We start from the raw sequence: 72,089 nt of genomic DNA, 5'->3' as shown, positions 1-72,089 counted from the left end.
CTGCCTGCCTCATTCGCAGTTACACCCTTTTGTCCCTAGCAACAGATCAAATTTGAAACAGTTAATCTAGTAGGTGTGACTGCCTCCTGAAACATAGTCTCCAAGTAACTCTATGCTTCTCTGAAGTATCGCAATGTTTGAAGCTGAGATTCCAGGTCATCACCTTTGAGCCTGAGTTCCTCAAGCAGCCAACACATTGTTGAAGACGTGGTCATTAGGAACCGCAGTGTTCACCAGCTCCCATAACATGTAGCTGCAACATTTCACCAGATCCTTAATCTCTAATCTATTTAGTTAGTTGTAATTTGGTAATTTTTTAGGTAACTACAATATAGAAAATACCCATCTTTATACCTGCTACTCACCTACGTCTCCTTGCCGAAGCCCCTCCAGACAAAGCCTCAGACATCAGACTCCGACACTGGCTGACTCAAAATGGCCACTCCAAAAAATGGCCTCCGGGACTATGGCCCATTCAGATCATTGTGTCTGTGTAGGGTCTCTGCAGCAACAGTCTGATTATGTTGCCTCGCTCTTTCTCCACTTTGAACCCTCTATTATGTTCTACTTTATGCTCATTTGTTTGTAAAAGAATGCAATAATCTCAAAGTCATCTTCTTGTTCAATGCACTAACTTTTCTCTCACCCTCTCAGTGCCAATTTTTAATTGGTAATCTTTCACTGAGTATAAAATTAAATTCAATTCATTCTACCAAGACATCTTATCGTGCTTAAATAAAGAAGTATTATTATTGTATTTCATAATTGCATTCTTGGATTCTGGGTGCACAAGAAATGTAATGTTCTCATCCTCTCTATACTCCCAGGAGCAAAGAATTTGACTTCCGCTTGACACTTCTGTCATAAGGCAAGGCAGAAACAGGAAACTGTGGTCTAGGGAATGCTGCTGAAAATCTCGAGGAGCAAACCTACAATTTTACACAGTAAAAATGCAGAGTACATCTCGTACAAGAATGCTACAGTTTTTAAAAGGATTTACTAATCTTAGCGACCCCCTTATCAAATCCTTGGTCAAAACTGATCTATGTATAACATATGAATCCATTAGTAATTTCCTATGAATGTGCAACTCAATTAACTTACTCTGTGATTGCACAAACTAGAGAAGCGGTCTTCCTTATTTGGACTTTGCCAGTAGAATATTTGTTCCTGTTCAATGAATCCACTCAATCCAGTCAAGAATGCAGACAATGAGCCAAATACAACAAAAAGGGCATCACAGAGAGTCAGTTGCATTGCCACATTCGATTCAAAAGAGTCAGCAAGTGACAAGATGTGGTGAATAGCTGAAAGCAAGTTTTGCATTGGTCAGACCGCACTTGGGGTATTGTGAGCTGTTTTGGGCTGCTTGTACAAGAATGGATGTGGTGGCATCAGAGAGGGTCCAGCGCAGGTTCACAAGAACTATCCCGGGAAAGACAGGGTTAATATACGAGAAGTGTTTAATGGCTCTGATCTCATTGAAACGTATGGAATATTGAAAGGCCTAGATAGAGTGGACATGAAGAAGATGCTATAGACACAGGAGATTCTGCAGATGCTGGAAATCCAGAGCAACATACATGAAATATCAGAGGAACTCAGCAGGTTAGGCAGCATCTATGGAAATGAATAAACAGTCAAGGTTTCGGGCCGTGACCTTTGTTGAGACTGGAAAGGAAGCGGAAAGAAGCCAGAATAAAAAGGCGTGGGGAGCGGAAGGAGGATAGCTAGAAGGTGAGAGGTGAAGCCACAAGGGTGGGAAACATAAAAGGCTGGAGAAGAAGGAATCTGATAGGAGAGGAGAGTGGACTATGGGAGGAGGGAAGAAAGCAGGGCACCAGGGGGCTGATAGGCAGGTGAGGAGAAGAAAAGGACAGAGTGGGGAAATGAAGAAGAGGGTAGGGGCAAGGAAAATAAAATACCGGAAGGAGAAATCGATGCTCATGTCATCAAGTTGGAGGCTACCCAGAAGGAATATGAGGTGTTGCTCCTCCACCCTGAGAGTGGCCTCATTGTGGCAAAAGAGGAGGCCGTGGACCATGATGTTGGAATGGGGATAGGAATTAAAATGGTTGGCCACCAGCAAATTCTGCTTTTGGCGGATGGAGTGAAGGTGTTTGACAAAGTGGTCCCCCAGCTTATGTAGGGTCCCACCAACGTAGAGTCGGCCACATCAGGACCACCAGATACAATAAATGATCCTTACAGATTCGCAGGTGAAGTTTTGCCTACCTGCAAAGACTGCTTAGGGCCATGAATGGGGGTGAGAGGGGGAGTGAATGGTCATTGGCAGGGATATATGCCAAGAGGGAGATCACTAGGGAGGGTTGAGTGGACAGGGGAATCATGGAGGGAGTGATCTCTGTGGAAAGCAGAGCGGAAGGAAGGTGAAGATGTGTTTTGTGGTAAGATCCAGTTGATGATGGTGGAAGTTGCCAAGAATAATACATTGGGTATGGAAGCTCATGTGGTAGTAGGTGAGGACACAAGGAAATCTATCCTTGTTAAGGCAAGAGGAAGATGGGGTGAGCACGGATGTCCGGAAATGGAAGAGATGTGGGTGAGGGCACATTCTTTGAAGGAGGAGGACATCTCTGATGCCCTGGAAAGGAAAGCCTCATCCTGGGAACAGATGCAATGGAGACAAAGGAACTGAGAAAAGGGAATAGCATTTTTACAGGAGAAAGTGTGAGAAGAGTTGATGGGAGATAGAAGTGTACAAGGACTTCTCTGAAGTGAAAGTGGGATGGTCAGGATCAGGGAACTGAAAGTTGTGGAGGAGCTCGAGCGCGCTTGTGTCGTGGATGAAGGTGGGAAGAGACTGAACCAAAGAGGATAGAATGGAGTCAAAGCATGTGGACGAGTTCAGTTCAGTGGGGCTAGAACAGGCAGAGGAAATAGGCCCAGCCAGACGGTCAGATTTGTGGATCTTGGGCAGAAGCAATAACTAGTAGTGCGGGGTAAGGGAACTATGATTTTGGTGGCAGTGGATGGAAGTTCTCCTGAGTTGATGTGGTTAGTGATGGTGTTGGAGACAATCTTCTGTTCGTCCGGAGTGGGGTTCTTTTCAAGATGAGGTCTCTGAAAGTTGTCGTCTGGCCTCAGCAAGGTAGAGGTCAGTCCATCACACTACAATAGCACCCGCTTTGTCTGCGGGTTTGATGGTAAGTTTGGGATTGGTGTGGAGAGAGTGGAGGGCAGTGCTTTCAAGGAGAAAGGAATGCTGAAGTAGAGACGATGTTTCCTACAGTAAGGGAGTCTACAACCAGAGGGCCCAGCCTCAAAATAGGAGGAATTTCTTTTGGCAGAGGCTGGTGAACCTTTGGAATTCAGTGCCACAGACAGCTGTAGAGGTCAAGTCATTGGGTATGTTTAAAGCGGAGATTGAGAGGTTCTTGATTAGTAAGTTTGTCCAAAGATAATGAGGAGAAGGGTGGAGAATGGAGTTGAGAGGGATAATAATCAGCCATGATGGAATGGCAGAGTAGGATCAATGGGCTGAATGGCCTAATTCTGCTCATATGCCTTATGGTCCTATGGAAAGCTGCTGTATTCAGTGCAATAACCTCTGTGTGAAAAAATAGAAGAGGATCTGGTTTCTACCAAACTATTGATGTTAAATTGATCCACTCTCTCAATTATCTGTGGCAGCTTTGTGATGATTCAGACTACGATCAGGGCAGAGGAGATGAGCAGCACATTGTCTATTTGGTTGGGATACATGGGTGGAAGCTGAATATCTAATTCTTTGGGTTTGCATGGAAATTGCTCAATGCAATAGGATTCAAGAGCAATTGCTTTTCCATTGTCAAAGTTCAAAATAAACATATTATCAAAATACGTGTATGTTTTCATATACAACATACACGTCGAGATTCATTTCCGTGCAGGCATTCACAGTAGATGCAACGAAATACAATAGAATCAATGAAAGAAACTACACACAAAAACAGACCATTAGGGTTTCCTCTCAAAGATGTGCAAATCTCGTATAATGGCATGGTCAGTACAATTTCCTCTCAAATATGGTCCACTTCATTTCGGAAGGCAGTTGTCAAAAACATTTCAGTAGAAAGCCATTGAATTCTTAGGAGGAAGTACTCAAAATTCACGTACTCAGTCTAAACAAGTGTGGCCTTGAGTTTATCAATCAGTTCTATAAAGACAAAATATCCTCCATAGCTTATGTGGCTTGGAAGACTGGGGGCAGGGGAATGGCAGTGAGAAGGGTGGGGTGAAGGCTAAAGGACCTTGGGAAGTCCTCGACAGCAGAACTTAACCAGGAAAGTAAAAGCTCACAAAAAGCATGTGATAATGATGAACATGGAGGAAGGCTGCACAAAAATAATGAGACTATTTAGTTACTTAATTATTATTATTATTATTTCTATTTTATTTATTATTTTCTTTTTCTTCTATATTATGTATTGCATTGAATTGCTGCTGCTAAGTTAACGAATTGCACGTGATTCTGATTCTGATTAGAATTTTGTATTAGAACTTTTCTCAATACAAGAATGGATCTTGCTCCCTCATTCGGTCAGAATCGACCATGGATGGTGCATCCAAGTTATCTAAGTCGATACACAAGTCATTATGCAAGCCAGGGTAGTATGATCTGGACTGCAAGCTATTGCCCATGCAGCAGGCTGCCCCTCTCTATGCAACAATGGACAAGCAATGTAAAAATCAATGACAGTTGAATGAAGGAGATTTTTTAATCTACCGAGTGTGTAATCTAATTTTACAGATTGTGAGAGATCCTGTCATCCGTTATAACCATTGCCCTCTAATCGAGAGCATGGTTTTCAGCTGACATCTGGACACCACCTGTTCTTCTGAAGTCTGCAGTAGGCCAGCGTCCTAATACATGAAAAACAAAAGCCATCCTTTTTCCGATAGAGTCTGAGAGTCACAGAAAGATACATGCTGCTAGCTGAAGTGGTGGATGCGGGCTTGATTTCCACACTTAAGGGAAATTTGTATAGGTACATGGATGAGAGGGGTAGGGAGGGTCATGGTCCCAGTGCAGGTTAATGAGGATAAGCAGGATAATAGTCCAGCATGGAATAGACGGATAGAAGTGCCCGTATCTGTGCTATAGTGTTCTATGACTCTGTACAGTGCAGACACAAGCTCTTTGGATCACCAGTTCTGCATTAACCATAACCCTTCCTTAATTTCATTTTTTATTATCCCAATATTTTCATCAACACACTCTAACCATCCACCACTGCCCCCCCACCAGATTCCACCACCCACCTACACAATAGGTGCAACTTACAGTGGGTAATCAACTTACCAATTTTCACATCATGAGGGTGTGGAAGGAAATTGGAAGGAACCCACAGAGGAAAGAGGTTAGACACAGTTATTACCTGTCAACCATTAGGCTCCCATCCAGTGTGGATAACTTCACTTACCTCAACACTGAACTGATTCCACAACCTACACACTCATTTTCAATGACTCTACGACTCACGTTCTCAGTATTATTTATTCCCTTATTTATTGATTATTATTATTATTGTTATTGTATTACACAGTTTGTCTTATTTTTCACATTGGTTGGTTGCCAGGTTTTGCTTCTGTGTAGTTTTTTTTCACCAATTCTATTGTATTTATTTGTTCTACTGTGAATGCTGCAAGAAAGTGAATCTCAGGTTTGTATATGGTGATGTTGTTGTTGAAAGTTAAATTGGACAACTATATGGACAGGAAAGGAATGGAGGGTTATGGGCTGAGTGCAGGTCGGTGGGACTAGGTGAGAGTAAGGGTTCGGCACAGGCTAGAAGGGTCGAGATGGCCTGTTTCCATGCTGTAATTGTTATATAGTTATATATATGTACTTCAAGAATAAATGTACTTGGAATGTTGTTTTTGAGCACAGTTGCAGGAAGAACATACAAATCCCACACAAGCAGCATCCAAGCTCAAGGTTGAACCTGGGTCTCTGGCACTGGGGAAGCACTTTACCTGCAGTGCCACAGAGCTGCTCCTCGATGCCTTTTTATTGGGCATAAATGTCCCTATCTAAGGAGGTGGTAGAGACTGATACATTAAATTTTAATGTATCAGCCTCTACCACCACCCCTGGTAGCGTGTTCCACTCACCCGCCACTCCCTTTGTTGAAAAAATACAGAGAGTGGTGGGTTAGTGGTGCCAATTTAAGTCTCCTGTGGAGGGACATTTAAGCAACTCTTAGATAAGCACATGGATGAAAGGAAAGTGGAAGGTTATGGTCTATATAAGGATGGAAGAGTTAGATTGGTCTTTGAGTAGGATAAAGGGACAACACAACATTGTGGGCCGAAGGGTTCCTACTGGGTTGCATTGTTCCATGTTCATTGGTGCTGATGACGTACCAGCCTCCATTCAACTTGATTCAACATATGGCTTCTACAACCACCTCAAAGGACGATCCTTCACCTAGTGGGTAATATATATAAGTTACCTATAAATAAGAGGGTGCAGAGGAGATTAACCAGGATGCTGCCTGGATTAGAGAGCATGCCTTATGAGGAAAGGTTGAGCGAGGCAGGGCTTTTCACTCTAGAGCGAAGGAGGATTGGGGGGGGGGGCGGGTTTCTTGACAGAGGTGTATAATATGCTCAGTGACAGCCAGCGATCTTTTCCCAGTGCAGAAAATGCTAATACAAGGGAAGACAGTTTTAAGCTGATTGGGAAAAGAGTAGGAGGGGGTGGTTATATTTTTTACACAGAGACTGGTGGGCGAGTGGTACCCACTGCCAGGGGTGGTGGTAGAGGCAGATATGTTAAGGATGTTTAAGAGACTCATGGATAGGCACGTGAATGAAAGGAAGATGGAGGGCTATGTGGGAAGGAAGGGTTAGACTGATATTAAAGTAGATTAAAAGGTCGGGATAGCATTGTTTCTACGCCTTCTGCTTGTTCTTCTTGTCTTGTTTGTGTTATGGAAACTGTTGGAGCCTGTGACGTACAGTTTGGTACTTGATCGAAGGATTCAGCAGTGTACTGTGTCCAGACAGCTGCCTTGTGAAGATGGGGGGGCCGAAAAGTTCCGATAACACAAGCTGACTTGTGGAAAAGATCAGAAATGAGATGCGGGGTCATGAATGATTCTATCTCGCAGTGGCGAGGAAGATTGAAGCAACTAGGTGAATGCAGAGGGAGTCAGCGATGGCACCCAACAGAGATGGTCAGCAGCTGGATCAGCGCGTTTGGCCCCAGGTCAGTGGTATTCGGCTCCAGATTGGCCATCACTCTTTACCGAAGGACTGAGTTCATTTGGCTGCTTGCCTCGTATGCAGGTGAAAAGATATTTCCCATATTCTGAGATTTATGCGTTTGTTGGACTGTATTTTATATCAGTTTACTTCAGCTTTTTGATGTTTTCTTTCTTGTAGTTGATTGGCGGGTGGGTGATCTGTTAATTTTTGTGTGTGAGAGTGGGGCTGGGGGTTTGCTGCTACTGTCACTGTTCTTTTCTGTGAGTCAGGAAGTCAGGGATTGTTATTGTGGCTGTTTTTTGCTGTGGGGGGATTTTGGGGTCTGCAAGTTTTGTTTCTTTTCTTTTTCATGCGGGGGGAGTTGATGTCTTTTCTTTCATCAACACATATGGTCTTTCTGAGTTTAATGACTATCTGGAGTAGACAAATACAGGAGTTGCATTGTACATGCATACTTTGACAATAAAATGAACCTTTGATTAAGCATTCTGTTTAAATAATTCATGATGGTAATATGTATTCATCATGATGTTACCACATCATATGAACACAACTTGCTTAAAGTAAAAACTGTAGTTAGAATCACATTTCAGACTCCCATCTTTTCCTTTTAATTATTTTAATGTTTTGGTGTTAGAAAACATAACAGTGGTAATGAGGAGGTTTAAACAAACCCAAGATGACTACCTACCTGAAACGCAGCAAGACGTCCAAATTTTAAAAATGTGCAAGATACGGTTGAGTTTAAAAATCAGCATAGTAGGTCTCTTCAACAAAGGAGACAGTCATGGTTGATTTAAAAAAAGGGAGGAAACAGAAATAATTCACAGGTTCATGTATAGTGAGTACTGGGTGATAATATCATAAAGAGTAGAAATGGCTGGGTACATGGAAAAGATTGGCGCATTTGATTACATAACAGATAACTAGATATGTATGGAGCAGAATGAGCAGTATTTTAAAACAAATGAAATAGCCAATGAAAAGCCAGTGCCAGTTTCACTTAGTGCATTGGATTTAAAGGCATGCAGTTTACTTCAAAATTTGGCTGTTCCATTTAAACTAGCCGAAATGAGCTTTGCTGTTATCATGAAAGTAATGCAGGAACATTTAGAAACAAAACCATTGTTGATTGCAGAACACTTTAGGTTTCATTAGTGGAATCAAAAGCATACTTGACTGAATTAAAGAGATTATCTGTCAGTTCCATGATGGGCTTAATGATACACTGAGAGATTGTTTAGTTCATGGAATCTCACAGGAGAGCATTCAAACACTGCTCTTAACTGAAGCACAACCTACATTTAACAGAGTAGCTGAAATAGCTGTATCAATAGAAACAGCAGACAGAGATGCAATTGAGTTACAGTCAGAAATGAAAGTGAGTGTGAACAAAATTGCAATGTCTAAGCAAAAACCAGCCTACCTGAACGAATTGTGTTACCATAAGACCATAAGACAAAGGAGCAGAGGTCGGCCATTCAGCCCATCGAGTCTGCTCCATCATTTTATCATGAGTTGATCCATTCCCCATTTAGTCCCACTCCCCCACCTTCTCACCATAACCTTTGATGCTCTGGCTACTCAGATACCTATCAATCTCTGCCTTAAATACACCAAATGACTTGGCCTCCACTGCCGCCCGTGGCAACAAATTCCATAGATTCACCACCCTCTGACTAAAAAAATTTCTTCGCATCTCTGTTCTGAATGGGTGCCTTTCAATCCTTAAGTAATGCCCTCTCGTACTAGACTCCCCCACCATGGGAAACAATTTTGCCACATCCACTCCGTGCATGCTTTTCAATATTTGAAATGTTTCTATGAGGTCCCCCCTCATTCTTCTAAATTCCAAGGAATACAGTCCAAGAGCGGACAAACGTTCCTCATATGTTAACCCTCTCATTCCCGGAATCATTCTAGTGAATCTTCTCTGAACACTCTCCAATGTCAGCACATCTTTTCTTAAATAAGGAGCCCAAAACTGCCCACAGTACTCCAAGTGAGGTCTCACCAGCGCCTTATAGAGCCTCAACATCACATCCCTGCTCCTATACTCTATTCTGCTAGAAATGAGTGCCAACATTGCATTCGCCTTCTTCACCACTGACTCAACCTGGAGGTTAACCTTAAGGGTATCCTGTATGAGGACTCTCAAGTGCTGTTGCATCTCAGAACTTTGAATTCTCTCCCCATTTAAATAATAGTCTGCCCGTTTATTTCTTCTGCCAAAGTGCATAACCATACACTTTCCAACATTGTATTTCATTCGCCACTTCTTTGCTCATTCTCCCAATCTATCCAAGTCTCTCTGCAGACTCTCTATTTCCTCCACACTACCGGCCCCTCCACCTATCTTTGTATCATCAGCAAACTTAGCCACAAAACCATCTATTCCATAATCCAAATTGTTGATGTACAAAGTAAAAAGAAGTGGCCCCAACACAGACCCCTTGGAGCAACCATTGGGGCAAGGGCTCAAATACACCAGACCTATGCAGATTTAAAGGTGAAAGTTGCAGAAAATGAAACAAAGTCAGACACATACAAAGACCATGTCTGCACAGGGAAGTAAAAAGGCTAAAAAGTCAAGTTGCAGTTTCAAAGGGAGCACTAATCTGCATGCTGTTCATGAAAATTCTGTTAATGATGAGGGTGACACAGGACTGAGTGGCCTTGAGATTTACAATATGAAAATTAACTAGAGACAAGCTTATACCAGAAGTGAATTTATTATACTGGAATTGGACAGTGGCTTGGCTGTTTCAGTCATTCCAGAAAATCAGTTTGAATGCCAGTTGAAAGATACTGAACTTGAGTCTGCAGTTATCAAATTAAGAATTTATACTGGAGAAAAGATAACTCCTGTGAGAATGAAATTTGTAACAGTGAAATACAACAACCAACAAGCCACATTGGGTCTGTATGTGGTAAAAACAGGAGGACCAACATTGTGGGGACACGATTGGCAGAGATAACTACAACTTTATTGGAAATCCATCCATCATTTGCATGCCACATCCTCTCTGATAGAGTCAACTGAAAGTGAATTAGGAAAGTTTATAGTTGATGCCTCAACTGTCTCCATGCTGTACACCATGAACCATTGTCCAACAGGTGTTGGTGCCAGCCTCTGTGCCTTTGGTTGGAAAGCGTATTGGACCAAGAGAGAACCATACTACTCAGAAGAATTGTGAAAGTGACAAAAGCAGTTGTCCGACTACAACAATTTTTGTAGGCAGCATATCTGAGAAAGTTTTTGATATGTTAATCAAGCAGTTACTTGCAAAATGTGACTTTGTCTTACGCTGGAAGAGAGTTCAAGGAGCTTCAGTAAAATTGCAAGTATTCCACTTTTCTGAGCAAAATAACTGGAATCTACTCTGAGTGCATTAAGGTTATTACTCAAACTTCAAGTGCAAGACAAAAAGCGGCTTGTAAAAGTAGATGCAAAGACCAAAGGCCATTTAGATAAATGGAAGGCCAAAAAAAGAGTCAATGAAGATATGAAAAAAATATTTATCAGATGATGTTGTGGATGGGGAAACCAACAGGAGAGATCAGATTGTAAAGGGAATGTAGAAGGATTAATAGGAGAAAGTTTGTGTAGGGGAACATTTTGCATCCAGTGTCCGCAATGCCAAATATACAAAAAGATATGCCTGGTCCACGGGTTGAGATTCTAAATTGGAGAAAAGCCAGTTTTGATGGTATCAGAAATAATCTGGCAAGTGTGGATTGGGACTGGTTGGTTTCTGGCAAAGTTGTACTCGTTAAGCACAAGGGCTTCAAAAAATGAAATTTTAAGAGTACAAAACTTGTATGTGTCTGTCAGATTAAAAGGTGTAGGGAATCTTGGATTTTCAAGAAACATTGAGCCCCTGGTTAAGAGAAGAAAGGAGGTGCAGTAACAGCTACAGACAAGTAGGAACAAACAAAGTGCTTATAGAGAACAAGAAATGCAAGAGGACACTTAGGAAAGAAATCAGGAAGGCTAAAAGAAGGCATGAAGCTGCTCTAGCAGATAAGGTGAAGAAGGATCCTAAAGACTTCTGCAGATATGTTAAAAGCAAAAGAATTGCAAGGGACAAAGTTGGTCCTCTGGAAGATCAAAATGGTAGTCCATGTGTGGAACAAAACAGATGGGGGAGCTCTTAAATGAATTCTTTGCATCTGTATTTACTCAAGAGATGGATACAGTGTCTATAGAAGTGAGGCAAAGCAGCATCAACTTCATGGAGCCTGTACAGATTACAGAGGAGGAGGTGTTTGCGACCCTGTGGTAAATCAGAGTGGATATATCCCCAAGGCCTGACAAGGTGTTCCTGACCTCGGACCCCAAGAGAGGCAAGTGCAGAAATTCCTGGGGCCCAAGCAGAGATATTTAAAGCATCCTCAGTGACAGGAGAGGTACCAAAGGATTGGAGGATAGCCAATGTTGCCCCACTGTTCACAAAAGGCTCTAAACAGGAACCAGGAAAGTATAGGCTGGTGAGTCAAATATCTGTTGTGGGGAAGTTATTGGAAGGTATTCTAAGGGACCAGATATATAAGTATTTGGATAGACATGGACTGATAAGGATAGTCAGAATGGCTTTGTGTGGGGTAGGTCATGTCTAACCAACCTTACAGTTTTCCGAGGAAGTTACCAGGAAAGTGGATGAAGCCGAGGCAGTAGATGTTGTCTACATGGACTTTAGTAAAGCATTTGACAAGGTCCTACTTTGGAGACTGTTCAAGGAGGTTCATTCACTCAGCGATCAGGATGAGGTAGTAAATTGGATTAGACATTGGCTTTGTGGCAGAAGCCAGAGTTGTGGTAGAGGGCTCCACAGCGATTGAATCTTTAGTCCTGAATGGGGCAATTTTAAAATTTACTATGCTGTGGATGTCTACATAGTAGTTAAATATGATGTATTATATTTATGTGTGGGGGAGGGGAGAAGCAGGTGGAGAGGGAGGGGGAGAATATGGTTAAGCAGGGAGGAATATTGTGTATTTAATATATCAGTAATATTTGAGTAATATTGTAAATATATTGTTTGATTAAACATTCTTTGTTATTTAAATTAATCATTATGGGTTATACGTGTGAAATGCCTGAATCGCATGCGTCATGTTGCTACCATGTCATATGCATATGCCTCGCTTAAAGTAAAAAGCAAACCAAGACTCACATCTCTCAGGCTCCCACCTTTTTTCCTTCAATTCATTTACTGTTTTGAAGTTACAAAGCATAACAGTCTCCGGGAAACCTGCTTCAATTCTAGCCGCTTGAGCAATGATCCCTCTAATTTGTAATGACCAGCATGCGCAAAAATCTTGTGCCGTGCAACTTTTTGACCCATGATGATAACACGTCCGCACTGAATTTTATATAGAGAGGCGTTCATTTTAACATCTAGTAAAACACTGTCATTAAGAACTTTGATCTCCTCTGGGTTTGATTGTTTTCACTTTTGTTCGTCTGCACCCTCGCAAAACATATGTAGCACCATAGACTCGTAGAACATCCTCAGCATCGTCCGATAGATGTTAAAGGACCTCAGTCTCCTCAGCAAATAGAGGCGGCTCTGACCCTTCTTGTAGACAGCCTCAGTGTTCTTTGACCAGTCCAGTTTATTGTCAATTCGTATCCCCAGGTACTTGTAATCCTCCACCATGTCCACACTGACCCCCTGGATGGAAACAGGGGTCACCGGTGCCTTAGCTCTCCTCAAGTCTACCACCAGCTCCAAACATACTTATATGGAGGAATTTAAGGTGGGGTTATATGGGAGGCAGGGTTTGAGGGTCGGCACAACATTGTGGGCCGAAGGGCCTGTAATATGCGGTACTATTCTATATTCTATGTTCTAAATGTCAACGAGGTAGATGCTGACAACTCTTTGTGCACGGTTTAAATTCCTTTGTGTGCTATAGCGTGCACATTAGAGGGAATATTGAGAGTCTTGAGGCAGCTTGAATGTGATCACCACACCCCAAATGAGCATGCCTTTATTACCCAAGTTGCAAACTCTGGAACTCCTTTCTCAAATCCCTCCATCTCTCTGACTCCCTATCCTCCTTACAACATACCTCTTTAACCATGTTTTCTTTGATAACTGCCCAAATATCTGAACTGATTCCACAACCCATGGCCTAATTTTCAAGGACTCGACCACTCAGGATCTCAGTATTAATTACTAATTTATTACGATTTTATTTGCACAACTTGTCTCCTTTTGTATATTATTTGTTTGTCTTTGCATATAGTTTTTCATTGACTCTATTTTATTGTTTGTTCTACTGTGAATGCCTGCAAGAAAATGAATGTGAGGTAGCATATGGTGATATATATGTACTTTGATAATAAACTTACTTTGAACTTTGATGTGGCTCAGCACCAAATGCCTGCACTTTGGAACGCTGCAAGTTAAAGATTCTGGTACCCCAAAACTCTGCTGTTACTTATTTATGAGAAAAAAAATACTCAGAGTGCTTAAACTTATTGAGCAAAGCATCAGTGGGGCCCTTGCTGATTGTACCCAGTTACAAGCTGGGAGGGTGCTTCTCAGCATATCAACCTTTAGGTGCATGTTGAAAACCCATTAAAATGATCCACAGAATCCCTCAGTCACTTTGTTAAGACTGTCACCACATTGTTGCTATTTTATTATAAATATAGTTATAAATGCAGTTTTGTGTTCCAAATTGTTCCAAAATTAAAGCCATAAAACTTCAAATAATTTCCACAGGATTACGCTGTATTAATTAACTAAATAAGAGGGCCTTAATGATAACAATTATATGCACTAAATAAAAAAAACATAAATACCCTATTCAGACAATATAGGCCTGATTGCAAAGCTATCTGTGTCACCAAGTGAATCATACTAGACGCAAGAAATTCTGCAGGTGCTGGAAATCCAGAGCAACACATACACACTATTGGAAGAACTCAGTAATTCAGGCAGCATCTATGGAGAAGAATAGACTTTGACCTACTGAGTTCCACCAGTGTTTTATGTGAACCATACCAGATACACTATGTGAATAATCTACATATCGAATTAAAATACATATGTACAAAGCCCAAGGAAAATTATTCACATACGAGGGAGAAACCTTTTTAGTATAATCGGAGGTCATACTTTGAGTCATCAGATTGCCCATGGCATTAGTCATTGCAATCAGACAACCTATTTTCTAACAATAGAGATAACAACAAAATGAGATGGGGTAATGGGACAGGATGTGAGACATAACGAGTTAGAGCTATGTGCCAGGACTTCAACATCTTACTATTTGGAGACCAAAATGAGGGGTGGTTTTAAGGACGTAGGGTGTTCTACTGTGCCTGACTGATGTGGCTACTTACCACAAGAGATGATTGATTATGTAAGCATTACAGTTGAACCTGATATTCACATATATACAATTGCTTATTCCTTGCTCCCTGATTCTGTGTGATACTAGTGGGAGTACATGCTATCTAATCAAGGGTCAAATAAAACTTCATGTACAAAATTTTCAGTTAGCACCTAACTAGTACGAGTTTGATAAAATATTTCTCCTGTATTAAATGCTAAAAACTGAAGTCCACAAGACAGTACACAACTTATTCCCGAACACAAGAGATTCTGCAGATACTGGAAATCCAGAGAAGCATATACAAAATGCTGAAGGAATTCAGCAGGTCAGGCAGCATCTTACGGAGAGGAACAAAGGGCTGAGGTTTCAGGCCGAGATTCTTCACCAAGATTGGAAAGGAAGAGAAAAGATGCCGGAATAAGAAGTGGGGAAGGGGAAGGAGTAGAAGCTAGAAATTGAAAGGTGAAACCAGGCGAGGGGGAAGGTAGGTAGCCAGGAGACAGGGGAGATGAGGTGAGAAGCTGACAGGTGATAGGTGGAAGAGACAAAAGTCTGAAGGAGGAATCTGATAGAAGAGGAGAGTGGACCATGGGGGAAAAAGGGAAGGAGGACAGGCAACAGAGGGAGCTGATAGATGGGTGAGGGGCAGAGAAGTGGTAGGAAGGGAGCCAGAATGGGGAATGGAAAAGGAGAGGAGGGGTAAGGGGAAAGTTAGAGAAATTGATATTCATGCTGTCAGCTTGGAGGCTACCCAGATGGAATATGAGGTGCTCCACCTCCATCCTGAGAGTGGCCTCATTGTGGCAATGTAGAAGGTCATGGACTGACGAGGCAGAAAGAGGGACAATATACTTCTGTCCTAGAATGAGGCTATAATGTCAAGTACTGGATATCAGCCAATGCTTATATAGCCAGTTTTAAAGGGGTGCCATAGGTCAGATTACAAATCGAAAGGGCGGATTCTTAACAAAGAGCCTAAATTACAGTTAATAATAATTTCTGCAGATAGTCTCCAAATTTTGCTCTACATATCCATGAGATCACGCATAAAGAATAGATCTACAAGTTAGCCACATGGTCTACCGAGACTGAGTCTGTCCATTAATATTCCCATAGTGAGGAACTGTCCACTTCATCTGCGTCTGCCTTAAGAGTGCCTGCTTGGTTTCCACGCAGATATTTTTCATTCTTTCCTTTGATAGCCAGTCGACCATGATCTCTGAATTCTAAGTAGAAGTCTTCAGGAATGATACTGTCAGTGCAGACTGTCCCAGTACTGGATACATACCAGAACTTGCCATCACAGCCTATGGAGAAAGAACATTAGTTTAAACTTGTGATGGGATGGAACCAACCGCACATAGCCAGCACTTCACTCTTCACATCATTGCAAGTTTCCTGGCTTAGTGTGAATGTTTTTCCCTCCAGCAATTTATTGAAACAAGAATGCACATCTCTAATCAAAAAGTTAACATTCATTTTCTGCTTTTAACATCTGTCATTCATGTATCTTCAAGATCTCCTAGTGCTTCACCCAAGCCTTTTCGTCAGCCTAGACAAGAAAATCCTTGGACTTCTCTAGCTGGAATGTAGAATTGGGTGGAATGTATAGGGATGACTACATAACAAACAATAAAACCTATTTATCTCCCCTCACCTTTTCATTCTCCCCCCTTCCTTCTCAGTCCTGATGAACAGTCTCGACCCAAAACATAAACTGTTTGTTCATTTCCATAGATGCTGCCTGACCTGCTGAGTTCCTCCAGCATTGTGTGTGTTTCCTGGATTTCTGGCATCTGCAGGATCCCCTGTGTTTACTATTTATCTCCAACTCCTCCTACTTCTGATGAAAGATCATCAACCTTATTTGCTGGTCTGCATCTGAACAGAATCATTTTTTCACCTGTCATATGCACTAAATCCTCAGTTAACCAGATTGGGTACTTGTTGAATAGAAGTGACTTTGTCCTCAGCAGAAAAGCTTTGCCAGCTGACAGTCCTTCTGTGGTTAAGCACCATAAGATGGAACGGTAAGAGCAAGCACGGTCCACAAAATTACTGAAAACAATATTAACAGGCAGCTAAACTTCAAGACCTGCCTTAGCTGCCCAATGTCATCAAAAACCTGGAATACTTCTAAATGTTTGGGTTTTAGGTTTTCATTTAGTTGGGAACTCTCTCTGGACACTGAACTTCCTATGGATTTAATAGCTATATTACAGTAATTGCTGCAATTAATCCATATTCCATTGAGAGTAGGGGAGATTCAAACAAGAGGACATGAGTTGAGAGTTAAGGGGAAAAAGTTTAGGGGTAACACGAGGGGGAACTTCTTTACTCAGAGAGTGGTAGCTGTGTGGAACAAGCTTCCAGCAGAAGTGGTAGAGGCAGGTTCAATTTTGTCATTTAAAAAAAAAAATTGGACAGGTATATGGACAGGAAAGGAATGGAGGGTTATGGGCTGAGTGCAGGTAGATGGGACTAGGTGAGAGTAAGCGTTCGGCACGGACTAGAAGGGCCGAGATGGCCTGTTTCCATGCTGTAATTGTTATATGGTTATATGTTAAAGAGTAACTCACACTTGCATATGAAAATCAAAAATAAAAATCAACAGATGTAAAACAAATGGTAAAAACACTCAGCAGGTCAGCCTACATCTGTGGAAAGATCAGATTTAAGAGTCTGAGGGACAGCCTTTGACCTCAAACACCGATGCTGCTGCAACTACTGACTGATACCAATACTTTCCTGTTTTATTTCATGTTCGGATGCCATGAAGATCAAGTATATCAGATACATTGTCTTTTATTTCCTGCCAAGTGTTCAGCAGGTCAACGTGGCAAGCAGATTGTACAGAATATGTTCTCCCAAGCAGCTCTGAAGTACGGAACTGACTGATCTGTAATTGGCCGAGGACTGAATGCTAACTGTTAGACATGAAAACTCAAAATGGGAATAGAGCTGATTATCACTGACATACATAATGTTATGAAATATGTTGTTTTGTGGAAGCAGTCCAGTGCAGTACAGCACTCTACCGTTGCCACAGTAGAGCAGCGGTTAACTTTACACTATTACAACTTGGGGCACTAAGGTTTGGAGTTCAATACTGGAGTCTCCGTACATGTGGATTTTCCCTGAAGGCTCCGGTTTGTTCCCGTTTCAAAGACATATCATGCAGGTTAACTACTCATTGGAAATTGTCCTGTCATTAGGATAGGGTTAAATTGGGGTTGCTAGGGCAGCACAGCTTGAAGGGCCGGAAGGCCTACTCCACGCTGTATCGCTAAATAAAAACTAAATACATAAAAAGTTGTTGTGAATTACAAGAAAAAAAAGTAATAAATAAGTAGTGGAAAAACAGAGCAAAATAGTGTTCCTTGAACGTTCAGAAATCTGATAACAGAGGGTGAGGACTACTCCTAAAACATTCAGGCTCCTGATGGCAGTAATGCAAAGAGGACATGTCCCGGATGGTGACAGCCCTTAATAATGGATGGCACTTTGAGGCATTGCATTTTGAAGATGTACTCCTTGGCAGGGAGGGCTAGCCTGATGATTTGAGCTGGGCAGGTTTACAACCCTCGGCAGCTTTTTCTGATCCTATTGCAATGGTGCTTCCAATACAATGGCAAACAGTGTTGCAACTAGTAAAAATGCAAAATGTCTTGTGTTGGCATTGTGTTGCTGCTGCAAAATAACAAACATCACATCATCTAAGTCAGTAATAATAAATTTGATTCTGATGCTGCACTACCTGAAAATGTATTTCAGGATCATTACTGTCAGTTTAAAATACTAATTAGATAACGATTTGATCTTAGTCTGAAATTCAGAAACTTTGATTGGGATAGTAGTTAAAAAAACAACAGCATATTCATCCACTGAAAACCCGACACTTTTAGTCACATTTTAAGCTGCAGGCAGAACTTGAAACTTACCGAAAAGCATTCTCACAGAATCCAGGTGCTCACCTTTAATGTGATAGGCTCCGTTTTCAAATTCAAGCTGAAAGATGTCGTAAGCTGACCGATTGGCATCAAGCGTGCTGGAACCTTTGTGGTGAGAGACGAATCCATGATCTCCTCGTAGTACCAGGATAGGTCTATTAATCAGTCTCAATGTAAACTCTTCATCTTCGCCTAATGCCGCAGAATAGACAAAATTATTGGTCCACAGTTTTGCAGTGAAATACTGTTAATCATTCTGAGATATATATCCTCATCGGCTACATTACCATTTGAACTTTTCATCAACCACCTAATCTAAGCAGAATTGTAGAGATTTCAAAACTATGCAGTTAACCATCAATAAACAGATTGACTTTCATTTGAATTTCCGCAGTTTTTAAGTGTTTTAAAACAATATCAGCATTAATTATTGCATGAATATATCTGTTACCAATATCATCCTGTACAACTTATGGCTAAAAGTGTTCAACCATGAGACTTGGAAAGAGTCTTTGATGGCAAAAGACACACCTGAATACATCTCCTACGCTCCTTGCAGTGAAATATCTGATGGATTTTACATTGCACTCATTCAAAATAACTTGCATGCCAGTGCATTGGATTGCTCTTCTTAAACCCTTCAATTGCACCTTAATTAACAATTCTCCCGGTGTAAATGGAAGGTAGTTTAGCATAAGTCACTTGCTAGAACATTGAGGTTAATGAGGTCCCTGTCTTTATTGCTTTAAAAGACAAAAAAAAAAATAAACTACAGATTTTGAGGCTTAATTAGTAACAGTGGCTACTTGGCCATCTGTGAAACCATGTATTGATTGCAACTGTATAAAAAAAATGTTGGTTGGATGTGACCAATGCACATTGTTGGCACCAGGAGATAATTTCTTCTCGATTCTTAGACTAAACAACAGTGTTTGTTAATCTCCATGTGAAATGTTATTAAGCATACAGTTTATTTTCACTGAAATATATATTCCCCTGTGTTTCCATTAGGAATACATTTGTCACATGTACGTTGAAGTATACAATGAAATTCATTGATTTGCGACAATGACTGCAAATGTCACCATGCTTCCAGCGCCAACATAGCAACATAACAAAGCCAATGTACGATCAAAGCCCCCCCCCCCCACCATACAGGTCATTCCCTCTTCTTGCTGCTGCCATCGGGAAGTTGGTACAGAAGCCTTGGATCCCACACCACCAGGTTCAAGAACAGTTATTACCTTTCAAATATCAGGTTCTGGAACTAGTGTGGATAACCTTACTCACCTCAACACTGAACTGACTACACAATCTTTGGACTTACTTTCAAGGTCTTTGCAACTCACCTCAGAATTATTTATTAACATTATTATTGTGTCCTTTTTTAATTTGTCCAACTTCTCTTTATTTGCACATTGATTGTTTGTCACTCTGTGTGCAGTAGTTCCCTTGATCTACGGTGAATGCCCGCAGGAAATGAATCTCAGGGTTGTATACAATGACATGTATGTACTTTGATCATAAATTGACTTTGAGGTTTGAACATGTTTTAAAGTATATTTATGTAGCATCTTTCATTTGCCCTCAAGAATATCTAAAAGCATTTTTAACCAATTAACCTTTTAAAATGTTGTTACCGTTGTAATACAGAAGGCCAAGCTGCAAAGTTACACAAGGCAAGTTCCAAAAAGCAGCAATAACTGGACGAACAGGTTTTGCAATATTAATTGAGATACACCGAGGACAAGTTCCCTAATTTTCCTAAAATAAAGTGTTGTGTAATCTTTTATATTTATTTCAGAGAAGACATGGAGCCATAAAACTTCAGCTTAATGACTCATCCAAAAGATGCCTCTGACTTAGGTACTACACTAGGAAATGAGTGTAGTCTGTGTCTGTGTATTCTTGTCACACTCCTCAGGCTTGGACACATTTTCAATTTGGAATTCCATGTAAGCTTTTCTAAATAAAAATCTTACTATACTTAGCATTTTTCTGTCAAATTGCACTGTGTAATATTGTTTTCAAATGTGTTTGCATATTCATGAATTCTAAGCTATGACTTGATTGAGACAATTAACCTGATCAAGCTACAAGCATGGTTAGAATAGATTGATTTTGGAATTGATGTTCATAATTAGTGAGAGTGATCAATCCTACACTTGAGTCTCTGCTTCTTGTTTAACTCACCAGCTGACTCACTCACTGCTGCAAGCTGTCCATTTTTCTTTGTACAGATGTACTTGCCATTGTTGGCCTTAAGTGCAATTCTTCTCCCACGCCACACTATTTCAAATAAACAGTTGGCATCTCTGGAATTGAAAGCAGAAAAATCTGTGAAAAAGCTGTGCTTGTTGCCAACATCTACCCTTCACCAGATCCCCGTGTTCAGGCGATTGCTTTCTACCTGGAGACTGAAGATGAAGTATACCATATTCCTCTGCCTGATTTTGAAGGGATCCAGCTGCACAGATGTTTTCCCCCACTTTGTTACAACAGAAACTGCAGTAATAAGCCACATGACTCCTGCCATCAAAGTAGCACAAAGTATAGTAACCTTATCCAGGAAAGAAATTGTATAAAACACATTGAAGGAGAGGTAACGTTTTAGTCCCAGTGAGCAAACAGTAATAAAGAGAAGATGAAAATGATATCAGAATCAGGTTCATTTTCACGACCTACATCAGCGACATTTGTTGGCTTATGGTTTAGTCTCACCAAAGGAGTGGGAATGCTTTTGCTCCCAGTGAGAGAGTGGAAATGACAAATGTGGAATCAGTCAGGTCACAACTTACTGGCATGACATGGTCCTTGCTAATAGTACAAGTGTACCATTACATTTGCTACAGGAAGACATAATAATTTGGAGGCGATGTTTCTCATAGATGAAATAAATAATGATATCAGGTCGCGTGTAGTCTTTAGAACATGAGACACAGGAGCAGAATTAGGCCATTCTGCCCATCAAGTTTGCTCTTCCATTAGGTCTGATTTACTGTCCCACTCAACAACATTCTCCTGCATATTCCTTGTAATCTTTGACACCTATGCTAACCTATCAACCAGTGCTTTAAATTCACCATACTCAATGACTTGGCCTCCACAGCCATCTGTGGCAATGAATTCCACGGATCCACCATCCTCTAGTGAAAGAAATTTCTCCTCATCTCTGTTCTCAAAGGACATCCTTGTGTTCTGAGGCTGTGTCCTCTGGTCCTAGACTCCCCCATATCCGCTCTATTTAGGCCATTCAATAGGTTTCACTGAGATCCCCTCTCATTCTTCTAAACTCCACCGAGTACGGGCCCAGAGCCATCAAACGCACCTCATACATTAGCCCTTTCTTCTCCAGGATCATTCTCCTGAACCTTCTCTAGATGCTCTCCAAAACCAGAACTTCCTTTCTTAGATAAGGAGCCCTTTACACTCTTTCTTCTGTTGCCTTTGTTATTTTCATTTCTATGGGATGGTCTGATGTTGTAAAGGTCACTATGTAAAGCCAAGTATTCATTTTTATTCTTGTGATCCACTTTGCTTACAACCCTATACCTTTGCAACCCATTCTCCTATCACCATTGCTCCCTCCCAGCTTTGCTGCTGGAACTGAAAGTCATCATCCCACCAGTTCTCCTTTGCCAGCTTTCCTGCATTCTTCTTTCAAGCTACAAATTAAACCAGAAGTAGGTGTCTCAGACACTTTAAGTTGTCAGTCCATTCCAAACCAACTCATGATGTTTGCCAGTAGTCCAGTAAGCTCACTTCTTAACCCACTATCTGAGGTTTTTTGGCCATAAACCGTATTTGGACTTAACTCTTCAAGCATCCTTTTTATCTATTCCAAACTTGCAGGACTGTCACTTAATCATGACATTTCTCATCTCATGAACTGTCACTTCAATTACTTCAAGCAACACATATAAAAGTTGCTGGTGAACGCAGCAGGCCAGGCAGCATCTCTAGGAAGAGGCACAGTCAACTTTTCAGGCCGAGACCCTTCATTAGGACTAACTGAAAGAAGAGCTAGTAAGAGATTTGAAAGTGGGAGGGGGAGATCCGAAATGATAGGAGAAGACAGGAGGGGGAGGGATGGAACCAAGAACTGGACAGGTGATTGGCAAAAGGGATATGAGAGGATCATGGGACAGGAGGCCTAGGGAGAAAGAAAGGGGGGGGGGGGAGCCCAGAGGATGAGCAAGGTGTATGGTGAGAGGGACAGAGGGAGAAAAAGGAGAGAGAGAAAAAGAATGTGTGTATATAAATAAATAACGGATGGGATATGAGGGGGAGGTGGGGCATTAACGCAAGTTTGAGAAGTCAATGTTCATGCCATCAGGTTGGAGGCTGCCGAGACGGAATATAAGGTGTTGTTCCTCCAACCTGAGTGTGGCTTCATCTTTATAGTAAAGGAGGCCATGGATAGACATATCAGAATGAGAATGGGACGTGGAATTAAAATGTGTGGCCACTGGGAGATCCTGCTTTCTCTGGCGGACAGAGCGTAGGTGTTCAGCTAAATGATCTCCCAGTCTGCATCGGGTCTCGCCAATATATAGAAGGCTGCATCGGGAGCACCGGACGCAGTATATCACCCCAGCCGACTCACAGGTGAAGTGTCACCTCACCTGGAAAGACTGTTTGGGGCCCTGAATTCTTTATTTTCAAACACATCCTGTCATGTTTTGTAACTCCAAAACATTAAATTAATTAAAACAAAGACACAGTAATCCATTTAAGTGAGGTGTACATGCATTACGCAGTAGTGCCATGATGTATGCAATTCACTTACCTTTTACATATAGCCACAATGTATTATATAAACAACGAATGCTTAATCAAACAATATATTCACAAGATTACTCAAATATTGAATAAACACTCTCCCTGCTTAGCAATAAACTCCAACTCAATAGAGAATGCATTTCAACTATATACACAGTATACTATACAATACAACTATATACAGACATCCATAACATAGTAGATTTTAAATTGTCCCATTCAGGCCCAAGAATTTCATCTCTGTGGAGGATTTCTTAGTCTTGCCTTTCCTGACACTGTTTGGTAGGTGAGACTTGTGGCTGCGAAACGGTCTCAGCTTCCGGGACATCCTCTGTGGTGGTTTTAAGAGTTGACTCTGAGACTGCAGGAAGTGGTTTTGACAGCGGTAGCCACATTTCCTCTCTAGCAATTGACTGCTCTCTTCAACTAATTGAGGTGTCGCCTCAAGATGATATCAGATGCAATCTCCACTGTATGTGAAAGTAGTCTAGTTCTGTCCTTAATCTTTCCTAGAATCCACTTTTGATCACCTCTGTAGTATCTCGCCAGGACCCCGTCCAGGAATGAAGCACAGAATTTCCTGGTTTGAGGAGCCTTCAATTTGTCTCAGCTGTTTGTCTTGCATACTCCTGAAACTGAGTTTGAGAGGATCCAAGCATGAATGCAAGGGACAACCCAGGAACAGCATAGCTGATGAGTTGTTGGTGGTGGAGTGTGCTGCATTGCAATATGCGAGGATGAAATTGGCCAGCTTCTGATTCAGTGTTAGTGTGGTGTGTTCTGCTGACATTACTTGCAGTGCATCACTTAGACCCTGGGCAAACCTTTCCACCAAGCCATTTGTAGCTGGGTGATATGGTGTAAATGTAATATGTCTTATTCCATTCATTTTTAGAAATGACTGAAACTGTTCTACCACAAACTGTGGTCCATTGTCACTAACTTGAGAGTTCAGTCCTTGAGAAGAGGCTTCTTAACACATCAATGTGCAATGCTGTAGTGGAGGGTATTGGGAACACTTCTGGCCATTTTGTAATATATCCGCTACTATGAAGAAATTTGTGCCCGTGAATGGTCTGGCATAACCCACAGGAATCCTCTGCCAAGCAAATGCAGGCCCTTCCCAGAGATGGAGGAGAGCTGCTCTCGGCACCTTCTGGATGTGTTGGCAGCCTGCACAGTGTACGGCAAGCTACTCAATCTGCTGATCTATCCCAGGCCACCACACAAAGCTTTGAACCAACACTTTCATTTTAACTATGCTTACATGACTGTCATGTAGTTCCACCAACACTTTAGATGTAGCTCCTCCAACACTTTAATTCTCAGCATGAATGGTACAACAACTCTCAATCCCCACACAAGGCAAGCTCCGTCAAAGGAAAATTCATCTCGGCGCTGGTAAAAAAAAAAAAAAAAAAAAATGGAGAAACTGGAGTTTCTGTTGCACATTCCAGCCATTTAGGGTGGCCACATCGACCTGAGACAGTGTGGGATTTTCTTCTGGTTTCCCTTTGGATAATCTCTGCCGTAATACGGAGACTTTTGATTTGCATTAGTGTATCCGGTTTCTGTACATTTTTCAGGTACTTCCTTTTCCAAGAGTAAACAGAACAATCCATCAACATTTCTATGATTTGTCATCCTCTTGAATACAATCTAGTTATTGTGTCCTTCAAGACAAAGAGCCGTCTCTGCATCTGTGCAGCTGTGGCCCTTCTGTGTATTGAAAATGGACACTAGTGGTTGATAATCAGTAATGACAGTAGACACTTTCCCATACAGGTAGTGGTTGAAACGTTTTACACCCCAAACCAGACTCAAGGCCTCTGTCATTCTGCGTGTAATATTTCTCTGCAGTGCTAAGGGAACGTGATAGAGGGGCTATGGGGCGTTCACTTCCATCACTCGTAACATGTGACATGACTGCACCTATACCACAACGTAAGGCATCACAGGCAAGCCTCACTGGACAATGTGGATCATCATGTGTGATTACAGTACATTTACCTTTTTGAAAGCCACCTCGCACTACTTTGTCCATTGCCATTTCTTCCCAATCTGCTGAAATGAATTCAAGGGGTGGAGCACAGTAGCAAGGTTTGGCAAGAACCTGTTATAGTTGGCAAATGCAACTGTGACACATTCTTTGGCCCTGGAGCATCAACTGTTGCTTAAAGTTTCTCAGCACACTTTTGTAAACCTCATGCATCAATAGTGTCATCAGTTAGTGATGCTTGGTTAAAGAACTCACACTTGTCACATCGCGCCCTGAGGCCACAATCTTCTAAACTTTTAAACACTGTCTTGAGGCTTCGGATACACTCCTCGTCACCCTTACTGGTATTAATGATGTCATCCAGGTAACACTGAGTGCCTGAGCACGTTTGCAGCACCTGATCCATAGCTTTCTACCAGACTGCAGGTGCAGACACTACTCCAAAAATAAGTCTATTATAGTGATAAATTCCTTTCTGAGTGTTTATGATTAGAAACAATTTGGACTCTCCTTCCATCCCCATCTGTAGATAGGCCTCAGCTGAGTCCACTTTGCTGAAGTCTTTCCCTCCAGAAAGGTTTGCACAAAGATATCCTTTATCCTGGGCAGACGATATTGATCTACTTTCAGTACTGGGTTGATGGTGACCTTAAAATCACCACAGATCCTGACAGACCCATTTTTCTTGGCTACTGGGACCACTGGCATTGCCCAGGAACTCCATTCAACCTTGTAAAGAATTCCTTCAGCCTCCATGTGATCTAGCTCACTGGCTACGTCATCATGGATGGTATAAGGAACCAGATGGGTTTTGTAAAACATGGTTACAAAATTTTCATTTAACGCTATTTTACCTTGATATGTTTGAGTTTTCCATTGTGATCCTTGAACATTGCTAAGGCATCATCCAGTATCTTCCTTGATTCATTGCAGGGGATGTGGCATGCAAATTGTAGATGGAGCTCCTATCAAGTTGTACTTGTCTCAGCCAGTCATAACCCACAATGCTGATACTCCAATTTTTACCAAATAAAAGCTCAATGTGGCTTGTTGGTTGTTGTATTTCACTGTTACAAATGTCAGTTCTACTGGAGTTAACTTTTCTCCAGTATTAGTTCTTCATTGGATATCTGCAGATTTCAGCTTAACATTTTTGAACTGCTGTTCAAACTCATTTTGTGGTACGACTGAAACAGCCAAACCAGGGTCCAATTTCATTTTAATTAATTTGCTGTTCACTTCTGGTGTAAGCCATATTGCTCGCCTTTTGTTAGATTTCACATCGTAAACCTTAAGGCTACACAGTCCTGTACCACTCTCATCATTATCAGGTTTTTCATCGAGACATGCAGATTAGTGTTTTTTGAAACTGCAATTTGACTTATCTTTTTCTCTTCTCTGTACAATCCATTTATTTTTGTCTGCCTGATGTGCTTTTTGTAAATGTTCTACTTTGTTGATTTACCTTTAAATGTGAATGTGAGCCCCTGCCACAAGGGTAACACAATTTATTCAGCCAGGCAGGTTTCTGTTTAGACATTGCAATTTTGTTCACGCTCACTTTCATTTCCAAAGGCAACTTATATGCATCCCATGCTGCTGTTTCCACTGATACAGTGATTTCAACTGCCCTTTTAAATGTGAGTTGTTCTTCATTTGCGTCCCATGCTGCTGCTTCCACTGATAGTGATTTCAACTGCTCTTTTGAATGCGAGTTGTTCTTCATTTAGGAGCCATTTTTGAATGTTTTCTTGTAAGATTCCACAAACTAAACGATCCTTCAGTGCATCATTCAACCCTTCGTTGAAGTGACAATACTCAGATGATCTCTTCAGATCAGCTATGCATGCTGAAATGAACTCCTTTTCCTTTTCATTCCGCTTATGAAACCTACAGTATTCTGCAATCAACAATGGTTCCAGTTCCAAATGCTCCTGCATTACTTTCATAATAGCAGCAAAGCTCATTTCTGCTGGTTTGTTTGGAGCAGTTAAACTTCGAAGCAAACTGTAAGCCTATAAACCCAATCCACTCAGCAAAACTGGTTCTCGTTTCTCATTGGCCATTTCATTTGCTTTAATCCAATATACCTGAGCCAGTTACCTGATGAGCAATTGAACATGTCTATCTTTCCAATGTAGCCATTTCATTTCTGCTCTTCTTTAAGTGATTATTATCACTGTTTATGAACCTATGATTTCTTCCATTTTCTGCCCTTTCTTTAAAAAAAAACTTGACTGTCTCTGCCAGTGCTACGCTATTGTTTTTAAGCTTGCTATTTATTTCTACACTTCAACAAGTCAGTAGCTGTCTCAGGTTTGTTTTAAAAATACATCATCGCCACTGTTATATTTTGTAACTTCAAGAACACTAAACGATTTAATTGAGAGACATAGGGTGAAAAATAGGAGTCTAACTTCGTGTTTTACTTGAAGTGAAGCACACAAGTATCACGTGGTAACGTTATAACGAATGTAATTCACTTATTTTTGCAATCACAATGAATTATATAAACAACCAAGAATGCTTAAATATATTTACAAGATTACACAAATATTAATGAAATATTAAATACACAACCCATCCTAAACTTCAATCACTTGTCCGAAATGGCAGACATAAGAAATGTTTCAACGTTTCAGTGCAGAAAGCTTGTTAGCAAGGGATATTAAAAGTGTGGCCAGTTTAGATGCATATACAGTATAATTTCTAAATTGAATTTTTGTTAGATAACTCACACTTCAGTGGCTGTGGATTGGATCCCTCCATGAGTCACCAATGTCCAGAAGTTTCCTGTGTGTGTACGCAAGATACACTTCTTGCTCTCTTTATCAATTTCCATCTGATAGGTTTCCTGATGCGTTTCTTCATCTTGGTTGGCTGAGATATTCATACCTGGCAATAAAACAATTAAAATAATATCACGTTGGTGCCTCCTGGGCATTTACCAGATGACAATTAATCACAGTATCTTATGATTTTATGAAGAAGAGACAATTTGCTAGGATGAATTAAAGTTGAATAAATATACAAGAATAAAGGAATAGGATTGGGTGTTTTAAAGGTGGCCAGAGAATACTCTTCTGGAGCATAAATACAGACCGGTCAGAATAAATGTTCTATTTATGTACGTTACAATTCCTCTTAACAATTCAATGATTAGTTCTTAAAACATTTTGTTTGCAACTCTCTAAAGTGAATGCAAGCCAAAACTCAGATTCTAATTCATTCATTTATCACGTGCATTGAAAGATACAGTGAAATGGCCGTTTGCATTAACAAGCAACACAACTTAAGTAACAGTTAGAAACAACCCCAGGATGTGCTGGGGGCAGCCCACAAGTGCTGTCTCACATTCAGGTGCCAATATAGCATGCCCACAGTGTTCCACAGAACAACACAAGCAATTACAACAATATAACACAACAAGCAACAAAACAACAACAGCAAAACAAGCCCGTCCTCCCTTCCACTCACCCACTCCCACACACATATAGTCCTTCAACCACAGGACAGGCCTCTGGTTTGAAAATACAAACTCTAGCTCAGGAACTCCAAAGACAGAGCATTACTATTTTGTTTTACTCAAACCCTTGTACGCCAAACCCATCTTGGTCATCCACAGAAGCCTTTGTGAAGCATAGCGCATCATATAACAAAAGAACGTAAATGAATGATTCTACGTAATCTTCATTTAATATTGCTCATGATATCATCCACATTATAGAAAACATAAGAGTTGATAGGCTCTTAGTAATAGTTATATTTTAATTTTTTTTTTTTTTTTAAAATGCATCTGTCTTTCAGCTCTTTGTTCCTCCAGAAGTAATCTCTGGCATAGGTGATTCTTCACTGACTGTAATGAGTTCACTTAGACGATTCTTCAAGGTTGCACAGATGGCTACATTGGTTAAACCATGAGTAGTCATGGCAGCAGATTAGGAACTAAATTCTGGTATTATTAATAAGATATTATTAAACAATATCACAAAGCAAAGGAAGCCCTTAGATTTTTCACCTCAAGATTTTGTGACTTTAATGCTAATTAACCATTTTTATCCATCCCACTACAGTCAGCACATCTTCAACAATGGCATTATCCCTTTCCTTCCCGAGTTCTGATATACTGTTAGGCCCATGGGTAGAATAATGGAATAATTTTAAATCAATTGGGATAAAAAGACTTCGCAGTATTATTTACTTATTTATTCATTATTATTATTTTGTATTTAAATGTCTTTTGCACATTAGCTGTCAACCTTTATGCGTAGTTTTTCATTAATTCTGTTCTGCTGCGAATGCCTACAAGAAAATGAAACTCAGGGTAGTGTATTGTGACATATACAGGTATGTATGTACTTTGATAGGTAATTTACTTTGAAGTTCTCAGGACTCACCAGGAACCCTGACCTCTCAATATCAGTTCCTACCAGCCGCCCAGCCGATCACTGAACAGCAGAGACTGCACACCCTCCTCAGCATCTCAATAGACCAGTGCTTTGCTCCAAACGCATCACCTCGTCCTCACTAAGAATTCATCATCATCATTATGTGCCATGTTGGGCAATCATGGTCTTATCCATCACCATGATTGCTCTTGGCAAACCTTTCTACAGAAGTGGTCACCTTCTGGGCAGTGTCTTTACAGGGGGGGGGGCGACCACAGCCATTATCAATACTTTTCAGAGATTCTCTACCTGGTGTCAGTGATCACATAGCTAGGCTTGTCATATGCACCAGCTGCTCATACAACCATCCACCGCCTGCTCCCATGTCTTCATGTGACCCTGGTTGGAAAGCTGAGCAGGTGCCGCACCTTGCCCAAGGATGACCTGCAGGCTAGTGGAGGGATAGAGTGCCTTACACCTTTAGTAGAGACGTATCTCCACCCCACCACCCACACTAAGAATTATCCCTAATAATTCTGCAACATTTCCAGATATTCACTCCAATGGCAAAGCTTCAGACCTAATAAGGCACTGATCTATTCCCTTACTTTCATGCTGATATACCAGCACACAAGTTATTAAGCTTATTCTGCTGTAGCCTTTGTCATAACACACTGAGCCATCTCCATGAGGATACATGTTACAGGCTCATGTGGAGAAGCTTGTTGCAACAACACTTATTTAATTATCTTAAGCCCTCTGCAACCTAACTGCATGAACACTGAATACTCCAGTTTCAGGTAAACTGCTCCCCCCCCCCCCACTTTCTTTCTCCTTCTGATATACCAAGATCCCACACCCACCCCAGTGCCCCCCCATTACTGTTTCTTTCCCCTCCTCCAGCCACTCCCTCTGCCCATCACCAACACACCCCTCCTACTGGGTCTCTTTCACACAAGATTCCTTTTGCTATCAGCCTCCACTAAAGGGGCAATTCACCAGTACATCTCTGCATTAAGGAAGGAAACAAGATTACCCAGAGGACATACACATGGTTTCAGCAACAGATTAACTCTGACCAAATTTGATCAACATAAATTTATACTACATTAAATAACACCTCAAATGCTGTTTAAAAAAATAAAAATCTTTCATTTTAAGCATTGTTGGTGATGGTATGTGGGAGGCAAAAGAAACATCAAATCTAATGATTTTGGACAGTGAGTGAGATTAAATGAATATTAAAAACAAACAAAGGCGTGGGAAGTTGTCTTGGGGAAGCACAAATGGCTAATGTTGCGTTGGCTGCCAATTTTATTCTCCGTACACTCAGCAGACAATTTTATAGGTACACCTGTTTGTTAATACAAATATGTAAAAAAAACATTCGTGGCAGCAACTCAACTCATGTAGATGTGGTCAAGAGATTCAGTTGTTGCTCAGACCAAACATCAGAATGCGGAAGAAATGTGATCTACTGTATGTAAATTTGACCGTGGAATGATTGCCAGTAGCAGACAGGGTAGTTTGAGTATCTCAGAAACTGCTGATCTCCCGGGATCTCAACAGTCTCTAGTGTTTACAGAGCATGGTGTGAAAATCAAAATAAAAACATCCAGTGAGGAGAAATGCCTTGTTAATGACAGAGAGGTCAGAGGAGAGTGGCTAGACTGATTCAAGCTGACAGGAAAACGATAGTTGTTTAAATAACCACGTGTTGGAACGGTGGTGTGCAGACGAGCATCTCTGAACATACAACACGCCAAACCTTGAAGTGGATGGGCTACAGCAGCAGAAGACTACACCATACACACACAGTGGCCACTTTATTAGGTACAGAAGGTAACCAATAGTGTGGCTACTGAGCGTATAATATTAAAGTATAGGAACAGGACCTTCATCCCATGATGTTTGTGATTCAAAGGTTCAAGGGTTCATTTATTATCAAAGTATACAACTCTGAAATTATTCTTCTCCAGATAGGCATGAAACCAAGAAAGAAAAGAAAGGCAGCACAATCATCAACCCCCTGCCCACGTAAAAAAAATGAACAAAAATGGAACAGGCACATCGACCACCCCCCCATCCCCCACACACAAAAAAATTGAAAAAAATCGGGTGAAAAACACAGAATACAAAAACCACAAGACTGAAAAAAACAACCACAATCCAAGTCCACATCCAAAATGCAGAAAACCTGGGCAACATTTTCCTTCTCCGTAGCAGAGCGATCTTACTAGTGATAAAAAGGCAGTCTCCCCTATCCGGCTGCAGAACAATCCCCCAGTGATAAAAAGGCAGGCAGACGGTGTTTTAATCTCCCTAGTCACCTTAACAGGTGAACATAGAAGCTTTAATCGGCAAAATGCAGTTGAATATCAGCTCACAGCCTGCTCACCACAAGGTTCCTGTACACTGCCTCTCCAAGAATCAACTCTGAGACTGCAAAGCACTGAAACACCCAAATGGTCTCCAAACTGCAGATCACAGGCTCCAGCAGTCCCAGGATCACATTCAAGATGAAAACAAGCTTTAAAGACCTAAAAGAAGTGAAATATATGGTTTCATGATCTATCCAGAAGATGTCGACCAAAGGAGCATTGCACGCAGGCGCCATCTTGACCGGATGTCATCCTATCCAATGATGAACATGATGCCAAGTTAAAATATTTCAATAGGTAGTATAGCAGGTGGGAGACATGGCACCATCACTTTACTGTTATATTTTAAGTTAGATATATTATTCGCATAGTTATCTGCATAGTTCCTGATTATTCAGCAAATGTTATCAAATGAATAAAAATATCAGACAGACAACACTGACCTGTGTGAACAGTACTTGTGCTTGGGTAGCTGGGCCTAGGGTTTGAACAATTGGCCTCGATGCTACGCTTCAATTTAAGTTCAAATCAGCACCTTGGCCAAGCTAGAGAGTCATCAGCACAAGTCTGATCAACTGTCTTCAGAACATCATCAAGACCGTGGGCTTCTACCATTAACTGAGGGATCTGTGGGCCCCAGGTTGTGAACCCCTGATCCAGACTCACGTCTACAACCTGAAGGGGCAATGCACAACTGTTGGCACTAACCTGTCTGATGAAATATTAAACTGCATTCCTAACATAGGGATATAAAATTATGGTGGAACTATTTGGGCAAGCAAGGGGTGAGAAAGTGGAAAGAGAGGAGGAACTCACTGACCCCTCTGCCCTCACACTCCTTACAGACTGTCAGGCTAGGGTTACAATCCATTGTGTTGGAAGACAGATAGTGTTTGTGGAATTTTGACGCAGGAAAGATCAAAACCTCAAAAGGACAGAAGAAAATTTAGGGGTAGAAATAACTTTGTCAGTAAGCAACCCAAACAATGTTAACTCTCACCCATTTTGTACTTACAGTGACACAGAACATGGTCCACATTGTTGCCTAAGGGAGTAATTTCATCTATCCCGTTCTCCTTCCACTTATTTCCCTCTATCCAGACAACCAATCTTCTTTCAAACCTGCCCATCGATTCCCCTTTGATTCTTTCTGCCACTCACCCATGCTTATGTAAGCCAAATAACCAACTAGCAGGTCTATGGGTTGTGGGAGGAAATCGGCATACCCAGAGAAAACCAAAGCAACCACAGAGTGAATGCGGAAACTCTGCAGTTAACATTTAATTCTGAGTCGAATGCAGTCCCAGGCAATGCAAGTCAGCAGCACTAACTACCCTACCACCTTGCTGGTATATGCCAGTCTAATTCAGTTGGAAAAATTATTGTACATTTTTTCATTTTGCTGTCTGAAGACAATTGATTTACAAATATTCCCATTGTTTATAGACAATAGATTACTTCTCAAGACCACAAGATGTAGGAGCAGAATTAGGCCACTTGGCCCATCGAGTCTGCTCCACCATTTCATCATGGCTGATCCAACAACTACAACACTAACGCCATTGCGCATTAGATTCTGTCAGAAAGATTGTGAAGTGGCCTTTTCCCCCGATTATTCACCCTGCAAAGCCATGGTAGTATCGCGGTTAGCGTGATGCTATTACAGTTCAGGGCATTGTAGTTCAGAGTTCAATTCCAACATCATCTGCAAGGAGTCTGTACGTCCACCCTGTGGGATGCATGGGTTCTCTCTGGGTGCTCAGGTTCCCCTGCCCCCCCCAGTCCAAAGACGTACTTGTTAGTAGGTTAATTAGTCATTGTAAATTATCCCCTGATTAGGGTGAAATCAGCAGTTGCTGGGTGGCGTGTCTCAAAGGGCTGGAAGGATCTATTCCATTCTGTGTCTCTAAATAAAAGCAAGTCTACATTCTTTGCTAGGTCTCAATTCAGTAATGTCTGAAAGCAGTTTACAGAATTTGTTGATGGAGCATACAGGAAGCAGGTGCAATCAGTGACAATCGAAAGAAACACTGCCTTCTGATTTTGTTTCTAATCTACCTTTTAGATTAAACTCAGTTCCAGTCATTTACAATTCAAAAATCATTCAACAACATAATGAAGTATTGTTTGCACTGGCTTTCGTATTGACCACATAGATAGCTAGGACACAACATCCGTGGTTGACTCTGACCAACAGAAGGCCTCAGAAGTAATGTTGAAGTGGCATTCAGTGGTAAAACTAACTTCTAGTTGCTCCCTGTTCATTTTATCACATAAATCATAATGGTTTAAGATTTTTTTTAAAAAATCACTTCTTGAATAAAGCTGGGTTGTGGTTAATTTTGAAATTGTTCAGCTGTGTGAGGTGATTCTGATATACTTGGTACGGTTGGGCCACTTTGTACTGTTGCCAGCTGGCTTTGCTCACTAACACAGTGATTTTGAAATTAGAATGAGATCATTCTGTTGTAAAAATGTTGCCCAAATGGATAGTGATGCAGGGGAGAAATCTCAATGACCATCTCATCTGAACATTTACCTGAGAATTATCGTCAGTGCAACATTCATCCCCACGTCCACTCTTCATCCAATTTCCCAACCACATGGCTCCCCAATCACAGCCCCACCACCACTGAAGATATACAGTTCCAGATCCTGTGCTCAGAGATGACCTCCCTCACCGGAGCCTTCATCATTAGCAATGCTTGGCCCAGCATCTGCCAAAATCCCAATCTGACCCTCTTCTGCTGATGAAACCAAATTAAAGGAAACACCTACTAACTCTGATTTGGTTTCCGGCAAAGTTATGTTTGGTTAGTAAGGTTTTATTACTTTGTTAAATTTTCTTGGAAAAATGTTCCAAGCCTTTTTCACACTTTGATATTTGTTTTAGATTTATTGGCCAACACTTTACATTGAAAATCGCTGATATACATATCTGGTTATTTTAAAAATTTGCACATTTTGGCTTATATGTTTCTTATGGCCAGAAGGACGCTTCTGCCTAAATGGAAAGATGTGGCCCCTCCTATTCACACCCAATGGTTACGTGATGTGATGTCATGTTTAAATTTAGAGAAGATTCGATGTTCAATCTTTGAATCTAATCAAGATTTTCAAACATTGTGGGGACCTTTTCTGAATTATTTTCAAAACCTTTGATTTGCTTTTAAAGCACAGACGATGACCAACAATCTTTTTTTCTTTTTTATCTACTAATCTGCTTCGGTCTTGGTAGTGGGTTAGATTTTTTTATATAATAAAATTATTTTTCAATGTTACGAACTGATTGACTTGTACGAATATAGGGTAAGGAGTATTTATATGCGATTTAGTTTGATGTATTGACATATTTCTTTTCCTGTACTCTGTATTCTTATATAAATATTGAAAGAAAGATAATAACCTGAATTTATTTTGGCTGGACAGGTCTCAGTGAATTACAATTATCTGTATACAGTGACAGTGCTACAACCAGAGAGAGCAGAACAATTCTCTGGTCCATTAAACCTAATGACTACATTGCTTTAAGTGATGCCAATAATTCATACAGAACTACCCTCTACTTACTGTATTGCAATGGAGAAATTAGTCAGGTGTAATCAGGAGAAGCTGCTGCAGTTTGTATGTCATCCACTGCTCATATGGTTCTTTTCTCAGCATATTCACTGTTTTGTGTGCAGTAGACTATGCCCACCCCGCTTCCAGCTCATAGGCTGAACTGTTTTTATCCATAACCACCCTATTTAGAATGATAAAGATTGATAGATTTAGTGGCATCTTTTCTTTCAAATGAATTTCCTAAAAGTAAGGAGAGGTAGTATTTGTTAATCCATGCACCGATGCCATCAGCTGGAAGAGGTCTTATTCGTCCACATACGCATGTAACCCTGTTGCCTTCGGACAGAATCTGATGTGCAATGCAAAGTTATAATCATCTCTGTCATGAGACTACATTAGAATCAGAATCTGATTTACTATTGCTAGACATGTCATGAAATCTGTTGTTTTGCAGCAGCAGTATAGTGCAATACACAAAAAACTACTACAAGTTACCCAAGATAAGTTCTCTTCGCACTGTTGCCATCAGGTAGGTAGTACAAGAGTTCAGGACTCACATCAACAGGTTCCGGAACAGTTATGACCCCTCAACCATCAGACTCTTGAACCAAAGGGGGATAACGTCACTTGACCCATCATTGAAATATTCCCACAACAAATGGACTCACTTTCAAGGACACTTCATCTCATGTTCTCAATATTTACTATTATTTCTTTCTTTCTGTATTTGCACGGTTCGAACGCCCAAGTTGGTACAGTCTTTTACTGATTCCATTATGGTTATTATTTTATTCTTAACTTATTGAGTACGCCTGTAAGAAAATGAATCTCGGGGGTTTAAATGGTAACATACATGTACTATAATAATAAATTTACTTTGAACTTTAAGTTACAATAAAAATATTAAAGTCAAATTGGTAGCGCAGAAATAAAGCAAAGGACAGCTACTTTCTTATATCAGACACAATGGCAGTCGTTGGCCTGTAAATCAATGTGCTATTGAAGAAACATTTTTACATTGGAAATCTCTTTAATAGCTAAAGGCTGGTAAAACTGTGAGCTCATTCCGCCTTCTGCCACTGCAGAAGAACCCACTGCACTCTTGCCTAGAACAAAGACACAACACAGTCAGAGCTGCGGAGGCATTATCAGAAAATAAACAGACGTGGCTGGAGGAAAACACTCAGAGAGTGACAGGTTTCGGATGGAGGGCGGCTGGGAGAGATAGCATGTGCTCATTATTCAGAGATTGAGAACAGAAGATTGTAAAAGGTATTCCATTATTAAATGCTTAAAAACTGCTGGAGGAACTCAGCAAGACAGGCAGCATCGAGGGAAGGGAATAAACAGTCAATGTTTCAGATCGAAACTCTCCATTAGGACTGGAAAGGAAGGGGGCAGAAGCCAAAATAAAGGTGGGGTGGGAGACAAGAGGAAGTACAGACTGGCAGATGATGGTGATAAAGTGATACCAGATGAGAAAGAAGATGGGGGTGGGGGTGAAGAGAGAGGGAGGAGAATTGAAGTAAGAAGCTGGGAGGGGATAGGAGGAAGAGGTAATGGACTTAAGAAGAGGGAATCTCATAGGAGAGGACAGTGGGCCATGGAAGAAAGGGAAGGAGGAGGGGAACCAAAATGAGATAGAATTCAGCCTTTTATCTCATCCACCTACCCCCTCCAAGATTCTTATTTCATCACTACCCGCCCGCCACTCATTTGGTCTCAACTAACGCCTTCCAGCTTGTACTCCTTCCCTTCCCCCTCCTTATTCTGGCTTCCGTCCCCTTCCTTCCCACTCTTGATGAAGGTTCTCTGTCTGAAACATCCGCCCTGCCTGAGCTGGTGAGTTCCTCAGGCACTTGGCATGGCTTGTTCAAGATTGCCAGCATCTGCAGAATCTCTTGTATTTCATTGATAAGGAAGACAATATAATTCACGAGTAACAGGCAGCTTACTGGAAACCCCACAGCAAAACAGCACATTGCTTTGAAACCACAAGGAAAATATAACCTCTTATCCTAGATACTGTGTTTCGGGAGTAGTACACGTCATAATGATGATTAGTGTAATCTGCTCTATACCTCTAAATGTACGCATCTCGTCCTCCTAACCTGAACTAAATCCTGGCTTTATACCTGCTGGGAGCCGGCTAAGTGTTGACAGAACTCATTACTTGCCTTTACTTAAATACACAAATTCAGCAACCAGATCTCCAAGTTCCTTAGATAGCAGAAGTGAATGACCTTGACCATGAAGAATTCTGCACGCTTCTTTCAGGAATCTCAACAGTTACTTCTGTTACAGTTGAGGTTGATGATAAGAGCTGAGCTTAACGAGAAAGGGGAAAAAAAGCATTTTGCCTAAGTAATGCCTTGGGAATCTAGAATAATGCGCAGTTGGTTTAGAGACGAAAACTCTCATTGACATTTAGGAGGTATTGTGAGCTCCTGCACTCCTACACTCCATGGGAAGCTATTTTTTTAATAAATAGTTTAATAATTTGATGGACATGGTAACTTAGTCATTAGGGTAATGTAATTACAGCACCAGCAACCTGGGTTCAATTCTGTCATTGTCTGTAAGGAGTCGGTACATTTTCCCAGTGACCACACGAGTTTCCTCCAGGTGCTCCAGTTTCCTCCCACAGTCCAAAGACATATGGTTTTGTAGGTTAATTGGTCACATGCTATAATCGGGTAGCATGGGCTCACTGGGTCCTAAAGACCCGTTACCGCGCTTATTTCATTTTAAGGTATTTGGGGAATCCTTGGCTGTCAAGTTGAATCCCAAGCAGTGTAGGCCCAACCCTTGACCCACTTATTACAGTTCAGTTCCGGGAGGCAACTGATAAATCAGTAAGCTCTTCATTTATATATTTAAGGAGCTTAATACCTTATTTAGCTGGCTATCAGGATTATCCAAAAGTTGGCCTAATTAATTTCCTAGACAAATGTTCTTCAACTGTTTCATTTTGTTTTATGACATGAAATTAAGACTAATTTCCACCATTGGATGCTGGGTGCTCATTTTTTTTTAAAAAAAGAGGTATTTGCTGAGGCTTTGCATTCTGATTTTTTGTTAAATGACACCTCATGCAATTGGGAATACACTTGTGTTACGGATGGTAATTGTTTTGAAATAGGAAAGTGAGATCAGGGAATATTGGTAGAAAATGACAAACAGTATGCTACAGGATTTGAGGGGTTGCCTCAAGCTACATATTAATGACGAATGAGAAAAAAGGCGGCTGCTGATACACATTTGTCAAAAATACTAAATAAGGAATTATTGTACGTTGAGAAGGAAGATACAAGGAGACATGTGCAGACTAATTAAATAGAACAGCAGTGGCAGACAGAGCTTGTGATGAAGTCACTTTGGAATCTGAGAGGGATATTACAATTCATGAATAACAAGTGACTTCTTGCTAAGCCAGCTACAATCTTCAACTGTGCAACACAATGGATAAACATCGGTTCAAGTGAACTTCAGACAGCTTTGGGCGCATAACCACTACAAGTGTGTTTTGACCTTAGAGAGGTGGTGTAAACTATCTTTGTACTTTGAGTTCAACACTTATAAAATTACAAAGGGACTCAGCAAGATGGTCATTTGCCTTGCTCAGCGAACTGAGGATTAGAGGGTATAGCCGTCTCCACCACTGAGCACTCTCACAGGAAAGCAGCATCCACAGTCGAGGACCCCCACCACACAGGCCATGCTCTCCTCTCATGGCTGCAATCATAAAAAAGGTACAGGAGCCTTAGGACTCTCATCACCAAGAGCAGGAACAGTTATTGCCCCTTAACCATCAGGCCCTTGAACCAAAGGGGATAATTTCACTTGCCCTATCACTGAAGTGTGTGGCCAAGTAGTTAAGGCATTGGACTAGCAACCAGAAGGTCGTGAGTTCGAGCCCCAGCCGAGGGAATGTGTTGTGTCCTTGAGCAAGGCACTTAATCACACGTTGCTCTGCGACGACACTGGTGCCAAGCTGTATGGGTTCTAATGCCCTTCCCTTGGACAACATTGGTGTCGTGGAGAGGGGAGTCTTGCAACATGGGCAACTGCTGGTCTTCCATACAACCTTGCCCAGGCCTGCACCCTGGAGAGTGAAGACTTTCCAGGCACAGATCCATGGTCTCGCAAGACTAACAGATACCTTTACTTTATCACTGAAGTGTTCTCATAACCTATGGACTCACTTTCAAGGACTCTTCATCTCATGTTCTCAATAATTATTGCTTATTTATTTACTTTTTCCTTTTGTATTTGCAGTTTGTCGTCTCTTGCACACTGGTTATTTGTCCTAGTGGGCAAGGTCTTTCACTGATCCTATTATGTTTCTTGGATTTACTGTGTATGCCCACAAGAAAACAAATCTCAGGATTGTACATGGCAACATATATGTACTTTGAACTTCGTGTAATCTGATTAGTCCCTTTTAGGCTTGGCATTAGACCAGATGAAGAGAGACTATAAAATAGGGCTGTACAGTTACCAGGATTTATTCACACAATGTTTGGGCGTGTACTCAAGAGTTTCAAAGGATGTGAGATAATCTTATTGAAACATTGATTGTTCTGAGGAGAATTGACAGGATAGGTGCTGAGAGGAAGGTTTCCCTTAAGAACCCCCCCCCCCCCATAGATCTGCCTGATCTGCATTCCCTCAGCAGGTTGCGCATGCTCTCTTAAGGAGTCCAGAACTAGGGACCATGGTTTCAGAATAAGGTGGAAATGAGGAGGAATTTCTTCTGTTGTGGAGTTTGGAATTCTCTACCTTTGAGGGCTTTGAAGATCAAATTGTCCAATATATTCAAGGTTGAGACAGAATTTTTGATAACAGTGGAGTCAAAGGTTATCTGGAATAGACAGAAAAGTGAAGATCAATTATGTGATCAGCCATGATTTATTGAAAAGTGAAACTGGCTTTAGAGCTCTTCTGGCCAATTCTTATTCCTATTCCTTATGTTCTTATTGTCATAGAAAAATGTTCAGGTAATACAGAATTTTCCACTTCAAATGGGGGCATGCAAGTTAGATTATCAAAATGTTTAAGTAATAGGGTCAAGGATCCTAGCAGATAAAGAAAGTTGGCATAAATGTCAGCCATGGTCTAGTTGCTGACTCCCTGTTTGGAAACATGAATACTTGTCATCAAATAGTTAATTTGATAAATTATTCAGTGTAAGGTGACCCCGTGTGTGTCTAGTAAAAGGGTGTGTGCTCACAGACCCGTTCATCCCTGTTCTATAACACTGTCAGAGTGACTGTTTCATGGTTACAGAAATGTGTTCTGTCATGTTAGCAGTAAAACTGATTTGTTTATGTTGTGCTCACTGTCTTACTGAAACATTCACAGTGTTTGAAAGAAAATCCTGCCCTGCGTTTTTGGCACGTCAAGGATCAACTTTATTCACCAGATATATTTACATATATTAGTAATTTGCTGTGGTGTGTTGGCACGCGCCACACATCAATGTCATTAGACAAGACATTAGTGCGAGGAAAGTTATTGTGACTCATAATGGGCTCAAAAAGTATTTTTTGCAGAAGCTCATATGATCACTAAGATTTTGCACGTCAAGCATTGGTGGCAGTAGGATTATGCACAGCAAAGAAACTGCCCTGTGTACCTCTTCTATGCCGACTGTGATGTCTTCCTACACTACTCCCATTTGCCTGTGTCAGGTTCATATCCCTCTACTCACTTTCTGTACAAATACCTGTCTAAACACTTTTTAAGTATTGTCATTGTCTCTGCCTCCACTACTGCTCTGGTGCTTTGTTCCAATTATTCATCACACTCTGGGTAAGAAAATTACCTTCAAATATCCTTTATTTCTTTTCCTGTTCCCTCTAATTCAAGATTCACAATCCTATCTACTGTTTTTACATTATAATTTTATAACACTCTACAACGAGAATAGAGCCAGCCTTTCCAGCCTCTGCTTGTAACTGCAGCCATCCATTCTATGCAACAGCTTGGTAAATATGCTTTGCACTTTATCTACTGCTACCACATCCTTCCTGCAGTGTGGTGAGCAGAACTGTACACAACACTTGAGTGTGGTCAACTAATGTTTTGCACATCTGCAACTCATTTCCCAATTCTTCTACTCAAAGCCTTGGCATAGGAAGGTAAGCACACTAAGTGCCCTTTAAACACCCTATCCACCTGTGTTGCCACTTCCAGGGCACTTTGGGCTTGAACTTCAAGGTCACTTTATAGATTCATGCCTCTCAGTCCCTACCACTTACTCTATAGGTCCTATCAGAATTTGACCTCCCATAGGTGTCTGGATTACTTTCCATCTGTCACACAACCTTCCAGCTATCCTAGGTCCTGCTACTGCCCAAGACAACTTTCATCCCTAAATACGATTCCACCAGTTTCCATATCATAGAAACATAGAAAATAGGTGCAGGAGTAGGCCATTCGGCCCTTCGAGCCTACACCACCATTCAGTATGATCATGGCTGATCATCCAACTCAGAACCCTGTACCTGCTTTTTCTCCATACCCCCTGATCCCTTTAGTCACAAGGGCCATATCTAACTCCTTCTTAAATATAGACAATGAACTGGCCTCAACTGTTTCCTGTGGCAGAGAATTTCACAGATTCACCACTCTCTGTGTGAAGAAGTTTTTCCTCATTTCGGACCTAAAAGGCTTCCCCTTTATCCTTAAACTGTGACCCCACGTTCTGGACTTCCCCAACATCGGGAACAATCTTCCTGCATCTAGCCTGTCCAATCCCTTTAGAATTTTATACGTTTCAATAAGATCCCCCCTCAATCATCTACAATTTACTAATTGGACCTCCTGCATTCTCATCCAATTCATGCTTAATGATCTTCAAAAATAAAGCTGATAGATAACCAATAAGTTTACTCTATCTATGGAAAACAGAGTTATCCCTGGTCTGTGGCAAAGACTGGTTGCTGGAGCTCTCCAAGCATCACACAGTAGCACAAGGGTGTATTATTGTCTGTATTAAACACTGAGCATTTCTCTGCATTCAGTCTAAGAAACAACCATTAGCCAAGGGCAATATGACAAACTATAGAGTGTTCCATGGGCAGGATGGTTCATCAAGGCTTTGTGGCAATTTTGAAAACAAGTGAAAAGGCTCCTCTTTTACAGGTACGTAAAAAACAATTCTGGTCCTAGTGAAGGTTCTCACCACAAAATGTCAACACTTTATCCTTTCCATGGATCCTGCCTGACCTGCTGAATTGTTCCAGCATCTTGTAAGTAATTACTCTGGATTTCCAGAATCAGCGAAATCTCATGTTAAAGAATAGTATTTACTCTTTTTTTAATACTTCTATTCATACAGCAGCTAAACATTGTAAAATGGTCCAAGGCACTTCACTGGAGCAGCTTCAAACTAAATCCATCCCCAAGTCTAAAAATGGCATTGGGGTAGCTGAACAAAAGTTTGGTCAGAGAGGTGAATTTAAGGAGCATCTTGAAGGAAAGGCAGGCAAAAAAAAAATTAGGCAAGGAATTCCAGATTTATGGCAAGTCTGCTAAAGATATAGCTCTAAGCAGAGCAGCTGTTTGCTCTGGGAATATTCAAGAAACCAGAATTGAAGGAGCAGAGATTTCCAAGGGCTAGAAGAGATTACGGAGACAGAAAATGAGATGACATCAGATATTTTAAAAAATACCTGAGAGAATATTAGATCTCTCTGGTGTTTTCAAAATCTCCGATGTCATCATGACCCAACGTGGACCCAGCCAAGGTCCAGCACAGAAGCTACAAGGGAATCAGATTGGTGAGAGTTAGGAATTTTTCAGCAAGCTTTTAGATTACCTTAAGTCTGTGGAGAGCGGAATAAGGATAGCCAGTCAGGAATAGTCATGGCTAGAGGTAGCTAAAGGCAGTTGCAATGTTTTCTGCAGGTGGCTTGCATGAGACAGTTAACAATCAGGTTGAAGGTGGAATTATGCAGCTGTAGTGATAGCACAAAATGTGAATCATGTGCTTCTCTTTTGTGAAAGCGCAACATTTGCGGGGCAATTGAACTCGATGCCGGGACAATCTTCCTGAATGTGTTGCTCCCGGATCTTCTGTTTCTGCTGCATTCTCCCCAAGCTGTACTTCAGGGACAGGGACAATCACTCGCTCAGGGGAAGCAAATAGCTTGTCACGCAGTGGTCTTCACACGTGACCTACCTCCTACCACAGAGCTCGATGGGGACAGGAAAAGCCAGTTTACCCTGGTGCCCAGCATTGCTGTGGAAGGGAGCAACCACATTTGACTAAGGTGCTTTGCCGTATGCAACCCTTTACGTAGGAAAAAGGAATTTAAGACAGAAATATAACCGTGCAACGTGATACAAAGCAATCTTCAACCCTCACTGCACAGGGCAGTCCCAGTGAGTAGCTCAGGTGGGCATCAGGCAGGAAAACCCCTGCCCACCTACTCAGCATGGGAGTACAGGAATTTAAATAGAAAAGTAATCCAAAGAGAATCCTATTAAAGAGACGTGAAGAACTGCAAAGGATTGAGTATATTAGTGGAAGGTCGTCACAGATCATTAAAAGGAAGCCAAGGGTGAAATTTGCTGAGGAGTACATACACCAATGCAGATATAAATGCACGTGATTGACACAAAGAAAATGTTGCTGATGAATTGGAGGAGATTTGTTGCTGTGCTTACAACTATTTTATCAATTTGAAGGCTTTCACCTTATTTAGGGAATAGGGGGTTGGGGTAGTGAGGGAGCAATGACTTAGAAGGCAGCCCATTCCTGTTTGTAGATGATCCTGCTTTTGTAACCACTAGAGCATGGGGAGCCTAATTAGAATATTTACATCATGATCATCTAATACTACTAGGAACTAAAGAGAAATGTGTTAAATACTACAGCCAAGCCCATCCTCAAGCTCAGCTTTTCCACCTGCTTGCCAGATCTTGGGAGATAGGGAATGTTTTAAAATGCCTTGGATAAATAAATGAGCCTAAATCTGAATAAATTCAGATACTAATTAAAATTTAAAGGGTTCCTACCAACAGTTATATCAAAAAATCGTGAAGCCCTCCGCTGGTCAGGATCGATTATGTACTATGTGACGAGCAAGCCAGGGCAGTACGATATGGGGGGGCTAGCTGTTGCCCATGTCAGAGACTCCACCACCCCCCTGCACAGCTGATGAACCCAAAGAAACCAAAAGGATCAAAAAGTGCTAAATGAAAAAAACTGAGCAACTTAAAAGCGGAATGTAGAAAATTTAAGTACAAAACTTCTCTTGAAAACATCAGAATGCCGGAGGTGGTTCATGAGAATGTTCCCGGGAATGAAAGTGTTAATGTGTGAGTAGCATTTGATAGCTCTGGGCCTGTTGTTGCTGGTTTAGAAGGGTGGGAATTCTCATTGAATGTTGAATGGCCTGGATAGAGTAGATGTGGAGAGAATGTTTCCTATACTAGGGGAGTCTAGGACCAGAAGGCACAGCCTCAGAATACAAGGGCACCCCATCACAACAGAGATGAGGAGGAATTTCTTTAGCCAAAGGGCGGTGAATCTGTGGAATTCACTGCTGCAGATGCTTGGGGATGCCTGGGCATTGTTAAAGCAGAGCTCGTTAGGTTCTTGACTAATAAGGGCATCAAAGGTTACAGGGAGAATGCAGGAGAATGGGGTTGAGAGATAATGAATCAGTCATGATGGAATGCTGGAGCAGACTTGAGAGGCTGAATGGCCTAATTCTGTTCCTATGTCCTATGGTTTTATGGTTATTTTAAAAGTGTATCTGTCAAAGGGAGGTGGAGCCAATTATATGCAAACACAAGAAAATCTGCAGATACGAGGAATTCTGCAGATGCTGGAAATTGAAGCAACACCCACAAAATGCTGGAGGAACTCAGCAGATCAGCCAGCATCTACCTGAAAGAGTAAACAGTCGACGTTTCGGGCCGAGACCCTTCATCAGGACTGGAAAGGGAGGGGAGAAGTCAGACTCAGGTGGTGAAGGGATGGGAGGAGTGAAACCGGGAGAGGGGAAGCGGGTGAAGCGAACAGCTGGGAAGTTGATTGGCAAAAGAGGTAAAGGGCTGGAGAAGGGGGAATCTGATACGAGAGAACAGCAGACCATGGAAGAAAAGGAAAAGGAGAGGAGCACCAGAGGGAGGCGATGGGTAGGTAAGAAGAGGTGGTGTGAGTGGGAAACAAGAATGGGAAATGGTGAAGGGGGTGGGGGGGGGGGAAAATAAAAGGAAGTTCAAGAAATCGATGTTCGTTCCATCAGGTTGGAGGCTACCCAGAGTACAAGGTGTTGCTTCTCCAACCCAAGTGTAGCCTCATCCTGGCAACAGAGGCCATGGGCTGACATGTCAAAATGGGAATGGGAAGTAGAATTGAAATGGTTGGCCTCTGGAAAATCCTGCTTTTTGTGACTCTTCTGACCTCAACAAGTAAAGTAATGGATATGTCTACCAAGGACAAGAGACCCATACAGGACAGCTCCAGAAACCAATCACACTGCTGTCTTTTCCCCTTGAGTGACAAGGAACTTGACATTTTTCTTTGCTATCACACAAAATGTGGGAAATTGGCCAAATGCATTTAAACAAGGAAAATAATTGAGCTTAGATAAACGATAAGTATGTTTATTGAAATATTGCAATTTCTGAGGAGGCTCGAAAAAAAGATCTAGGAGACATACAATGAAGATGAAGAGATGACTACAACAGAAATAAGGAGGAATTTTATTCCTTCTAGAGTGTCATGAATCTTTGGAATTCTCTATCACAAAGAAATATAGAGGCTGAGTCTTTAATATATTCATAGCTGACAATTTCTTTTAACTATATGAGAGTTGAAGGTTATTCAGGAAGGCAGGAAAGAATAAAATCAAGCTCAAACTAGCCATTACCTTATTGAATGGTGGAACGGGTCTACTTTTGTCCCTATTTATTCGGTTACTACATTCTTTACATAAATGAGCCTTGAAGGTTGCAGTAGCCCAGTACAAACAATCAATCAGATCTATTGCATCGTCCAAGAATGCTGAAGTCTGTCAAGTTTGATGATCCTTTTGAAATCCATCTGGCTATATCTAGCTATTGTCTCTTTAGCATGGTTAACTGCAATCTCATCCTTCATTGAGTACTCCGAAATTTTCCCTCCCACGAGTCCCAATATAGCACTCCATCTCAAAGAAATCAGAAGATTTGGTGAATGAGGGTAGAAGGCATAGGGTTAGCTATGTGGACTGCTCGTGTTCTTAAAGCCCTTCTTTCTCCCTCCAAAAGTCTGCATTAGCTCTAAATTCAGTCCTAAAATTTCTAGTGCAAAGGTGTGCACTAAGACGGAATAATTTCAATCACCAGCACCAACCACCAAAATGGGTGGCTATATTATCAGGTAATGCAGTTGAAGGTTAGCACATGGCTCTGGTAGATAACCTTCCATCACCTGTGATCAATAGTCACTTCCTTCCAACATAAAGGCTTCTCCAAAATTTCAGGTGATCAAAGCTAATCCCAATCTTGTAGACACTTGAAAACTATCTGATTCTGGTACCGAAGGAACATCTGAATGGTGGGACTAAGGCACATTGACAGATAGTGTTATACCTTCTTGGCTTGTGCCTATGTTGTCAGACATGTCTGGCAATCAACTTGGCAACTGAGCAGAGCTTCCCTCTTAGCACAGTTGGACGGGAGGCAATTGTAGCATCACGCCCAATTTTGTTGGAGATCAGTGCATCAATTAGGGTGCCAAAGAAAAACTAATTCAATCAAAATGGTTGTTGGATGATAAATTAGCTGGTTTGAATTATTTCTTTATGAGTCAGACAGAGGATTAAACCACAAGATATTACAACAAAGAACAATTTGTAATGATATGTTATTTTATCATTATATGTATCCCACAACATTGAAAATAATCAGACAAAAATTGATGCCAAGTTAATAAAGCAAATACGGTGACCATAGCAGGTAATGTGTGGCTAAAGGTTTGGTCAAGGAGATGGGTTGGTGCACTGTTGTGATTATTATTTTGAGGAAACTGGGGTTAAATGAGGCAAACCTCAGATGGGTCATGCCAAACCGTTGTTTCCGTTTAAGTATATGATTCTACTTCACTATGTTCCTGGTGGGTTGTTAATGATATATCATAACAAAATGAACTCAAAGGTCTCAAATAAAATTGACTTTGGAAGGTTAGTAGAAAATGGTGTTCTCTAGGATGCTTAGTCGTATCAGCCAGGAATGAATTTTGAGCAATAAACCCCTCATTAGAAATATTTTTTATTAATGTTAAAGTAGAAGATTCCTGTGATTTTGCATTTTTACCAAAAAGCTGGACATTGCATCCTGGATTATTCATGTAACTGCTGCTGTTTACAGGATTGATCTGAAATCTGCTCTTCTTCTCATGAAGCAACCTTGGAAGTATCCAAAACCGATAGTGAAAAGCAACAAGATAATTTAGAGATCCCTTTACAATTGAAGAAATATTTTACACAGTACTTTTGTCCCAGAATTAGAATCAGTTTTAATATCACTGGCATACGTCATAAAATCTGTAAATAAGTAGTGCTAAAGGAGAGCAAAAAGAAAGTGTGGTTTCATTGTCCATTCAGAAATCTGATAGCAGACAGGAAGAAGCTGTTCCTAAATCATGGAGTGTGTGTTTTCAGACTCCTGTAGCAATGAAAAGAGGGCATGTCCTGGGTCATGGGGGTACGTAATGATCGATGCCACCTTTTCAAGGCATCGGCTTTTGAAGGATTCCTCAATACTGGAGAGGTTAGTGTTCCTGGTGGAGTTGGCTCAGTTTGCAAATTTCTTAGCTTTTTCCGGTCCTGTGCAATGGCCGCATTGTGTTAGATGGTGATGCAGCAAACCTGAATGCTCTCCACGGTACATCTGTAGAAATGTTTTCAAGTTTTTGGTGACATACCAAGTTTCCTCATACTCCTAATTAAATACAGTCACTGCATTGCTTTCTTTGTAATTGCATCAATATGTTGGGGTAAGCGGGGCCAGGATAGTTTATCTCTTCAGAGATTTTGATACCCACCCAGGAACTTGAAACCACTTACCCTTTCCACTGCTGGACTGGTGTGTGTTCCTTCAACTTTCCCTTCCTGAAGTCCACAATCAATTCCTTGGTCTTTCTGATGTTGAGTGCAAGGTTGTTATTGCAACACCACTCAACCAGCTGAAGTATCTCTCTCAAACCTGTACTCCTCCTCATCACCATCTGAAATTCTGCCAACAATAGCCGTGTCATCAGCAAATTTATAGATGGTGTTTGAGCTGGGCCTATCCACGAAGTCAAGGGTACAGAGAGAGTACAGCAAGTGGATAAGCAGCGTCCTTGAGTTGCTCCAGTGTTTAACTGGCAACAAGGGGATGTTATTTCCAATATGCACCGACTGTGCTCTGTCGATGAGGAAGTCAAGGATCCAGTTGCAGAGGGAGGTACAGAGGCCCAGGTTTGGAACTTGTTGATTAGTGCTGAGGGTATGATGATGTTGAACTCTGGGCTCTAATCAATAAACAGCCTGACATAGGTATTGCTATTATCCAGGAGGTCAAAGGCCAAGTGGAAAGCCAGTGAGATTGCATCTGCTGTAGACCTACTATGGGGATAGGCAAATTTACAGTGGGTCAGGTCCTTGTTTAGGCAGGAGATGATTCTGCCCACAACCAACCTCTCAAAGCACTTCATCACAGTAGATGTGAGTACCATTGGTCAATAGCCATTGAGGAATTGGTAGGATTGCCGCCTTTTTGAAGCAAGTCAAAATCTCCAACTGCAGCAGTGAGAAACTGAAGATGTTCTTGAACAAATGCACCTGCCAGTTGGTTGGCACATGTTTTCACTGCCGTGATAGGAACAGCATCCGGGCCTGATGCTTAGTCATAACTAATGATTGAGTATATCTAGGTAAAATGTCTCGAGTCATTTCTAGGAATTGCTTTTGGATTATAAATTAAATTTAATTTTTAATCGTAAACTATTTCATACCAAAACTGGTGAGACGTCCTTCTGATATTAGGGTTGAGGACAACTGTTGGGTCAAATTCTGCATGTGATAGTATTATGACTCTTTGGCTGGTACCAATTATCTGAAAAAAAATCCTGCTCTCCTCAAAGGCAAAGTGGAGCTCAAGTTCTTACTATGCAGTTACTCATAACCATATGATTGTGAAGCAAAAAACAAGTGGAACAGGGAAGAGAAGGGAAAACTTTCGAGCAATACAATAAATATATTATGAAGACAGCATTTTTGAGTTGAACCCTTGCTTGAAATATTGAGTGATGGAAATCGGTGGAAGATGGGGCAGGCACAGAAGTGTGGTGGGATTGCAATGCCAAGAATGTGCGTGGGCAACTGGAGATGAGTCTGACATCTAGCAAAGATCGGTTCTAGAGGTATCTAGTCTACTTTATTTGATGTGGAGCATTCATTTGTTCCAAACAAAGGCATCAGCATATAGGTCACACTGAAAATGGATTCATGGACTGTTCAGAAATCAGATGGTGGAGGTGAAGAAGCCGTTGCTGAAATGTTGAGTGTGTGTGTTCAGGCTCCTGTGTTTCCTCCCTAAAGAGAAGCAATGAGAAGAGAACATATCCCAGGTGGTGAGTGCCTTTACTAATGGATGCCATCATTACCTTTTGAGGCATTAGCTTCTGAAGATTTCAGATGATCTCTACCAAATTTTCTTGATCAAAATTTTGGCTCTATCCAGAGATCATCTCCACATAGATCAAGCCTCTCTGGAAGCTCAACCTAAATGCCCATCTTTGAACACAAGTATTAGGGGAACAAATGGTAACTAGTTCTGGGAGGAACCCTTGTTCACTCTATTGGAGAATTGTCCATTGACCACCCATTAGCAAAGCTTCCTGCAAAGTTTTCCCAAATTCCAAACTCCAAACTTGAGAGACCACAAGACACAAGAGCAGAATTCAGCCATTCATCCCATCGAGACTTAAACCTCTTACAATAGAGGATAAAAAGGCATGCTAATTTTTTAAAAGAATTTCAACCAAGGGTTAGGTTTTACTTGGGTATTTATTTCCTACTTCATTAGATTACCTAATCATTCAATATTTGAAATACCATAGCAATATACTATACTTTATTGTCGCCAAACAATTGATACTAGAGCGTACAATCATCACAGTGATATTTGATTCTGTGCTTCGCGCTCCCTGGAGTACAAATCAATAGTAAATATTAAAAATTTAAATTATAAATCATAAATAGAAAATAGGAAAGTGGAAGTAAGGTAGTGAAAAAAAAACCGAGAGGCAGGTCCAGATATTTGGAGGTCACGGCCCAGATCCGTACCCTCCAAATACTGTACATTTTAAATGAATAAATCAGAATTTATGAATCCAATAGAAACTAGGCAATCCAATGATTTCTGTTGTTGAAATCCTAGATCAGGGCAGGACCTCCCCAACTCTTAGTGAAATATTCTATTCATCAAAATCTATTACAAGATATTAACTACATTCAGGGTGTTATGGGAAAGAGATCAAAGTTCAAAGTATGTATATGTCACTATTCTACCTTGAGATTCATTTTAATGCAGACATTCACAGGAGAATAAAGAAATGCAATAGAATTTATGAAAAACTACATAAATAAAGACTGAGAAACAACCAATGTGCAAAAGACAGATTGTGCAAATACTGCAATAAAAAAGTAAATAAATAACACTGAGAATAGGAGTTGTAGAGTCCTTTAAAGTGAATCTAAAGGTTGTGTAGTCAGTGTAGAGTTGTAGTGAATTAAGCTATCCATTCTGACCGTAGAATAAAAGCTGTTCCTGAACCACACGGTGTGGGAGCCAAGGGGTCCCCTACCTCTTGCCCAATGGTAGTAGCAAGAAAACAGCATGGCCTGGGCAGTGAGTGTCTTTGATAATGGATGCTGCTTTCTTGTGGCAGTGCTCCTTGTAAATGTGCTCACTGATGGCAAGGGCTTTATGGACTGGCCTGAATGTGGCAGTGTATCTCACAGGCAAAATTTACAAAGAGGCTTTAATAACTAGTAGTATAAATCAGGTTGTTAATAGGCCTGCAGCTTCATTTTAAACTGCAAACTTTAGGGGAAATTATGTCATTTTTCTATAAATTAATATTCAAGTCAAGATCTTGCCATTATATTCCATCTGTCTGCTTTGTAAAATAACAATACAGCAAAGAATACTTTAAATGAAAATAATGAAGAGATGATTGGGTCTACTTGAAATGCAATCAAAAATATTTTCTTACCTCAGAAGCAGGTTTTTGTTTTTTTCATCCCTGCACACTATAGTGGTTCAGTGAGTAAAGGTATCAATGAATTCATAATAAGAGTAATATGCTCTTCATGACGCGGAATTGTATTTCAAATGTATCTGTTTTAAATTAGTAAACCAGCGAAAGACCTCACCTTGTCTGATCGACACCAGCCGGTCATTAGAAGCTCGTAAAACCACTTGAGGATGACTCTGCTCCAAGTCGAAGAGGTCGTCCTTCCCGGGCTTGGAGTTTCTTCCGGATCTCAGAGTACCATAAGGCCCCAGTGCACTCAGATATTTCCCCTCGTGGTCCTTGAAGGCGATTTTGCCCGCTTTAAATTCCAAAGTGTAGTTAGTGCCCGAATCGCGCTTTGTAATCAACTTTCCATCGTTCCGGAGAAATCTGTTGTCGCTGGTCTGAATACTATACTTCTTCTCTTGATAGACCAAGGTGATAAGAGCGTCCACGCCCCAAGGAATGTTGCTGTCGGCGGATAGCTCGTCTTCCTGCACCGAGAGATGGGCGTATCTTTTCCGACTGACACTTAAAAGGTTGGCTTGAGGGTGACTGGCCAAGTGAATGGACCAAAGTTCAGACTCGGTAATGGTCTGGGCAAAACACGAGAGACGGTCTTCAGTTCCGCCAAAATACCGCTTGTGGGGCTCGGACTGCAGAGACCATCTGCCATCGGCGTGTGCAATCACGGTGAACCTACAATCCACACCGGGCTGTTCGGCCTCACACGACACATCGCCGTCCTTATTAGCCAACAAGTAGCGCCCAAGGTGACTCTTGAAAAATACCACAGAGTTGTTCCCGTCGTCTTGTTCCAACATCCAGATTTGCTTCTTCTTCAGGCTGACACCAGATGCATTGACTTTGAATCCAAACGCTTCTGCGGTCAGGTACTTATTATCACTATTGATCAATCCAAATTGGATTTTTAATGCTTGGTGGGTTCCGTTCGTGGGCATTTCGTTTCCTTCAGATGGGGAACTATAAAATTCTCTTCCACTGGAAGCTCAGAAACACAAACAATACAGGCACTTTTTAGTCGATCTGTTCCTTACAGACCAAATAGCCAAAATATCCAAATCCTATAGAAGTATTCAGTGACGTCAGATTAAATGCCCAGTCATCTAACCTATCCTCTACAAAGCCTTTAATAGCAATTAACCAAAAAGTACCTCAGCAAATAATTTAAATATTATCAAGACTTCGGACTTCAAGATTTGCTTTCGAGTAAGTCGATTTTTTTTATATGAAAAAATGTTGTATGTATGGGCTGCTGGAGACTTCTAATTATTAACGCCGAGCATTATAAACTCGCGGATTTTAATAAAATTCCAGTGCTCTGTAATTAATAGCAGCGCCTTGATGGAGCAACTGAGGGAGTTCTATGTCACAACACTGGTCCTTTCCTACCCTTCAGTCCCTATGGATATATTCCTTCAGATGTAGAGACACGTCTTTTTCAGATTACTGTCGGATACCAGCGTGTTCAGCCTCTAAGAACATCTCTCGAACCGTGGTCGCCAGCTACCTGTCCCTCTGAATTATTCCGCAGTCTTTCAGGTGTAAACCCGGATGAAACACGATAGCGTACCTTGCAGTGAAGTTGTGTCGGTGTCCCCTTTCTCTCTGGTTGGAGTGTAGAGTTACTCAGTTCTCTGATTCCTTCTCTTCGGGTCAGCTACAGCCATCTCCAGTTATACGGTGTAATCCTCTTAGCAATTATCCCGGAGACTCGATTTATGTTTTAATCCTTTTATCCCGCAGTCTCCCAGAACACCTTCCTCCATCTGCCTTGCCTCCTTCTTCCGTTATCTCCTTTCCTAGAAAGGGCTCGAAACAGAGCAAAAAGCAGACGAGCTCAGCTGTGAAACAGATACTCAGCGAAAGAGTTGGAGCAGGTGAGGGGGGTACCCAGTTCATTCGGGTGTTACTGCCAAGCCGAATATCACTGCTCCACGTCCATCTGCTGATTTTTAATTCACTTGTCTCCAAAGTCTGTCAACTGTACAGTTATCTGACAATGACAGTAAAACAGTTCATGTTCCATTTCTTTCATTGTAGCTTCCAACAACGTACGTAAATAAAACTTTTGATAATGCCAATATTAATCAGTCTTCGGCCTGCGTTGTAGTTGAAGTTCCACTTGCTATTGCAGGGGTCCCCAACCTTTTTTGCACCGCAGACCTGTTTAATATTGACAATATTCTTGCGGACCGGCCGACCGGGGGGAGGGGGGAGTGTTAATCACGACCGAAATATAGGTGGTAAGTCAACTATAAGTCACCTATCATTGGCTAATACACTCAATTTCGTTTCTAGGGTTTATGTGGAGTAGTGGGTGGGTGGCGATGGGAATTGTGATTCCAAGTTTACAACGTGGAGTGCAGTACCGCTGACCATCGCCCGCTCGATAGAGCCGCTGGCCATGTCGCATTGATTTGGCGGATCGATTTTATTTGACTGTACTCTCCTAAAGTTTTTAAAAATCCAGTTTAAAAACGCAACCTTCAGTTTTAAAAAGTAACCTCATTTTTTTTATTGGCATTCTTTATCTTATGGTTTAGAAACGATCAGCATGTTCTCCAAACCTCTCCTGAAACCTCTAATTATACTGTGATACAATGGCCACCGGTCTAAACCTGGCCCTAAACAGAATGCAGAATCAGGTTTAATATCATTGATATATGTAGTAAAATGTGTTGTTTTACAGAACAATATAGTGTAATACATTAAAAACTATAAGTTACAACAAGAAAAATTAAATGAGTGCAAAAAGAGCAAAAAATAGTGAGGTAGTCTTCATGAGTTGGTTCGTTGTCCAATCAGAAATCTAAAGACAGAATGGAAGAAGCTGTTCCTAAAATGTTGAGGCTCCTGTATCTCCTCACTGATGGTAGCAATGAGAAGAGGGGACATGTCCTGGGTGATGGGGGGGTTCTGTGGAAATAGCATGATGGATGCCACCTTTTTTATGCATCCTTAGACGTAGTATGATGGAGCTGGCTGAATTTGAAACTCTCTGCTGCTTTTTTCTGATCCTATGCAGTGGACCCTGCTCACCAGATGGTGATGCAACCAGTTAGGATGCTCAACACAGCACATCTGTAGAAACTTGCTGGAATCTTTGGAGACAAACTAAAACTCCTAATGAAATATAACTGCTGACGTGCCTTATCTCTAATTGCATCAATATGTTGGGCCCAGGATAGGTCTTCAGAGACGTTGACTGCCAGGAACTTGAAACTGCTTGCCCTAAGAAGGTGGGGGCAGATGTACAAGATGGCAGGTGATGGGTGAAACTGGGAGGAGGGGAGGGAAGAAGTAAAGAGCTGGGAAGTTGATTGGTGAAAGAGATAACGGCTGGAGAAGGTGAATCTGATAGGAGAGGGCAGAAGATCATGGAAGAAATGGGAGGAGGAAGAGCACCAGAGGGAAATGATAGGCAGGTAAGGAGAGAAGGTGTGAGAGGGAAACAGGAATGGGCAATGGTGAAGGAGGAGCAATTAGCAGAAATTCGAGAAATTGATATGCACGCCATTAGGTTGGAGGCTACGGAGACAGAATATAAGGTATTGTTCTTCCAACCTGAGTGTGGCCTCATTGTGGCAGTAGAGGAGGCTGTGGACTGACATGTTGGAATGGGAATAGGAAGTAGAATTGAAATGGTTGACCACCAGGAAATCCTGCTTTTTTGTGGTGGATGGAGCGAAGGTGCTCGATGAAGCGGTCTCCAAATCTACATCGGGTCTGGCCAATATACAGGAGATCGCACCGGCAGCACTGGACACAGTAGATGACCCCAATAGACTCGCAGGTGAAGTGCCACTTCACCTGGAAGGACTGTTTGAGGCCCTGAATGGTAGTGAGGAAGGAGGTGTAGTGGCAGGTGTAGCAATTGTTCTATTTGCAAGGATAATTACCAGAAGGGGGATCAGTGGGGATGGACTTCTGTCCTCTCCTATCAGATTACTCCATCTCCAGCCCTTTATCTCTTTCACCAATCAACTTTTCAGCTCCTTACTTCACCCCCTTCCCTATCCTGGTTTCACCTAACACCTGCCAACTTGTACTTCTTCCCTCCCCCACCCCCAGCACCACCATCTTAGGCTGACTCCTTCTCTTTTCCTTTCCAATCCCGATGAAGGGTCTTGGTCCAAAACATCAACTATTTACTCTTTTCCACAGATGCTTCCTGGGCTGCTGAGTTTCTCCAGCATTTTGTGTGTGTTGCTTTGGATTTACAGCATCTGCAGATTTTCTTGTGTTTTCTCACCCTTTCCACTTATGATTCCTCAATGAGTACTGTTGTGTGTTCCCTCGAGTTCTCCTTCCTGAAGTCCACAGTCAATTCCTTGGTCTTACTGGTGTTGAGTGGAAAGTTGTTGTCGTAACACCACTCACGCAGTGGCGTATGCCTTCTTGTCACTGATATTCTGCCAATGGCAAATTTATAAGTGCTGTTTGAACATAGTCTTGGCGGTAGAAAGAACAGAGCAGCGGGCTAAGCACACATCCTTGGGGTGTGGCAGTGTTAACTGTTAGCACCAAGGAGATGTTATTCCCAATAGATCTACAGTTGAATAGTTTGTCAGCTGTAGAAGGCATCAAAGTCACGCCTGCATTTGTTCTCCTGCATCTCCACCTTCAGAAAGGGGCAGGAGTGAGCTTTCAGTGACATAACTCCATCTGATTTTAACTTTTCCAAGGTTTGGAATTAAATTGGGCTGCTTCTAGTCTGTGCAGTTTAATGAAACAAAAGCAATATATTTATCAATCAGGCTGCAGGATAATTCAAGTTATCAATCCCCAGTAATTCCAAAAACTGAGATTTGCATTCACTTCTAATAATTCCTTCAGTGAGGATATAGGAAAATCACTGGGAATTTTCCTCGCAAACCAGGACTTGCCTGGAAAGCAGCCTTCTGGGCAATAATGATCATAGCTGGCAAAACAAGTCCTGCTCCCAAAGAGAATCCGAAAAGGATAGCTGGCTGACTCACATCCTATGACTTGAGGAGAATTGTAAAACAACCAGAACATGAAAATTATTTCAGAAATATTCAAGAACATTCAGAAACATTGAAAATACTTTTTAAAAAATTAAAAATAAGAACTTAAAAATACAAACACAAGGAATTCTGCAGATGCTGGAAATTCAAGCAACATACATCAAAGTTGCTGCCTGACCTGCTGCATTCACCAGCAACTTTGATGTGTGTAACTTAAAAATACAAACCACTTTAAAATCTAAAACTAGTCAAAATATAATTAGTTGTAATTTCAGAAACGTGTGGTCTCAGAAACTTGTCTGCTCAATTCTGGGCAGTTAACACAGCCTTTGATAGGGTATGGTTATGGCACAAATTTGGTACAAATGTTTCATGTACCCTAATGGGGCTTTTCCAGTGCTAGCTAACCAAACTGACCGCGATGGTGGAGTGACACCAAATATTTGCTGTCTGTGAGATTTTTCACCAACTCAAGTGGTGATGGTCACACCAAGAAATTGCCTTCAGTGACAGTGAAGGCTCACATTAATTTTCTTTCTAAGATCATTAACGTTGCTCCTGCAGTCGTTAGCAGGTGAAGGACAAATCTACACAAAGTTTGAGTCGACTGAACCAGTTACCACATCCCCAAGTGGTTTCAGCAGTTTTTTCTCAAACCTTTGTGTCTAGAAATGCCAGAAGAAATCTAACAAAAAAGGGAAGTGGTTTTGCATTTATCTGATGTTTGACAAACAAGATGCTACCAAAATTCTTCACCAAGCTCTTTCATGAATAATCCCTGCAGAATCAATGTCTATGACTAAACCTGTGATGGAAGAAATGCTGTGAAGATGGTACACTGCTGATGGCTGGGGTGAATGTCCACAGTTCCTTTCTCCCCCAAGGCTGTTACCAAATCCACTGAGCTCCCTCAGCTCTTTATTTTTGTTTCATATTCCAGCACCTGTAGTTTCTTGTGACTGCCTTTTGTTAAAACCTGCCGACTAGAGAATAATCTACTTCAGTGTTTCTTAGCCCACCGCTCCCTAAACCATTTTCATACTTGCAAGTGTCCCTCTGAGGCACAGTATACTTTCTGGCATCCCCATAGTGTAAAACCATGTCTAACATATGCTAACATGTGAAAAATTATTCTGCTTTAAATTTTTTATTTGTCTTTAAACCTAGTTTACACAGTACCTGTGCGCTGACAACAGCTTCAATGTCAATGTGATCCTTGAGCTTGATGGTTTTTAGCAAGAGTTGAAATATCTGGTTCAAGTTGTGACAGCAAATGCCTTAAATGTCCAGGCAGTTTCTGTTTTTTGTGAATATGTGGTTCACTGCACTGAAGCCTCTTTCAACAGGATAGGAGGATGGAAATGCAATGAAGAGCAGTTTTGCTCTTCTCCAAAGACCTAAGCTGTACTATCTACTAACTTATACAGAACCTGCTGTGGGATGTTTGATTAAACAGTGTGGAGGGAGCTTTAGTCTGCATCTAAACAGTGCCATACCTGTTATGGCGTGTTTCAGGGGTGAATAAGCCTTTATCAATATGTGACACCTGTTGCACTCACTCAGAGCTGAATGTAGGAACTTTATTCTGTATCTCAGCTGTTTTGTCTCCTTTTTTTTCTTAACATGTGTCCCTGGTTTTCACAGGCTAAGAAAGAGCGAGTGAACTTGGCCTTTTCTCCTTGGAGCAATGGAGGATGAGAGGTGACCTGATAGGGGTGTATAAGATGATGAGAGGCATTGATCGTGTGGATAGTCAGAGGTTTTTTCCCAGGGCTGAAATAGCTAACACGAGAGGGCACAGTTTTAAGGTGTTTGGAAGTAGGTACAGAAGAGATGTCAGGGGTAAATTTTTTACGCAGAGAGTGATGAGTGCGTGGAGTGGGCTGCCGGCCAAGGTGGTGGAGGCAGATGCAATAGGGTCTTTTAAGAAACTGTTAGACAGGTACATGGAACTTAGAAAATCAGAGGGCTATGGGTAACCCTAGGTAATTTCTAAAGTAAGTACATGTTCAGCACAGCATTGTGGGCCGAAGGGCCTGTATTGTGCTGTAGGTTTTCTATGTTTCTATGTTCTAAGACAGTGAAATGCGGCAGAAGGAGAAGAGCATATGACAGATGCTAGATTGTTAACACAAACTGATTGCAACAAATTCAGCAAGTAAATTAAAAAACAAAGGAATTTTACAAAGAAAAAACTGAACACAAGAAAAGTGTGGCAGTAAACATGAAAGGGAATCCAAGGCAAGTGAAGAGCATAAGGTTTGTGAAAGGGATGCAAACAATCAAAGACAACAAATGATACCTGCTACCCACAGAGGTGGAGTCGTAGCTGAGATACAAAGTGAACACCTTGCGTGAGAAAGAAAGATTAGCTTTATTTGTAATGTATATTGAAATATCAAAATATACAGTGAAATGCGTCATTTACATCGATGACCAATGTGGCCTGAGGATGTGCTGCGGCAGCCCGCTAGTGTCACCATGCTTCCAGGACCAACATAGCACGCCCTAACCAGTTTGCCTATTTGGAATGTGGGAGGAAACCAGAGCACTGGGAGGAACCCCACATGATCACAGGAAAACATACGTGCAAATTGAATCCCGATCTTCCGATCACTAACGTTGTAAAGCATTAGGCTAACTGTCACGCTACTCTGCTGCCCCAGTTTAACCATTAACAGCAGGTTTAACCAAGGAAGGTCTGCTTAAAGCAACACACAAAAAAATGCTGGAGGAACTCAGCAAGGCAGGCTGCATCTGTGGAAAAGAGTGAATAGTCGACATTTCAGGCTGAGATCTTTCATCAGGACTGAAAGAAAGAAGAGAATTGGAGTAAGAAGGTGGGGGGGAAGGGGGGGGGGGAGAAGTACAAGATGGTAGGTCACAGAAGAAGGCAGGATCTCCCGGCAGCCACCCACCTCAATTCCACCTCCTATTCCCATGGCATGTTGGAATGTCTCGAAGCATTGACTCTTTTCCATAGATGCTGCCTGGTCTACTAGAGTTCCTCCAGCATTTTGTGTGTGTTGCTTTGGATTTCCAGCATCTGCAGATTTTCTCATGTCAGTGAAGGTCTATTTAAATCCTGTGTGGGTAAAAAGTAGTAGAGAGAGGGTACTGGAAAGGCCAGCTGCATTTGAAGTGGATTGTCACATGGGGTATGCCTTAAGTTGCTGTGAGGAGAAATTGCAGAGACACTGGCATTAGTCCACAAAATATCCATAGATTTAGGAATGGTTGGTGAGAACTAAGAAACTGCAAATATTTTATAGTTGTTCAAATATTGGTTTAGGTGTAAACCTGTGAACTACAGACAAATCTGATTAATCCTGGTCATGGGGATGGTTTTAGTAGCAATAATCAAGGACAGAATTAGCAGTTATTTGGATACTTGGAATGGAAAGAATTTCTAACTAACTTTGATAGAATTTCTTGATGAGTAAATTGATATAGTATCAGCAGGTCAGGAAGGATCTATGGAAATGAATAAATAGTCGACATTACAGGCCGAGACCCTTCATCAGGACTTGCCGGCAGCAAAGGCAAGTTCCCAGGATGGATACATGGCTGTGGTAGCGAGTTTGGGTGAGCACATGGTTGAAGAGTCAGAGGGCAGCAGAGATCACAGAGGGGAAGCAGTGAGAGAGGGTGTCACTGGGTGCCTGTCAAAGAGAAGATTTAAACTTCTTCAGGATGGGCATACCTCAATGTGGAGCAGCAAATCATACACACAAGGGATTCTGCAGATGCCCGATATCCAGAGCACCACACACAAAATGCTAGAGGAACACAGCATGAAGGGCAACATCTATGGAAATGAGTAAGCAGTTGACGTTTCAGGCTATGGCCCTTCATAGGACTTCCAGAGGTATTTATGGCACTGATAGGATCTGGAATGTACTGCCAGGCATGGTAGTGGAAGCAGATTCAATAGTAACATTCATAAGGAAAAGAGTTTCAGGGACATGGTTGAGAGAGTAGAATTGGCTGGGCTGGGCTGCTCAAATGGCCCTCTTATGCGTTCAAGCTGTTTTGTGACTCCATATGGCCAGCCACCATAAACAGAAATTAATCCTATTTGTTATGCTCCCAAGAATATTTGAGCAGTATTGATTAGCATTAAGCAACAGGCCTAGGTACTGTCCAGTTCAGATTTGTGTTGGATTGCTCTGACTAAGTAGTATCTGCCTTCTAGCAGTCAGGATCTTCGGGATCCATCTGGCAGCAGAGCTGGGAGTAGCCGCACATATGCAGTCTCTGGCACTCCTGATAGCAGCTGTTCGCTTGCAAATGCCACCCAACTCCCTTCCTTTCCTAGCCTCTTGTATTCTTCTTCCCCAAAGACTTTATCAACAGGGCAGCAGGCAGAGCTGTGTTCTCTGTCTTTCGAAGAGCTGCAGTTGGATGAATGACCAACAGATATAAAAAAAACTGAAAATATTGGAAATTCTCAGACGGTGGGGTTAGGCAGCAGATGTGGACAGAGAACTAGAGATAATATTTCAAGTCAAAAAGATACCATTTGAACTGAGGATTTCGTTGAAGCTAGTGAAAGCTCGTCAGCCTGGAACGTGAACTTTGTTTCTCTGCAAATGCTGGCTGACCTGTTATTTCCAAAATTTTCTGTTTTTATTTCATATTTCCAGCTATTGCATTTTTTTGGGTTTTTTTTGATTGACAAATTCTATCATTTTAATAAAATGAGGTTGAAAGGACTAATTTTTTTTGGTTGCTTCAGGGTCTATGACAGTCATCTACAGTACGAGCTGTCAGTGATATTCATGGGCAGGGCCTAAGCTCCCACCACCTGTGGTCTTGTTGCCATTCGCTTTATGGAAAGTTGCTGGTGGTGGTATGGCTTGAAACAAACTCAGAGCTGGCAGATATAAAAATTTAGCAATGTCTAGATGTAGTTAAACTTAAGGTAACTAATAGGTAGAATATTTCTGATTTGCAACCAAGTACAGAAGGGAGGAATTCCAATTAACTCAAAGGTTCAAAGTTTCATTTTATTATCAGAGTACGTATGCAGAGTACAACTCTGAGATTCACCTTCTCCAGATAGCCATACAGAAAACCGTGAAAGTTGTTGAGGCCCCCCCACATGAAAAAAAATAAACAAAACTCACAAATCCCAAACCCCCCCCAACCTCTCCCACGCACAAAAATGTAACAGATTGCCCAGCCAGATACAGCAGCTAAAAAAGTCAAACCCACGCTCCTCCCACACAAAAAACAGTGATGATAACGTCAATCACCCAACCCCTCCCTCACCCAAGAAAATAACATATCGCCCACCAGCCAATCAGCAGCAAGAAAGAAAACACAGAAAACTGAAGGAGGCTGATATAAACTACAGTCCATATGAATGATCACATATGACTCAAGCTGATGGCCTGGCCTGACCTCTGACACAACACAGTGGTTTGAAGCACCTGTACAGCACTATACGGTTCTATGTACCATTATGAGACACGAGTTTGAATCAAGCTTCCCAGCTGGACCTCCATGCATAGCTACATAACATATTTTGCAAAGTTGACCAATTAGGGATTTAAGAAGCTGATAAACAAGTAGAGACAGCAATTAGTGCTGCAGCCTTGTTTGATTCCAACTCTTGTCCATGCGGAGTTTGCTATAGTCACTTGATTTTCCTCTAGCTGGTCCAGTTTCCTTCCACACCCCAAAGACATGCTACTTAGAGGTTCATTTGCAATTGTAAATTCGCCCCAGTGCGGTTGTATCAAATGGTGTCAAATGGTTGTTGTGACGCGTCTAGTGTGGTAGTGTAGTGGATAGGGCTTGTCGCTCCCGCTTTCAGCTTCCACCGCTGGCTAGCAGTCTGGTGAAGAGGAGAGCAGAATGTGTAAGTCTCTCCCTGCCAGTACTAATGGCAAGCCTCATGTCATCCCTCAATGGCAACAAAAAGAAACTGAATACCTTTTGGACACAGGCTGAACTCCAGAGGGCGGGGAGGAAGTCTGGCCCCTACACACGTAACACACTGGCCCACTGGTGCGTGGACACACCCTGGTGCTTGTGAACTATGGGTAAATCGCCCCACTGGCTTGTGGGTAGCCTCGGGAGAGACGAAGGCTATGGGGGTAAACCCAGTCAGAAAATCCGGAGTGGAGCCCCGAAGGCAGCTGGACATCACTGAACATCCTTCTGGCAGCCCCTGCAGCCGAGCTGATGCCAAATATATTGCTCTGCTTTCCTTGGACTACACCAGTGAGGCCGAGAGGGGCACCCCAGGATCTGCGTACCTCCTCCCAGACTTGTGCCTTGGAGACGTCACTCCAGTGCCAAACGACTCCATTGTTCTTCGAGACAGGCAGATGCCATCATCATCGCTTGTATAGCAAGAGAATCTGGGAGAGTTGATGGAAATAAATGGGTGCTAATAAGATTGCTCTGAGAGCTCAAAGACAAAGTCAAGTTTATTGACGTATGCACAAGGTCATGTGGCCAAGTGGTTAAAGCATTCATCTAGTGATTTGAAGGTCGCTACTTCGAGCCTCAGCTGTGGCAGCGTGTTTGTGTCCTTGAGCAAGGCACTTAATGAGAGGAGTGGCGCCCCACATAGACTTCCAATCTGCGCCTTGTAAGGCATGAAAATGCCTGATGCAGGCCTCTCATGGACTGAGTCGACATTCCCTCCCTCCCATGCACAGGTATAGTGTAAAACTTACTCGCAGCAGCATGCCAGGCACATAGCGTCATATAAACGTAAATTAAGCAGAGACTCAATGGTCTAGATAACCCTCCATGTCATAATAAACATGAGAAATATGAGTGCACCACTTCATCTTCTAAAAGTGGATGTTGTGACAAGAACGGCAAATCTTACCCTTTAATTCATTGTTCGTCATCTCGGTTGTGTCAGCATGGGGGTGAAATTATTTGTATACAAACATTAATAGGAAAATAGTTTCATTTGCTAAAGTCATTCAAAAGGTGGAATTTCACTCCCTGTTTTGCTAAGAGGAGATATCCCAGTTTTCTCACCTGGGATGAAACAGGGAATTGAGAAAGGGTCACCATAGTTGACACTATCACACCTCCATTTAGCCAATGAAATGTCCTGCCATCTCAGTCAGAGAGTACCTGCATGAGGTTCAGCAAAATTACTACCCTAAACATAACAATATCAGAATTCATACTTCTTTAAATAGAATGTCTGGTTTTAATGATATGGCACCAGTTTATGCAGTTATTGTCAACACGTAGTATAATTTTATAGGTACTCCTATGGCCCAGCGAACATTAGATCTTCTTAAGAACTTATGAGCTTTATTATGTGTTTAAGCTTTTTACAGAAGTAGTGGTCAGGCTCTGATTTCCAAGTCACATTCCTATTTTCCTAACAGCATAGATTAAGTTTCATCTGTGTTGGAATGAATGCTACACTGCTAGCCCTGGTGGATTGGTTTCTAATGATTATTTTATACTGAGTCTCATGTCATCAGCTTTGCTTACACACTACACTCTTCTTTTCTTGGTTTTCCCACTGCAGCCAGGCATCTATTACCGAATCAATTCAAGAGATAGCACAATTAAAAAGCTACAGGACATGAAAACAAATCTTGCCAACATTAACGATCTTGTCGCTTGATAACTTGGTAATTAGAAACCCTTATCAAAAGAAATTAAAGGTTCTAACTGTCTTCTGAAAGAACACTGATGAAAGTTGTTTTCTCCCGATGGCATGTGCTCAATGGCTCCTGACATTGGCTCAGGAAGGTTGGATACCAATCAACCTTCACAAGTAGGAAGAATTGAGAAAGAGGCATAATTTGTGGTTCTGTTTAGATTATAAGAATCAGAATCAGGTTTATTATCACCGGCATGTGTCATGAAATTTGTTAACTTAGCAGCCCCTGTTCAATGCAATATACATGATAATATAGAAAGAAAAACAAATAAATAAATCGATTACAGTAAGTATATATACATATATGGAATGGGTTAAAAAAGTGCAAAAACAGAAATGATATATTTTTTTTAAGTGAGGTAGTGTTTATGGGTTCAATATACATTTCGGAATTTTATGGCAGATGGAAAGAAGCTGTTCCTGAATCACTGAGTTTGTGCCTTCAGGCTTCTGTACCTCCTTCCTGATGGTAACAATGAGAAGAGGGGATGTCCTGGTGGCATCCGTAATAATGGACGTCACATTCCTGATGCACCGTTCCTTGAAGATGTCTCGGGTACTACAGAGGCTAGTACCCAAGATGGAGCTGACTAATTTTACAACTTTCTGTAGCTTCTTTCAGTCCTGTGCAGTAGTCCCCCCAACCCCCATACCAGACAGTGATGCAGCCTGTCAGAATGCTCTCCACAGTACATCTATAGAAGTTTTTGAGTGTTTAGTTGACAAACCAAATCTCTTCAAACTCCTGATGAAATATACTGTAGCTGCTGTCTTGGCTTCTTTATAACCGCATCGATATGTTGGGACCAGGTTAGATCCTCAGAGATCTTGACACCCAGGGACTTGAAATTGCTCACTCTCTCCAGTTCTGATCCCTTGTCTTACCCTTCCTGAAGTTCACAATCAGTCCTTTTGTCACACCACTCAACCAGCTGGTATATCTTGCTCCTGTATGCAATCTCTTCTCCATCTGAGATTCTGCCAACAATGGTCATATCATCAGCAAATTTATAGATGGCCTTTTGAGCCATACCTAGCCACAGAGTCATGAGTACAGAGAGAGTAGAGCAGTGGCTAAACATACATCCCTGAGGTATGCCAGTGTTGATCGTCAGCGAGGAGAAGATATCATCACCAATCACAGATTGTGGTCTTCCATTTAGGAAGTCGAGGATCCAATTGCTTGAGAACTTTATAAGAGATTTCACCTTTTATTTATTTAATTTATTTAGAGATACTGTGGGGGACAGCCCTTCCAGCTCAGCAACCCACCTGTTTAAGACTAGCCTAATCACAGGACAGTTTACTGTGGCCAATTAACCTACTAACCAGTATGTTTTTTGGACTGTGGGAGGAAACTGGAGTACCCGGAGGAAACCCATGCAGTCACGGGTAGAACGTACAAACTCCTTACAGACATCACTGGAATTGAATTCCGAACTCCGATGCCCCAAGCGGTAATAGTGTCGCGCTAACCGGTACGCTAACCTGGCGCTCTCTTCTTCTCCTTATAACTGCAATAAGTTTACATTGTGAGACACCCTGTTACTCAGCTCCTATAAAGCTCCTTTACATAGAAAATAAAAAATATACTCGTTAGTTTGGGCTTCTTGTTTCACTTTTACTTTTTCCTCATCTTTCCCAGCTTTGATTCTGCACTGCAATAAGAACTTTAAAACTTCCCATAGGTTCCTCAAAAAAAACCCATAAACCCATATCCTAGCCGAGCTCCTAAGAAAAATCATTAGTTACAACTCAATCTCTGGGGAAATTGCAGAAAAATTAATCACTTGAAAGTGTACAGTAAAAGGATTACAAGCAAAGGTGCCTAATTCATAATCAACTATTCCAACCATTTTACATAAAAGATAAATTTTCCACCAGCTTTGTTATAGAAAAGATACTCTCAAGCGGGAGAGAATACTGAAGAGATTTACAAGGATACTTCCTAGACTCGAGGGTGTGAGTTATGGGGAGAGGTTAGCAATGCAGGATCGTGATTCCTTAAAATGTAAGAGAATATGTAGGTGGTCTCATAGAAGTTTATAATCTCATGACGTTAAGATGGACAGTTATAGTCTTTTCCCAAGGGTTGGAGAGTCCAACTCTAGAGGGCACAGATACAAAATCGGAGGGGAGAGGTTCAAGAGAGACCTGAGAGGTAACTTCTTTACACAGAGGTTCTGAAGTGACCTGCCAGAGGAAATGATCAAGGCAAGTACAAATGCAAGATTGAAGAAGCATTCAGATAGGTGCCCGGAGGGTTATGGGCCAAAAACGGGAACTGGGACGAACCTGGACTGGTTGGGCCAAAGGGCTTGTTTCGGTGGTGCATTACACTATGACTCTATGGCATCATTTACAATATATGAACTGCTAAACTACCACATTTGTAATCTATAGCAAAAATTATTTGTAATTACTATTAAAATTACATTTCCTTGAAAATTTTAGAAAATTGAGGTACTTAGTTTATAATCCATTCTTTTTATTTGTTGTTTCTCTTTAATCAGTTTTGTAACATCATTTCGTTCTATGCAATTGATTGCAAAATAAATTGCCCTCAAATACATATTTATTTCAATGTAAAGTTATTTTCTGTCTCTACCTGCTGCATTTTCTCTCTGAACTGAATATTGTAATTGAAGTTGTAATATGTAGTTTGGCTTCTAAGTCTTGGGTTTCTCCTCCCATATATAAAACATACTGTTCACTGTACCTGAAAGCAATTAATCAAGATCAATCAGTGCTACCATTAGGAAATAGAACATAGAACAGTATTGAACAGTATAGTGTAGGTCCTCAGCCCACAAAGTTGTGCTGACTTTTAATGTACTCTAAAATCAATCTGAACCTTCCCTCCTGTATTGCCCTCAATTTTTCCATCATCCATGTACCTATCTAAGAGTTTCTTAAATGCCCCTATTATACCTACCACCACCCCTGGCAGAGTGTTCCTTGCACCTACCCTCTGTGTAAAAAAACATTACTTCTGACATCTCCCTCTACTTTCCCCCAATCACCTGAAAATTATGTTCCCCCATATTTGCCATTTCCACTTGGGGAAAAGTTTCTGGTTATCTATTCGATCTACGCCTCTTATCATCTTATACACATGTGACAATAGTTCTTCAGAAACAATGGTGCTTAACCTCTGCCACTCTCCTGTTCCCAATATACCAACCATCATTTTCAGCAGGTCTTGCAAATAAAGGCACAATATATTGTAGATCCACTGAATACCTCCTACAGCTTGTTTGTAGGTCTTGGAAGTAAGTGTCCTGGCCACCTATCAGTTTCAGATAGGAGGTTCCAATAAGGCATACATTGTGGGATCCTGCGGCTCATGTCACACAGAGCAATTATCCGTTACTGGGAGTAAAATATACAAGCTGTATGCTCTAACTGCAGTATTAATCAAGGTTCTAGAGAAGACTGCCTCAAGGTGCTCATAAAACCAGCATTCTTCTTAAATAATTTATCTGTATCACAGATGCGCCTGACCCACTGCGCAGTTCAAATCTTCTACTTTTTGTTTCCCGTAACTTCTAGCATTTTGCTTTTGTATGCGTAATGTCTGTAATCGTTCTGCTCTGAGAACTTGGACTTATGATGTGAAGCATGACAAACTGCCTCACGGGAATCTTATTAAATAAGATTTATAATAGGGCAACATATTGGAACATGCGGTCAAACGCTTAGTCAGAGTTGCTGGTTTTGGAGATCTAAAATGGATGAGGAGTTGAGAAATACAAAGATGTCTGAAGAGAATGCCAGAGCTTAAAGCTACAGTGGAGAGAATAAAATGAGAAAAGATCAGAACATGAGAATTACAGAGATCAGAGGGTAATTGTAGAAATTGAGAAGGGAAGGTGGAGGAAGTTACATACGGGCCTGAGTAAAAGAGAATTTTATACTGAGGCAGTCCTGGATTAGTATCAACATAGGCCACTTGACATGGAGGTATTGGCTGCATTGGACTTGATCTGTATTAGGACAGAGAGTAGAGTTTTGTATGAGATATTTGTACAGATTGGAAGATGGAAGACTGGATAGGAGAGTACTGAAATAATCAAGTCTAGAGGTAACAAAGATTTTACTTAATCAAGAAATTTCTGAAATAGATTCTTATGAAAATATGTACTGCAAGTACATAAATATTGCCAAGTTGTTGCCAAGTCTAAGATATGATAGCAATCCCAAAAATTTCCAAAACCATGTATAATTTCATTTCAGACCTGTGGTCACTGATTCCATTTTTGCAAAGACCTCATTCCAAAAGAAACTCTGAAACTACTATATATAACTAATCTTTAAAATGCTTTAATAGATAATATATCATTGACTGTTTTCATTTATGTAAATAGTTCATTCTGCTAAAATTGAATAATTTTTAAATTCTGTTTATGTCATACATATTAGTCAAATTCATTCAACAGTGTGATAAATATTTGCTTGAGATTTATGATGATATACAGTCAGCCCTCCGTATCAGCGGAGGTTTGGTTCCAGGGCCCCCCGCGGATACCAAATTCCGTGGATGCTCAAGTCCTGTATATAAAATGGCGTAGTATTTGCGTATAACCTACGCACATCCTCCCGTATATTTTAGTCATAGTCATACTTTATTGATCCCAGGGGAAATTAGTTTTTGTTACAGTTGCACCATAAATGATAAATAGTAATAGAACCATAAATAGTTAAATAGTAATATGTAAATTATGCCAGTAAATTATGAAATAAGTCCAGGACCAGCCTATTACATAGAACATAGAATAGTACAGCACAGTACAGGCCCTTCGGCCCACAATGTTGTGCCGACCCTCAAACCCTGCCTCCCATATAAGCCCCCACCTTAGATTCCTCCATATACCTGTCTAGTAGTCTCTTAAACTTCACTAGTGTATCTGCCTCCACCACTGACTCAGGCAGTGCATTCCACGCACCAACCACTCTCTGAGTAAAAAACCTTCCTCTAATATCCCCCTTGAACTTCCCACCCCTTACCTTAAAGCTATGTCCTCTTGTATTGAGCAGTGGTGCCCTGGAGAAGAGGCGCTGGCTATCCACTCTATCTATTCCTCTTATTATCTTGTACACCTCTATCATGTCTCCTCTCATCCTCCTTCTCTCCAAAGAGTAAAGCCCTAGCTCCCTTAATCTCTGATCATAATGCATACTTTCTAAACCAGGCAGCATCCTGGTAAATCTCCTCTGTACCCTTTCCAATGCTTCCACATCCTTCCTATAGTGAGGTGACCAGAACTGGACACAGTACTCCAAGTGTGGCTTAACCAGAGTTTTATAGAGCTGCATCATTACATCGCGACTCTTAAACTCTATCCCTCGACTTATGAAAGCTAACACCCCATAAGCTTTCTTAACTACCCTATCCACCTGTGAGGCAACTTTCAGGGATCTGTGGACATGTACCCCGAGATCCTTCTGCTCCTCCACACTACCAAATATCCTGCCATTTACTTTGTACTCTGCCTTGGAGTACAAAGCTCAGGGTGTCTGACCCTCCAAGGGAGGAGTTGTAAAGTTTGATGGCCACAGGCAGGAATGACTTCCTATGACACTCTGTGTTGCATCTCGGTGGAATGAGTCTCTGGATGAATGTACTCCTGTGCTCACCCAGTACATTATGTAGTGGATGGGAGACATTGACCAAGATGGCATGCAAATTAGACAGCATCCTCTTTTCAGACACCACCGTCAGAGAGTCCAGTTCCATCCCCACAACATCACTGACCTTATGAATGAGTTTGTTGATTCTGCTGGTGTCTGCTACCCTCAGCCTGCTGCCCCAGCACACAACAGCAAACATGATAGCACTGGCCACCAGACTCGTAGAACATCCTCAGCATCGTCCGGCATATGTTAAAGGACCTCAGTCTCCTCAGGAAATAGAGACGGCTCTGACCTTTCTTGTAGACAGCCTCAGTGTTCTTTGACCAGTCCAGTTTATTGTCAATTCGTATCCCCAGGTATTTGTAATCCTCCACCATGTCCACACTGACCCCCTGGATGGAAACAGGTGTCACCGGTACCTTAGCTCTCCTCAGGTCTACCACCAGCTCCTTAGTCTTTTTCACATCAAGCTGCAGATAATTCTGCTCACACCATGTGACAAAGTTTCCTACCGTAGCCCTGTACCCAGCCTCATCTCCCTTGCTGATGCATCCAACTACTGCAGAGTCATCCGAAAACTTCAGAAGATGACAAGACTCTGTGCAGTAGTTGAAGTCCGAGGTGTAAATGGTGAAAAGAAAGGGAGACAAGACAGTCCCCTGTGGAGCCCCAGTGTTGCTGATCATCTCTAGATTACTTATAATACCTAATACAATGTAAATGCTATGTAAATAGTTGTTATACAGTATTGTTTAGGGAATAGCGACAAGAAAAGAAGTCTGTACATGTTCAGTACAGACGCAACCATCGTAGCTCTTCTGGGAACGCTGAGGCTGCCTCAGCATCAGCCGATGCCAATTCTCCCGTGATCTTTAAGTTCTTGCGGCTGTAGTTCTTTACATAGCCAGCCAGCCATCCCTTACTAGGCTTAAACTTCTTCCTCTCGCTCACAACACAAGTAGTGAACGAGCGAGACGTGATGCGAACAATGCTCAAACAACGAGTGCTGGAGAGAGAACTTCCGTTTTTTTTTCTGATCCCAATCTGTGGTTGGTTGAATCTGCGGATACGGAGGGCCACCTGTAATTTGAATGATCTTGAAGTGTCTTAGTGCTGAAATAATGTGAAGCTGTTTTTGCCCTTGCAGTGTCCATCAGACCATAAAACATAGGGGCAGAGTTAGGCCATTCAGTCCATCAAGTTTCCTCCTTCATTCCATCCTGACTGATTTTTTTTATCCCTCTCAACCCCATTCTTCTGCTTTCCATAAACTTTAATGCTCTTACTAATTTATGAACCTATCAATCCCTGTTTTAATACACCCAATTACTTGGTCTCCACAGCCATCTGTGGCAATGAATTCAACAGTTTCACCACCCTTTGGCGAAAGAAATTCCTCCTCTTCTCTGTTCTGAAGGGACGTCCTTGTACTCTGAAGCTGTGCCCTTTAGTCGTACGCTCCTCCACTACAGGAAATATCTTGTCCAAATCCACTCTTTCTAGGCCTTTCAATATTGAATAGGTTTCAATAAGATACAAAAATCATAAAATTATTTTAAAAAGGAGCAGGAAAAGGTCATGTCTGATCGCCTACTCGGCACTATTTTCCATCATTATTCTTTTATATCTCAATCCCTTTTATGTCCAGAAATCTGTCTTTCACTGTATTGAATAAACTCAGTCACTGAGCTGTCTCTGAGGTGGAGAATTCAAAAGGTGTGAAGAATTTACACACCCCCCCCCCGTTGTCTTATGAACAAAGTCACCGGAGGTCCGCAGTTGGTAGATACACATGTTCACAAGTAAGCTAGCAGTTGTTTGGAGGGGGTTGGAAAGAGAGGAAGAGGGAGCAAGAGAGGGAGAGAGAGTGGG

General features: G+C 41.5%; 1 protein-coding gene across 1 annotated transcript; it reads right to left on the bottom strand.

The window, feature by feature from the left end:
- Positions 1-15,641: 15,641 nt before the first annotated feature.
- fscn2b (fascin actin-bundling protein 2b, retinal) lies at positions 15,642-52,879 on the bottom strand. Its single transcript, XM_072242082.1, has 5 exons — positions 52,057-52,879; positions 28,038-28,194; positions 20,712-20,833; positions 18,543-18,710; positions 15,642-15,875 (listed from the first exon to the last, which is right to left on the bottom strand). The coding sequence occupies exons 1-5, from the start codon at positions 52,877-52,879 to the stop codon at positions 15,670-15,672; spliced, it is 1,476 nt and encodes a 491-aa protein (XP_072098183.1). The 3' UTR covers positions 15,642-15,669.
- Between the last annotated feature and the right edge of the window lie 19,210 nt (positions 52,880-72,089).

This window comes from Mobula birostris, chromosome 24 (assembly GCF_030028105.1).
Source record: "Mobula birostris isolate sMobBir1 chromosome 24, sMobBir1.hap1, whole genome shotgun sequence".
Taxonomy (NCBI): Eukaryota; Metazoa; Chordata; class Chondrichthyes; order Myliobatiformes; family Myliobatidae; genus Mobula; species Mobula birostris.
This window is presented reverse-complemented; position numbering and strand designations above follow the sequence as displayed.

What these genes read in the sequence shown, in the direction of transcription:
- fscn2b (XM_072242082.1), bottom strand. Translation starts at nt 52,879, where the DNA reads ATGCCCACGAACGGAACCCACCAAGCATTAAAAATCCAATTTGGATTG. An exon ending in AGCAGTGAGTGAGTCAGCTG is followed by an intron (nt 18,711 to 20,711) that starts GTGAGTTAAACA and finishes CTGCGGCATTAG; the next exon opens with GCGAAGATGAAGAGTTTACA. An exon ending in CGGAGCCTATCACATTAAAG is followed by an intron (nt 15,876 to 18,542) that starts GTGAGCACCTGG and finishes CTTTCTCCATAG; the next exon opens with GCTGTGATGGCAAGTTCTGG.